Source organism: Canis lupus, chromosome 26 (assembly GCF_048164855.1).
Source record: "Canis lupus baileyi chromosome 26, mCanLup2.hap1, whole genome shotgun sequence".
Classification (NCBI taxonomy): Eukaryota; Metazoa; Chordata; class Mammalia; order Carnivora; family Canidae; genus Canis; species Canis lupus.
The window spans coordinates 19,269,603-19,341,691 of NC_132863.1; the positions used below are offsets into that span (position 1 = coordinate 19,269,603).

Sequence of the window (72,089 nt, forward strand, 5' to 3'; positions counted from 1 at the left end):
CACCATCTGTGCTAAGTAGCAACAGCTGGGCATCCACTCCTGCGCCAAAGCAGGATGTTACACAGGACAGCCAGAGGAAACACAGAGTTGCAGGTGGTTACTTACTCCTCAGACAGATGGGGAAGCCCTCCTCCCATGAAACAATCTTTTAGCAGAACCCACCCAGGAGTGGGTCTTATCTCCCTTTTACACAATTACCAGTGGAAGCCTATTAATCACAGGAACAATTTTAGAAAATAAAAACCAGCCATCTAATTATAACAGTAATAATAGATCAAGACAAACAGGGTTTATTCCAAGCATTTGTTCCATGCATATTGTTTCAACAATAGAAAATTTACTAATATAATTATATAATATACAAGGGTAGCAGATAGAGTCTATAAATATCTCAATAGATGCATGCAATCGACTACATTCTTCTTCCCAGTTTTATATCCTTCCCTTTATCCATACTTTATGCCATGTAATTTTGAGTTCCTTCCTCCAGAGGCAGAGTATACCACCCCCACCTTCACTGTTGTGAGGCTTTGCCATGTGTTTTGGTTTCACCAATGAAAATGGGGTGGAAGCGGAAGCATCCCAAGCCTATTCTGCTGTCCCTTCTTCCACTTCTGCCATCATCATAGAACACTCCCTGGCTAGATCACTGGTCCAAGAAGGATAAGAGATGTTTGAAATAGTCTGGATTCAACATGAAGGTTGTTGCCAAACCAGTCAGCTAATTAGCCAAATCCTAGTCAACCCAAAAATGTGTAAGTACTAATTATTATACTAATCCACTGAGTATGGAGTGATTGTCACACAGTGTTATTATGACAATAGTGGACTGACACAATGCAGAAAAGGCCCCTAGTAAAATTCAACACCTGTCTCTGTTCTAAAACACACCCCCTACACATAGTCACACTATTACCTGCAAACTACAGTCAGCTAATAGTTGAGAACAAAAGCTTCCTTAATCTAAGAAAATTTAAAAAGAAATTTTTTTTGCAAGAAATTTAAAATGATCTGAATGGTAAAACATTGGAAATAGTCACATAAGTCAGGAACAAGACAGAGACAGAGATGCTACCTTCAAGGATATTTTGCAATAATAGGTCCTAGACAAAGAATAAAACAAAAAAAAGAGGTATAAATACTGGAAGAAAAGTGAGAAAAATGTCTTGTTTACTATAGTACAGCTGTTCATCTAACAAATATAAATCCACCAAAAACCTTTTAGAACTAACACCACAGTTCAGTAAATGATCAGACACAAGATAAGTAGATGGAATTCAAAAGTTTTCTTCTATATGAACAAAAACCAAATAGAGAATTAGAAAGTACGATGGTAAAAAAAATTATTCCAATGTATGACACTAACCAAAAAGAAAAACAAAGCAGCTCTTACTCTTTTTCACATGGCTTATAGATGTGGAAAGACTCAGCATTCATGGCAATGCCTTCCCAGATTGATCCCTACATTCAGTTCTTTCCCAACTATGGCAGTGTTATATTTCCTTTTTAGAGGACCTGACAAGCATATTCCAAAACCCATGTCAAAGAATATGTGTGCAAAATGTTAAAGTAATGAATTATACTGGAGAAGGGGGGAAAGGAGTCATATGTATCCCAAAATGTATTTAAGAAAAACATTTTCTTAAGATTTATTTTATTTATTTGAGAGAGAGAGAGAGAGAGAGAGAGAGAGAGCACACAAGTGGGAGGGGCAGAAGGAGAGGGAGAGAGAATCTCAAGCAGACTCCACACTGAACGTAGAGCCCAATGCAGGGCTCGATATCAACAAAACCAAAGGTTGGAACTTAACTGACTGTGCCACCCAGGTGCCCCTAAGAAAAATTTTAATTATAATGCTATAGTAAGAAATGAAAGCAAAATTAGAACATCCAGATAAAAATATGCTTAAAGCTTGTACTACATACAGATTTTTTTAAAAGATTTATTTATTCATGAGAGACAGAGAGAGACAGAGAGAGAAGCAGGCTCCATGCAAAGAGCCTGATGTGGGACTTGATCCTGGATCCCGGGATCATGCCCTGAGCCAAAGGCAGACGCTCAACCACCAAGCCACCCAGGCGTCCCCATACAGATCCTTCTTAAAGGAAGTTCTCAAGGACATGCTTCCTATAGAAAAACCATGATCCCTGGAGGAAGGTCTAAGATGCAAGAAGGATTGGAACACAAGGAAAGGAAGAAAAACACATGAGCAAATCCAAGCAGAAACTTAATTAGAAAATAATAATCAGGAATACCTGGGTGGCTTAGTGGTTGAATACCTGCTTTGGCTCAGGGCGTGATCCCGGGGTCCTGGGATCAAGTTCCACATCAGGCTCCCTGTGAGGAGCCTGCTTCTCCCTCTGCTTATGTCTCTGCCTCTCTCTGTGTGTCTCCCATGAATAAATAAATAAAACCTTTAAAAAAGAGAAAAGAAAACAACAATTGTATCAATGTCTGAGTTCTGTGCCAAATACTAAAAACAGAAATAAAATTCTGGAGACAAATTACAAGTAAGTCGAGAGGTAGGTGTCAAAATTAAAGTGCTCAAAGATTACTGTAGGGTCCAGAAAGAGGGTAAAATTCTTGATTGGGAATTCCTTGAGCTAAATATGCATGTCAAAATTTCAGTAACGAAGATAAAATAACAGAATAGTGCATATAACTTCAAAACCAAGATGAAAAAATTTCAATTGGAGAAACATCTCTCCCAACCCAAAAGTTGATGAGAAAGAAAGAGAGAGAGAGAAAGATAAAGTAGAATAGTAAAATGTGTAAAATAAAATGGTCAGAAAATGCAGTTATACCAAGAATAAGAGTAAAAGAATATAAAGTAAAAAGCTCTTATTAAAAAAAACAAAGTAGAATTCTTTTCCAATCCAACTGCATTTTATTTACACTCAACGTATAAGGCAGAGAAAGACTAGAAGGAAAAGGATAAAAGTAGATACCAAGCTAACAATAACTAAAGAAAGTTAGTGTTGCTTTATTAATACCAAACACAATAGAGTTCAGTGCAGATAATCCTCCTGGAAATAGAAGGGCTTAGTGTTGTATTAATGCAAGAAGAGAAAAATATTCTAAATGTGTATGCCTCTTCACCAAAGCTTCAAATTGGGTGTGCCATTAACCAAAAGAGCAACCTTTTTAAAAAATATTTTATTTATTTCTTTATTTATGAGAGACACACAGAGAGAGGCAGAGACACAGGCAGAAGGAGAAGCAGGCTCCATGCAGGGAGCCTGATGCGGGACTCGATCCCAGGACCCCGGGATCACGCCCTGAGCCAAAGGCAGACACTCAACCACCCAGCCACCCAGGCGTCCCCAAAAGAGCAACTTTAATAACACAACTCAGTGTGACCTTTCCTCCTTAATACACCTCTACCTCCCCGAGTCCTACTTCCCAGAGTGAGCCACCTGTACCCCAGAGTATTCAGGCTCCGCTTCAGGGAAGCCAGGCAAGGTAGAATCAGCATGGGCGAGTGTGTTAGGAAATGTTCCTGAGAAGGTAGGACGCAGCCCAGAAAAGTTTGGACCAGATCTGGGAAGAAGAATAAAGAAGATCCGAGCATGCACCAAAGCCTCCACCCTAGAAACAGGCCTCAGGCAGCTGGGGAAACAGTCTGAGTTGGAGGGTGTTTGGGGGAAAGGCAGGAGGTAAGGGAGGGACCCCCAGAAGGGGCACAGAGACTGCCCTTGGCATCCTCCCTTCCTGTCAACTCTGATCTCCCTGAGGCCCTGGCAGAAATTCCACCCCGCTCTCTTTCTGGCTCCAACCCCACCTCACATTCCAGCGAAAGCTCAGTCTAGTGCAGAAATGCAACCCTTGCTTTTGGGCTTAGGTATCACAAAGTCAGAGGCCTCTTCTAAAAACCTGACTTTGGGTTTCAGTTTGTTGACAAAAATAACTGGAGTCCCTGAGCAGCCAACACAAACGAATGGCAAACTGTCCCAGACAGAAACCCCAACCCCCAGCCTCTGCCATTCTCAAGCAGCCTCCCTGCGAGGAAGGCCTTGGGCCCAGAGGCCTGGGTTCCAACCCCACCTGTGGATGGCCTCCCAGCTTGGTGACCTTGGGGTGGTCGCTGTTCTCTTGGCCACAATTTCCCAGCTGTGTAGTGGGAATCAGAGAACTCAGTCCCCTTCCGATACCACAGGATTTGCTGGTACAAAGGCACACGATGCTGGGGTTTGAAGTGAAAGCAAAATGCTCTGTCAGGAACCTCAATTTATATACCGAGGTTCCTTATTCCTTTCAAAACACATTGATAGACACTCACTGGATGTTCCATTGGATGCTCACCACGGTGAGAAGTTCCAAATGCCAAGGCCACCGGACCAAAAGCCTGTGATGCCCCTCTTTTCACTTTAACAATTAGCTGGATTCCTGCCCCACTTTGATCCTTCCATCCTTTCCTCAGGCTCTACCGTGCAAAATTGACTCTCTCCTGCTCCGCCCTCAGGATGCTGACTTACCTTTCTTCCCATCAGGATCTCTAGGTGTACTGGCCCTTACCTCTCACCCCTTAGTGCCTTCATGTTGTTTGTATTCTAAAGAAAAGTCTAGGGGCGCCTGGGTTGCTTAGTGGTTGAGTGTCTGCCTTTGGCTCACTGGGATCCAGTCCCATATCCGCTCCCCACAGAGAGCCTGCTTCTCCCTCTGCCTATGTCTCTGCCTCTTTCTCTATGTTTCTCATGAATAAATAAAATCTTTTAAAATAATAAAATTTTTAAAATCTATCTTTATTTTTTCTTTGTGTCCCCAGCATTGTCAACCAAGCTATAATCTCAGCCCTCAACTCAGTCAAAACCAGGACACAGCAAGTTTTTTCTGCAAAGGGTCAGATAGTAAATATTTCAGGCTTTGCAAGCCATGTGGTCCCTGTCACAACTACTCAACTTTGACATTGTAGCGCACAGGTGGGCATTGAAGATACATCAACGTGTGAGCATGTCTGTGTCCCACGAAAACTTTGTTTATAAAGACAGGCTGGATTTGGCCCACAGGCTATAGTCTGTGGACTTCTGATCTTGGAGGTTGCTTCTTAAATGTTAATGTTCATACAAATCACCTGGGAATCTTGTTAAAATGCAGCCTCTGATTCTCTAGGTCTGGAGGAGGGCCCAGCACTCTGCATTTCTAACAAGCTCCCAGGTGATGCTGATGAGGCTGGTCCCAGGAACAAGGCTCCTGATGACTGCTGAGACAGGTACAGCCGACTCAACTGGCATTCCAAGCCCCTTCTCCCTTGCTGCCTTCCAAGAGAGAGGCTGGAAAAACCAAATAAGCACTTTCTTGTCTTCCCTTGTGGCCAAGGTATCCATGTGGACCAGTTCTGGCCAATACGATGAAAACAAAAATGTGGAGGTCTTTCAAGAGGCTCATGAATGGCACCCTTCTCCCTGTCCTGAGTTCTCAACTATATAAGAATTAAGACAAAGGGGATCCCTGGGTGGTGCAGCGATTTGGCGCCTGCCTTTGGCCCAGGGCGCGATCCTGGAGACCCGGGATCGAATCCCACGTCAGGCTCCTGGTGCATGGAGCCTGCTTCTCCCTCTGCCTGTGTCTCTGCCTCTCTCTCTCTCTCTCTCTCTCTCTGTGTGACTATCAAAAATAAATAAAAATTTATTTAAAAAAATAAGAATTAAGACAAAGGAGTGGCATGTGAAGGCTTGAGATATCACTGGTATTACTTATAAAGGCCGTTATTGTGGAAAACATAGTTTATGTTGAAATGAGCCTGATAACTGAATTGTGGGAAAAGGCAGAATTACTTATTTCACATGGACTGGGACAGACCTCCCCATAGGGTTGGAGAGATGGGGGTAAGACTTATGGCCCAAAGGAGCAGAAGAGAACTGTTACCTATAGACAGGCTAGGCTCCCTCCCCAGTAGAAAACTGGAGTTCACTCTTCCCAAATTTAGCAACCAGCTACATTCCACTTCCCCTGGGATAGGGTAAATAAAAGGCAGAGAGAAGCTGGAAGTGTATCACAAGGAATGAAACCATTTCAAGTGAGACAACATCACCTTCTCTCCAGTATTCACTACTTTTTGTTCTGTTAAGATACTGGGCTTAACATTAAACCTTTAGTCAGGAAGAGGTGTGTAGTCTAATAGGAAAATCCTACACCTACCTTCATGAGACTGTACCACTTTTCTCATGAGACTATAATAACCATTTCTTTGCTTTGGTATTTTCTTTTGAACACCAGTGGAGAATTTCCATTTTCCCCCCACAGGGGTCTGAAATGTGTCAGAAGAGCATATTAATTAAACCCCAAGTTTATTCTGGACACAGGGCCCCAAATTTATTCTCTATTCTATTAATTGCCCAAATTCTATCCAGTTGTGTTGTCCACATAACTAATCAGAGTTCATGAATTCATTCATTCAGTAAATATTTAATGAGCACTCGCTTTTTCCAGGCTGTGTTCTAAGTGCTAAAGATACAACAGTGGACAAAGATGAACATGCTTGCCCTAATGCAGCTCAGATTCCAGCAAGGGGTATGGACAAGAAATAATCATCATATAAATAAGTTATACTACATGTTTGATGGTGGAAACATCATGAAAAAAAGAGAGAAAAAGTAGAGCAGGGAAGCAGGATCAGGAATGCTGGGAGGGAGGGAGAATGTTGCAGTATGAAAGGTAGTCAGGGTATACAGTGGAATTAAAATCAAACTAAAAATTTTTTAAAAGATAGCTAGAGTGGGTCTCTTCAGGAAGATTAAATTGAGAAATTATTTGGCATGAAGAATTAACAATGTAGATAATTAGAGAAATGCATCCTATACAGAGGGACAGTCATTGCAAAGGCCCAGGAGAACAAGAATTCACCTGTTCAGTGAGGAGCAGATTGACTGGAGCAGAGTGACCAGAAGAAAGGGGCGATGACAGAGATAATGCAGAGTCACATCAGAAGGAGTGGAAATAACCCTAAAGAGGAGGCTCTTGGGACGCCTGGGTGGCTCAGTGTTTGAGCATCTGCCTTTGGCTCAGGGCATGATCCTGGAGTCCCGGGATCGAGTCCCACATAGAGCTCCCTGCATGGGGCCTGCTTCTCCCTCTGCCTGTGTCTCTGCCTCTCTCTCTGTCTTTCATGAATAAATAAATAAAATCTTAAAAAAAAAAAAAGAGGAGACTCTTGCAGGTGAGAGAGGATGATGGCTTGAGCCAGGATAATAGCAGGTGAGGAAGGGAAAAGAGGTTGAATCCTGGATAAATTTTCAAGGTAGAACCAGTAGGATTTCTTGGCAGGCTGGGTATGTGAAAGAAGAGGCAAGGACTCCATGGTCATCCTTGCACAGAGATTAAATGGTAATATTAAGATATATCAGGAAGAGCAGAATGAGGAGCCTGGTCGAGTTTCTCCATAGAAAAACAATGATTTAAGTGGCAAAAAAATATTTTTTAAAAAAGTATTTACAGTCTCTAGAATCATCTTAAGGGCATACAGTAAGTGAAGAAACATTCATGAAGAAAATCTGCAAAACCTCAGCAAGGACAGCAAGGGTCCATGGTATCTGAGCCATGACCTGCTCCCTCCTCCTCCCCCAGTTCTGTGTGATGGAAACTCTCCTGCAGGTGAGTATGGCCAAGAAGACAGGGACTCCCTTCCCCTCAGTTCCCAGTCTTGGGCTACAGTTTCACTCTGAGAAGGGCAAGACTCCAGTGTTTCTCCAGCCCTGTGTGGCAGAACCTCTAATCTGGATGGGTGTGGATGAAGGAACGGAAGTCCCCATTACTCGCCCCCCCCCCCATTCCCTATTTGGATGGTGGAAGCTCTACTCTCCTCCAGGTGTGGCAGGCTGAACTCCTGAAGCCCAGCCATCCCTGCCCCAGATCCTTCGCCAGGTGGAGGCTCTGTGCTCACAGGAAAAAGATAAGAAGACCAGAAGTTACCACCCCTCCCAATGTCTGCTCACAGAGCAACAGTGTCACTCCAGAAGAAGAGGGCCATCACCCACTCTGGATCATGTGCGGTGCTGCAGATTCTTCCCAGGGAAAGAGACAGGCCAGAGGGAGGAAGAGCTCCATGGTGCTGCCTAAGAGGACTGACTTTATTTGGAAGAGAATGTGGAGAATTCCTAGCTGAAGGGTGTCGTTGAAAACCAGGAGGGATGCCTGGGTTGCTCAGGTCATGATCCTGGGGTTCTGGAATGGAGTCCTGCATCCGGCTCCCTGCAGGGAGCCTGCTTCTCCCTCTGCCTGTGTCTCTGCCTCTCCCTGTGTGTTTCTCGTGAATAAATAAATAAAACCTTAAAAAAAAAAAAAAAAAAGAAAACCAAGAGATCTTGGTGGAGGGAAATTGAGAGTGTGCTGGGAGCTCCCTAATATTGGTAGCAGCTAGTGAAGTGACAGAGGGTCAAAAAGTTAAACAAAAAGAAACAGATAAAAGACGGCCAAGAACACCCCCAGGGGTCACAGTTGACCCTGGGGGTCAGGCAGGTTGTGCACCAGTGGTGGTCGTCCATGGACTCGGATGCAGTTGAAGCTGGACATGGGTGAGACTTGTAAATATACCCAATTCACACACAGATTCGTCAACAAAGGGCAGAAGCCCCTCCCCCCCAGCACAGGAGTTTAAGCACAGGCTCTAATGAAATGCTGGCGAAACGATGAGCCCCTCAAACCCTGGGGAACTCCCTGAAAGCTAGGAGGAAAAATAAAACCACACACATCCCTACTTGACAAATGTGGGCAAGCCAAGGCTGTGCCCTCTCAGGAGTGATGGAGAAAGACTTCCAAGCTAGCCCTTGGCTGAAAGTTGGCCCAAAACACAGAGTCCCTGACCTATGATAGTGACTGACCTCCAAACCACACACACACACACACACACACACACTCTCTCTCTCTCTCTAACCAACTAAACAAGCCTAAGCACAACCTGTGATCAACAAGTAGCTTCAGTAGATTCCAGGATGACCCTGAGGTAGCCTGAAAAACAAATCTGAGCAGCGACATCAGAGGCTGCACACTGCAAGGGAAATAGACTTCACAAAATTAGCTCAGCCAAGTCACTAAACAAATAAACAAACATCAAGCAAACAACAGTAATAACCCCAAGGGATGGGGGAGTCAATAGTCAGAGTTGCTATAATATTTTACCTAAAATGTATTGAAGCTAGTGACACTAACAGTAACTCAAATCCATACTGAAAACACCAGTAAAGCTCATTGTGAGATAAATTATAAAAGATGGTAGAATGGCCTATTTCTTCTTCTGTCTTTACCTGATATAAAGAGTGGTTGTATAAAACAGTTTGTTTACAGTTGTATTATTGGACCTGTGATGTATAGAAATGTATTTGAGGGGTGCCTGGGTGGCTTAGTCGGTTACGGTTACATGTCTCCCTTCAGCTCAGGCCACGGTGTCAGAGTCCTGGGTTTGAGCCCCACATTGCCCTCCCTGCTCAGTGGGGAGGGGCGGCGAGTAATGGGGGCTTTACTCCCTCTGCCCCTTCTCCCAACTCATGCTTGCGTGTGTGTGTGTGTGTGTGTGTGTGTGTGTGTGTGTAAGCACTCTCTCTCTCTCATTCTCTCTCAAATAAACAACAAAAAAATTTTTTTTAAGAAATGTAATGTGTTTGATAGTAACAGCAAAAAGGAGACAGATGGGAGCAAAGACATGTTGAAGCAAAGAAATTAATCAAACCAGATGGTAACTGGCATCCATAGGAGTGAATGAAGAAAACTAGAAATGGGAAATAAGATTAATTTAACAACTCTGGATATATATTAATTTTCCTTTCTTCTCTTAGCTTCTATAAAGAATATGCATTTGTGTAAATTAATAATTACAATGTGTTTCTGGGTTTGTGACATACATAGATGTAACATTTATAACAATAATAGTATAAAAAGGGGAAGAGTTTGGAGTTTATAGAGAAAAGTTTCAGAATTCATTGGAATTATGCTAGTAAAATCTGAAGTAAATCTGATAAGGAAGCTGTATATTGTAAGCCTTAGAGCAATCACTGTGGCAATAACTAAAAATAGAACATCAGGTGCCTGGGTGGCTCGATTGGTTAAGTGTCCAACTCTCGATTTCAGTTCAGGTCATGGTCTCAGGGTCATGAGATCAAGCCCTGTGACAGTCACGCTCCATGCTGGGCATGGAGACTGCTTCAGATCCTCTCTCTCTCTCCCTCTCCCTTTGTCCCTCTCCGTGTGCACCCCCTGTCGCCTTCCCCCACTCACACACTCTCTCTCTCTCAAAAAAAAAAAAAAGAGACAGATAATAGAGTTAAAGGGTCATTACAGAAATTTAAATGTTATTCTAGAAAATATCCACTTAACACAGAAGAAGACAGTAAAGGAGAAACAGAGAGTGACAGAATGAGGCATAGAAAACAAAAAGCTAAGGTGCAACTGTAAATATAACCATGTCAATAATAACACCAAATATAAATGAATGAAGTGATCCAATGTAATGGAAAAGATTGTGGAAAAAGCCAAGATCCAACTATGTACTGGCTCAGAGTACACACTTTAGAGTACACACACACTAAAGAGACACACTTTATTTTTTTAACTGCCTTTGTTTACATTTCATATACATAACAAAATGTTACCATTTTAATGACTTTTAGGTGTACAATTCAGAGGCATTAAGTTCATTTACATTATTGGGCAACCATCCATCTCCAAAATATTCTCATCATTTCGAACACAAACTCTAAACCTATTAAATAATAGTTCTCCATTCCTCCCTCTCCCCAGCCTCTGGCAACCTCCACTCTGCTTCCTGTCTCTGTGGATTGGACTACTCTAGGTCCCTCATATAAGTGGAATTGTACAGTATTTGCCCTTTGGTCTGGCTTATTTCACTAAGCATAATATTTTCAAGGTTCATCTATATAGATGATATAGATTTATATACATGAACCTTGAAAATATTATATATATAATATATATCAGAATTGCACTCCATTTTACAGCTAAATAATATTCCATTCCTTTGGGGAGAGAGGTACTTAGCTATTAATTTACTTATTCTGCTTTATTGAGGTATAATGGACAAATAAAATGGTAGATACTTGGGGCACCTGGATGACTCAGTGGTTGAGCGTGTGCCTTCCACTCAGGTCATCATCCTGAGGTCCTGGGATCGAGTCTCGCATCAGGCTCCCTGTGAGGAAACTGCTTCTCCCTCTGCCTATGTCTTTGCCTCTCTCTCTCTGTATCTCTCATGAATAAAAAAATAAAATCTTTTAAAAAAAATACATAAAATGGTATATATTTAAAATACACAACATAACAATTTGAATTATATATACTTCATGAAATTATTACCATAATCTCATTAATTAACACATCCATCACCAACTAAAACATACTTATGCTTCGTCTTTGTTTTTGTTTTGTGTATATGTTGGTGAGATTTCTTAGGGTCTTCTCTCAGCAAATCTCAAGCATACAACACAGTGTTATTAACCTCAGTCATCATGCTGTACCTTAGATTCCTCAGAGCTTATTTCTCTTATAACTGAGTTTATTCCTTTTGACCAGCATCTCCCCATTTCCCCCATCCCCTAGCCCCTGGTAACCACCTTTCTATTTTCTATTTCTGAGTTCAATCTGTTTTTTTTTCTTTGAGATTTCACATATAAATGAGATCAGACAGTATTTGTCAAGCTAATTTCACAATGGAGAAAGAATAGTCCTTTTAACAGTACTGAGACAATCGGAATCCACATGCAGAAGAATGTATTACACAAAAATTAACTTGAATCTAACTGGTCATAGACCTAAATGTAAGAGCTGAAATTACAAAAATCTTAGAAGAAATCATAGTTGTAAACATCATGACCTTGGGTGATGATTTCTTAGATATGACACCAAAAGCACAAGCAATGACAGAAAAAGATACATAAATTGGACTACATCAGGTGTGCTTGGGTTGACTCAGCCAGTTAAACTCTGCCATGATCTCAGGGTCCTGGGATAGAGCCCAGCATTGGGCTCTCTGCTCAGCGGGGAGCCTGCTTCTCCCTCTCACTCCCCCTCTGTGCTCTCTCTCTCTCCCCCTCAAATAAATGAATAAAATATTTTTTTAAAAATTGGACTACATCAATTTTGTGCTGCAAATAAATGCTGCTGTCCACTAAATGAAAAGATAATCCACAGAATGGGAAAAAATATTAGCAAATCATATATCTAAAAAAATATATCAAGAATATATAAAAGACAACTCAATACCAAAAAGACAATCCAATTTAAAAATGGGTGGAGGTTTGAAAACATATTTCTCCAAAGAAGATATACAAAAGGCCAGTAAGCCCTTGAAAAGGTGCTCAACATCATTAGTTGTTAGAGAAATGCAAAAATGCAAATCAAAACCACAAGGAGACACAACTTCGTACTCACCAGAATGGCTACAATCAAAATGTGGAGAATTTGAAATCCTTGTGCATCGTTGATGGGAATTTCAAATGGTTCAGTCAGTTTGTCCATCAAAATCTTGAACATAGAGTTACTATATCCCCCAACAATTCCACTCCAGGTATATATAATCAAGAGAAATGAAAATATACATCCACACAAAAACTTACACATGAATGTTCACAGCAGCATTATTTGTAATAGTCAAAAACTGGAAACAACCCAATGACTAATGGATGAATAAACAAAATGTAGCATATCCAAACAAAGGAATGTTATTCAGCAATAAGAAGGAATTAAGTATGATATATACTACAAAACAGATGAACTTTTACACTAAGTAAAAGAAGCCAGTCACAAAATACCACATATAATGTGATTCTATTTATTTAAAATGTCCAGAATAGAAAAATCTATAGAGCCAGAAAGTAAATTAGTGGTTCCCTTGGGCTGGGAGGAGGGTGTAGGGGGATGGGGAGCGACTGCTGATGGGCACCGAATGTCTTCCAGAAGTGATGAATACGATCTAAACTGACATTGTATTCGTGGTTGCACAACCCTGTGAATATACTTAAAATTCACTACTCTGTGGCCACCCCCACTGTGGTTGTTCCTCCTGGGGCCTCACAGGGTAAACAACCCCCACTGAGCCTCACAGTGACCTCACCGGATAAGCAGCTTAAACATCACTCACTGAGCCCTGCACCAGGCAGGGGGCTGAGCAGCTCCCCCAAGTGCTAACACCTGAAAATCAGCACAACAGGCCCCTCCCCCAGAAGACCAGCTAGACGGACAGGAGAAAAACAAATTATTGACCAAGCAGCACTGGAAAGTTCCAGGTGAAGTCAAGGGACTTACAGTATACAGAATCAGAGGATACTTCCCCTTGGTTTTTTTTTTTTTTTTTTTTTTTTTTTTGCTTTTTGATTTCTGTTTGCTTCCCCCTCCCCCTTTTTTTTTCTTTTTTTTTTTCACTTTTTCTTCTCTTTTTTTTTTCTTCCTTTTTTCTTTTTTTCTTTTTCTTTTCTTCTTTCTCTTCTCTCTTTTTCCCCTTTTCCCAATACAACTTGTTTTGGGCCACTCTGCACTGAGCAAAATGACTAGAAGGAAAACCTCACCTCAAAAGAAAGAATCAGAAACAGTCCTCTCTCCCACAGAGTTACAAAATTTGGATTACAATTCAATGTCAGAAAGCCAATTCAGAAGCACTATTATAAAACTACTGGTGGCTCTAGAAAAAAGCATAAAGGACTCAAGAGACTTCATGACTGCAGAATTTAGATCTAATCAGGCAGAAATTAAAAACCAATTGAATGAGATGCAATCCAAAATTCACTACTCTGTACACTTTAAGTGGGTGATATCTGTAGTACATGTATTACATCTCATTAAAGATATTTTTAATTATTCATATGAAGATGCTCCAATAATTAAATGCATAGATATTCTAACAGTAAAGTGCTAACATATAGTGATGCTCTGAATTTGAAAATATTCAAATATTCTTTACATCCAGCCCTGCACCTGGAATTCTGAATTCCAGTCCACATTTCCTACTGCATATAGCTCCCCACCTGGTTTTCCTATTGGCCCCTCATGCTCACAGATTCCCCTGAAATCCACTCCTCCTCTTAGGTGCCCCTCACTGACAGTAGCATTGCCATTTCTACAGGCTTCTAGACTGATAATCCTAGGACCACCTTTGATTCCTACCTGTCCCTTGTTCCTAAGTCCAGGAGACTTCACGTCTGCCCAAGTTAACCCATTCCCTTCCGTTACACCAGGGGAGCTCCCATGCCTTAGTTCTGAGCCTCAGTTTTGCCCCTACATTAGCGATGACCTCCAGTTTCTCCTGCCAACCTGCACCAATACCAGGTTAACATGCCCAGGAAGAACACCAGTCACCTCAAAGCTCAGCAGCTCTCAGTGGCTCCCTGTGCTTAATGAATAATGTCCAAATTCCTGCTTCTGGAAGTTTGAGACTCTCTAGGTGCCTTTCCCCCAAAACTATCTTTATCTGTCCCTGATCATTCCCTTCACAAATACTTTATATTAAAAACCATCCACTATCCCCTCTGAGTGTCACTCAACTTCCCCCACTTTCTTGCCTTTGCCCATGCTGTTCCCCTGCACCTTACACTTTACTTCACCTTGTCTATGAACATCTGGATTCCTAGTCAGGCTCCTCCAAGAAACTCCTCCCAAACTGGTGTCAGCATCCCCTTCTTTTAAACTGTGCCCACATTCTGTCACCTACCCGTCATGCTACAGATAACTGTCCTTCAGATCCTGTAGCTCTCTAGGTGCTTTACTTCTTGCACTGCTATTTCTAATCCTTGTTCTTTGCCTCATCTCTTCTCTTCCTTCCATATTGCAACCGGTCTTTGTATGGGATTTGGAAGGGTTGCATCTGTGCTCGACTTATAATTCTCAGAGCTTTAGCACAGAGCCAGGCACTTCATAGGTCCTCAATAAGCCTTCAGGAACACAAAGCAAAGAGAAAACACAGCATGTGTACTTCCTGGCTTTATGGAATTTACAACCTCACATGGAAACTAGACATACATTTTTTTTAAAGATTTTATTTATTTATTCATGAGAGACACAGAGAGAGAGAGAGAGAGGCAGAGACACAGGCAGAGGGAGAAGCAGGCTCCATCCAGTGAGCCCAATGTGGAACTCGATCCTGGGACTCCAGGATCATGCCCTGGGCTGAAGGCAGGTGCTAAACCACTGAGCCACCCAGGGATTCCCTAGACATAAATTATTTTGATGCAAGACAGAATGAAGGAAGTATATGATAACTGTGTCCCTGGGGCACCTGGGTGGCTCAGTAGTTGAGCATCTGCCTTTGGCTTGGGTCATGATCCCAGTGTCTTGGGATTGAGTCCCTCATCAGGCTCCCCACAGGGAGTCTGTTTCTCCTTATGCCTCTCTCCCTCTCTGTGTCTCTCACGAATAAATAAATAAAATCTTAAAAAAAATAACTGTGTTCCCAAGTACTTTGGAGCAAGAGGTGACATTTAATACAACTGAGAGGAACGAGAAGAGGCTACTGATTGGGGTGAGATTCTCATAGATGGATTGGGGATCAAGAGCATTACAGATTAAGGGATCAGCATCAGCAGATACCCAAGTAGAAAAGTGTCAAACACATTTGCAAGAAGTGAACTGGGGGCTATGACTGACGAGCAAGGTCCATGCTCAGTTGGAAGGGGAAAGGGTACTGTGGCTAGAGATGAGCCTTGAAAATTATGTTGGAGACAGATCACAGAGAGTGATGGACTCCAGGCTAGAGAATCTGGACTTTATTCTGCTGGGGGTGAGCAGCCCTGAAGATATTTAGTTGAGCAATGAAAGAGCTCAGGAGCTAAAAGGAGCTAAAAGGCAAATTGTATCAGGCAGCCCAAGTGGGCTGATCAGGGCCTGATCCTGGAGACCCGGGATCGGGATCGAGTCCCACGTCGGGTTCCCTGCATGGAGCCTGTTTCTCCCTCTGCCTGTGTCTCTGCCTCTGTGTGTGTGTGTGTGTGTGTGTGTGTGTGTGTCTAATGAATAAATAAATAAAATCTTTTAAAAACAAAACAAAACGGTGTCTCAATGAATAATCAGCTGTTGATTTACTTGATTTGTAAATCTGGCTGTTCAGCTACGAATGCCTTAAAAAAAGTGGGGGCAGATGGTGATTAATTCTTAAAGGGACAACAAAGAGTTTAGCTCACTTTAAAAAAAAAAAAAATGTTACGACTTCTATTTTCTTAAAGTATATGTAAGTTAACCAAAGACTCCAGGGGAAGTTTCTGTTTGGATGATGTTTATTTTGGTACCTTGAAAGCTTGGCAGTTGTTTAGAAATTCAATTACAACTTGCCTTTAAACAAAACCACCCTTGGGAATGGTGGGTTTGAGCTGATCTCAATATATTAAGTTGACATTATGAGGCAGTTATGCTGCAGGTTCAGAGGGTTGATTAAATCTTAAAATGAGTGCAGAACAGGCACCAAAAGCACATGCTTTGTTTAATTGGCTCTTCCAATAGACGAGACAAAGAAGGAAAAAACAGCAATATAAATGGAGGCTATTTTTATTATTGTTTAAAAGGGAGCCTCCTCTGTGTCAGATGGGAGATCTAGCATCAGCTCCCATGGCTTTTCTTCAAGACCATGGATACACAAAAAGCACAAATTGACAGTCGGGGCTAGAAGGAAACTGAGGCTCCCAGCCACATGCAAGCCAGCTGGGAGGAGGAAAGGAATAGTAAATACTGAGAAAGTGTTCAATCAAAACTTCCGTTTGCTCTAGCAATTAATCATTGTGCATGCACATACACATAGTCCATTTTTTTTTTACACTTGATCTTAGCCAAAAGTGATACACAGTTTTTTAACTGAATTTAACAGTTTTAACCCATGGCAGAGATATTTAGATATTTATCGTTCACTGATAATAATCAAATGCCTTCTCTGCCTTTCTCAGCTTCCCTGTTAGTTAGGTGGAGGCCAGGTGACAAGCTCTGGCAAAGGCCCGGAGAGCAGAGGAAGGGTATGTCACCAGCAAGCTGAAGCATTTAGGAGCCAGTGTCCTCCCTCCATGACTTCTTTTCCCTTGATACAGTGGTCCTGGGGGTCCTGGGTTCTGGGTGAATCAGCTGAGTGATGGTAGAGTGTCTGCCAATCTAGATTCCCAAGTAAGAAGTAAAATTTAGTTATGTCAAGCCACTGAGATATTAGGGTTTATTTGTACCACAGCATAGCCTAGCCTATTCTGACTAATCCATCCCCAGTATCCATCCTTTCTTTTATTATGTCAGATCCCCTAATTTTTTTAGCTGGACATGTGGCTACCCAAAGGGAAAACTATATTTCTCGACCTTTCTAGTGGCTGAGAGAAGCAATATGTTTAAAATCCAGCCAATGGAATGCAAGCAGAAGAATCATCTGTTCCTTAAGAAGCAGTAGTAATATCCCCTTTTTTTTTCTTCTTCTTTGGCCTATTCTTTAACCTGCTACCTGGAATGTAGATGCTGCCATCTTGGACAAGATGCTGCCATCAAGGCCACAAGTGGACGAGCAACAGTAGGGGAAGCCAGAGTTCCCGAGCACATGGAGCACCATACCAACTGTGAACAGCCTGCCCACATTTTTATGTGACTGAGAAATAAATTTATACTTTCTTCAAGCCATTGTTGTTTCCAGCATCTTCCATATATTTAGATGTTTGACATTGTAACCAAATTATCTGTCTTTTTCACTTCTTCTGCAAATGTCTTAGAAATACGTGGCCAAGAACCCCAGAATCAGCACCAGGACTGCCTAATAGAGTGGATATTTTGGACAGATCAACTCAGGTTGTCTAGGAGGGCTTGCCAATTCTTTAAGCAAAAAGATCCCGGAAGAACCAGAGGACAAGTGATAGCATATGTATGGTTAGCAAACAGAGTCTCTGATTTCCTTAACTAGAAGGTAGAGGTCATAATTGTTAATAACAATTTAGAGTCTACTTCTCTTCTTCTTGACCCTGAGGTAAACTCCTGGCAAGAAAAAAGCCACTTCCTGTCTCTGATTTGACTTTATTTTTATATTTTTAGGTTTCCCACTTGGGAGATGGACTTCTTCTCTCCATTTTGAAAGAAACTCATTGCTACTTCTTTCCCAAGCTTTCAAATATTCCTTATTTTATCCCTTCACGGATGGTATGGTCCCTTCCACATACTGAAGTCTTAATGAGCGTGAACTTCCCTTATTCTTTCCACTTCTCTCCCATAGTCAATGGTTTGATACTGAGAGCACTATTCTGCTATGGAATGGAATAACTCCTATATCCAGTAAGTATCTGCTAGAAAGAAAGCTCCATGAAGGCAGGGATTTTTATCTGTGTATCTCTAGTACCTAGAAAAGTACCTTGTATATAATAGGAATTCTATAAATATTTGCTGAATTTAATATCTAATAGTCTTCTGTATTTATTTCACTACCACTCCACTATTTACCTCTGAGTTACATCAGCTTATGTGTATTCAATGCACAGAAATATCCCGAGTGACCAACTGCTGGAGTCTAGAAAAATAAATATCAAACTTAAATAAACAGGCATCTTTTTTTAGAGTAAACCTTGTATATAGTATTTTAAGCAATGGGTAAATTAAAATGTGAGTTTATTGTAAACCACAAAGCCTTGAGAATACATTTCTAGGTGTACTACCTCTATCTAAAATCATGCTGAAATAGAAACTATCTCCCAAATTCAATGGCATAGAGCAAAAACACTGAATTCTCATTCCCTCACAGCTGCAAGTTGGCTAATCTAAGGCAGACTCAGCTAGGCTTGGTTCCAAGCTACAGGCCAGGTCCCGATATGCTCTATGTCTCCATATTTTCCATGTCCAGTGGTTACCAGGGAATGTTGTTCCCATGACAAAAGACATTCAGCACAGAAGGCACTCGGTTTGTGTCTTATCTGCTAACATCCCATTTGCCAAAACAAATCATGTGATCAAGTGGTCAGGGAGAAACTCTGAACACCCTGAAGCACTAGCAAGGGGGTGAATCCACAAAACAGGAAGTGAAGAATTGAGATCAATGATTCACTTTACCACACTGGGTTTGATAAATATCAAACATGAAATCTGGCTATTTTCTGATACAAGTACGACTCTGTTAAATACTGTTAACTCTCATAAGAGAGGAAAGTGGAGCATGAAATCCCCAGAACTTAACTCAAGAGTCCCTAAAGCTGGGAAACATTCTTCTGTTTCTGAATGAACAACACATGCTGGGTAATGGTGGTGAAGATGTCCTCTGGGTTCACACACTCTCTCAAGCTTACCATGTTCCAGATCTCAGTCCTGACTCCATCCTTGTCCCAAGTTTTTAACTCTTCCACTTGGGAAATCTTCCCAGTAGAAGAGTTCTGTAGGCCAACAATAGTAGTAAATGGCAAGAGAAGTTACATCAAGAAATTTTATTTACTACCTTCATCCTCATTGGAATGGTGGTTCGATGTCCCATTAAAAAGAAAGTACCTTGAATGCCAGAAAGAAGGGCTGTAGAGTAAAGGAGGTTGGAAATATCAAAGACTTGCCAGACTCCCATCTATGGTATAGGTCCTTTGACATCTGACCCAATGAATGTTCCCCAGCCTTGTTGACTACTGACTCCCTATTATAGTCACTGTAGGGATCATTAATCTGGGATCCTCAGACTGAATGAGGACAGAATTTTAGGGATTCCTGAATTTGAGTGGGAAAAAAGTTAACTAATATTTAATTAATATAATAATAACATTTAGCACTTCCTTCAATTATGCAGGTCACAAACCACAGTATTATTAGGAATACCTGTGCTTTTGTCACCAAATCATACATTTTTTTTCTTATCACATGATGCTTGTACATATCTTTTATAGATACTTTTAAATAAAGATATTTACATTTAGCACTACTTCAAAAATGCAAGAGTTATTAAATCCACTACTAGATATGGTTTTTTATGTGCCATACTGTATCACAAATTTGTTTTTCTAATACTCTGATAACTGTATTTATAATCTAAGTATTTTGTTTCATGAGTGTAAAATCATTATACTGAGACTCATTAGCTTCGCCAGACTACCACTGAACAAATAAGATTAAGAACTTCTCCTTAAGGTTTCCTGCAACAGGTGATGTTCTTTAGACCCTCAGGAAATGCACTGTGGGTTTACCAGGTGCTTATATGCAACAGCAGGTGCTGTGCCCAAAATATCTTGGACATATGGGATCAGTTCATTCCCTTTTATCCAAATTTCAAACACTTTCCCTTCTGATCCCTGTGACTCCTCTGAAGAAACTCTCCCAACCCCACTCCAGTTTCTTCTTATAGTTTCCAGAAAAATCTGTAAAAATCCCTTCTTTCTCATTCTTTTATCATATCTTTGGTCCCCAACTATAAGGAAAGGTCAAGGTGAGTTTAACCCAGCAATATCTCCCTATTTAGTTTTTAAAATTTCCTCATGATCTTGTTACATCTCTTAAGTTGTCAGCAGGGAAGTGAAGTACACCCCACTCCCTTGTCTAAGCAATTCTTACTTTAGAAATATTGCCTGATACTGATACAAAATCTTCCCTCCTTTAAGGTTGGCTCTGCCTTCTTCCCCAGGTCCATTACAAGATAGTTTCCATGACCCCTCTACAAAGTCTTTTCTCCTCTGTACCAAGCAGCCATTGACTCCTCAACCATGGCAAAGACCTGCTTGGTCTCCAGACCTCTCCTTACTCTTACCTCCTCCACAGGCTACTGTTGGTGTATGAGGCTGGGATGGAAGAGTGATCCATCAGGCATCTGCCACGTGCCACCCGAGTCAAGACTTTGCTTATTTCACTGTGGATATGTCATGTGTGTCTGGGCAGTCAAAGATGAGTTTGTTTTACAGCTACTTCACTGATGACTGGTACAATCCAATCAACTAACCATTTACTGATTCACTTCACATTCAGGGTCTTGTGCAGAATGTTCCTATCTAGCCAAATTTTTTATCAATATCTGCTATGGTCTAAATGTTTGTGTATCCCCCTCCTCAAATTTCATATGTTAAATCCTTAACCCCAAAGCAATGGTATTAAAGATGGGGCCCTCAGAAGGTGATTAGATTCTAAAAGCGGAATCCAAATGATTAGGATTAGTACCCTTATAAAAGAAGTCCCAGAAAGATCTCTCACTCCCACCAAATGAGGGCACAATGGGAAGTCAGCAGTCATAGGAGGGCCTTCACCAGAAACCTATGTTAGCACCCTGATCTTGAATTTCCAGACTCCATAACTGTGAAAAACAAATTTCTTTTGTTTATAAGCTTCCCAGGCTGTGGCATTTTGTTAGAGCAGCCAGAACAAACTAAGATACTACCTGTAATGGACATTATGATGCAACACCAGATTCCCCATCAGAACTTATTGTCCCAGCTGCTGAGAGCACTTCTGGCTGATTGCCCTGAGCTGTTATCTCTCCCTGGATACTACCCTTGGCTAGAGACAGCTACTTCGCCCAAGAGGACAGTCACATCCAATGACTGGTCACTGTGAGCATATAGAGGCTCAGCACTCTCCTTGTGACATTAGACAACTGTGAAGGGCCATTCCAGCTTCAGAGCTCTGCATAGGTCAGCTGAGGCCTTTGTTGAGACTGCATTGCAGCTCAGTCTCTCCCAGTACATGATCCTTTTTCCTTCCCTTTCAGAGTTTGATCCCCAGAGCTCCAATAGACCCATATGCTAAAGCCTCATCTCAGAGTCCACTTCTGGAGGACCCCAACCTGTAAAACTCCCTCACTCCATTCCAGGGCCTGAACCCCACCAGACTTTAAATATACCACTTTGATCTCCTATTTACTGCTATATCCCCAGTTCCCTCTACAGGGCTTGGCACAAAGGAGGAATTTAATAAGTGTTTAATAAGTTGAATTTAATTTGCAAATTTGACCAGCCTGCCAGCAGTACCCTCCTCCAAGCCTCTAGTAAGAATCTTGGCAGTCAATAGGTTATTTGCCAGTGGATCGCACTAAACAACTAGTTACCAAAAGAACCGTCTAGTGATGCTGTCTGAGAGTAGTTAAGGCTCCTGGCAGGTGTCTCAGGCCACACAGTCAACCACCAGAAGGCCAAGAGCCTGCTCCCCTGGGGTCCCTGTCACCCCAGATCCCAGGATCAGTGAGGCCTGCTTAGAATAGACAATAGGTACCCAGTCCAAAGGACTGCTCTTGTCCTACACAGAGAGATTTCTCTCTGAGGCTGATTCTTAATCTCTGATCTTGTTTTGCTTTATCACTAAATCTTCTGGTTTTTAACCACATTATTTTTGAGCCATATGAATTTGTTATTGTTGTAGGTTCCATATGATCAAATATTGGATATTTCATGTACTCAACCTGAGTATTATCTCAGCTCAATTTTTAATTACAAATATGTATTCTTATTGTACTTAATTTGTGCTAAAATTTGCTTTTTTGTATATCAATTTATACCTTTTTTTTTTTTTACCATTTTACCACTTTGTTCTTTTATTTTTTAATTTTATCTCAGTTCGTCATTTTATTGATTAACATATTCTTTTAAATTGGCTTCAGATAACAAGGCCATTTTCTGTTACCACAACAATCAAAGAACCGAGTTCTTACACAATTCTCCTCAGGACCCTAGAGGACTGCTGGAAATATGACAATTGGTCTCTTCTTTAGGAAAAAAAAAAAAAAAGATTGTGTCCTCTTCCTGTCCACCCATGTCAGGTATGGTAATTAAGAAAAAATAAAATATTAATCCATGTGCTTGGTGCTCTACTTTAGGGCTCTGGCTCTCAACCCTCGCTATACATTAGAACCACTTGAAAAAATTTTTTAATTCCAGTGAAGTTAACATACAGTATTATATTTTCCAGATGTACAATATAGTGATTCAGCAATTCCATATATTACTCAGTGCTCATCAAGATAAGTGTACTCTTAATCCCCTTTACCTATTTCATTGATTCCCCACTCACCCTCACCTCTCCTCTGATAACCATCTGTTTTTCCCTATAGTTAAGAGTCTGTTTCTTGTTTTTTTTCTTTTTCCCCCTTTGTTCATTTGTTTTGTTTTTTAAATCCTACATATAAGTGAAGTCATATGGTATTTGTCTTTCTCTGACTGACTTATCTCGCTTAGCATTATATTCTCTAGATCCATACATGTTGTTGCAAATAGCAAGATTTTGTTTTTTATAGCTGAATGATATTCCACAATGTGTGTGTGTGTGTGTGTGTATACCACATTTTATTTATCCATTCATATATCAATGGACATTTGGGCTTCCATAATTTGGCTATTTTAAATAGTGCTGCAATAAACATAAGGGAGCCTGTATCCCTCTGAATTAGGGTTTTTGTATTCTTTGGGTAAATACCCAGTAGCGCAATTACTGGGTCATATGGTTCTATTTTTAATTTTTTGAGGAGCCTTCATACTATTTACCACAGTGACTGTACCAGTTTGCATTCCAACCAACACTACACAAGGATTCCTTTTTCTCTGTATCCTCACCAACACTTTTTTTTAATAAATTTATTTTTTATTGGTGTTCAATTTACCAACATACAGAATAACACCCAGTGCTCATCCCGTCAAGTGCCCCCCTCAGTGCCCGTCACCCACTCACCCCCACCCCCCCGCCCTCCTCCCCTTCCACCAACGAAACCCTAGTTCGTTTCCCAGAGTTAGGAGTCTTTATGTTCTGTCTCCCTTTCTGATATTTCCCACACATTTCTTCTCCCTTCCCTTATATTCCCTTTCACTATTATTTATATTCCCCAAATGAATGAGAACATATAATGTTTGTCCTTCTCCGATTGACTTACTTCACTCAGCATAATACCCTCCAGTTCCATCCACGTTGAAGCAAATGGTGGGTATTTGTCATTTCTAATAGCTGAGTAATATTCCATTGTATACATAGACCACAGCTTCTGTATCCATTCATCTTTCGATGGACACCGAGGCTCCTTCCACAGTTTGGCTATTGTGGACATTGCTGCTAGAAACATCGGGGTGCAGGTGTCCCGGCGTTTCATTGCATCTGTATCTTTGGGGTAAATCCCCAACAGTGCAATTGCTGGGTCATAGGGCAGGTCTATTTTTAACTCTTTGAGGAACCTCCACACAGTTTTCCAGAGTGGCCGCACCAGTTCACATTCCCACCAACAGTGTAAGAGGGTTCCCTTTTCTCTGCATCCTCTCCAACATTTGTGGTTTCCTGCCTTGTTAATTTGCCCCATTCTCACTTGTGTGAGGTGGTATCTCATTGTGGTTTTGATTTGTATTTCCCTGATGGCAAGTGATGCAGAGCATTTTCTCACGTGCATGTTGGCCATGTCTATGTCTTCCTCTGTGAGATTTCTCTTCATGTCTTTTGCCCATTTCATGATTGGATTGTTTGTTTCTTTGCTGTTGAGTTTAAGAAGTTCTTTATAGATCTTGGAAACTAGCCCTTTATCTGATACGTCATTTGCAAATATCTTCTCCCATTCTGTAGGTTGTCTTTTAGTTTTGTTGACTGTATTCTTTGCTGTGCAGAAGCTTCTTATCTTGAACTTGGCCATAGTAACTTCTTGCAAGATACATCCACGAAGGCAAAAGAAACAAAAGCAAAAATGAACTATTGGGACCTCACCAACACTCTTTTCTTGTGTTTTTGATTTTAGCCATTCTGATGAGCATGAGGTGATATCTCATTGTGGCTTTGACTTGTATTGCCCTGATGATTAATGATGTTGAGACATGATGTTGAGATGATGTTCATATCATCTGTCCACTTTTAATTGGATTATTTTTGGGGTGTTGAGTGTACAAATTCTTCATATAATTTTGGATATTAACGCTTTATCAGGTAAGTTATTTACAAATATTTTCTCCCATCCAGTAGGTTGTCTCTTAGTTTTGTTGATTGTTTCCTTAGCTGTACAGAATCTTTTTTATTTTGATATAGTCCCAATAGTTTATTTTTACTTTTATTTCCCCTGCCTCAGGGGACTTAGCTAGAAAAAAGTTGTTACAGCCAACAGTCAGAGAAGATACTGCCTATGCTCCCTTCTAGGATTGTTATGGTTTCAGGTCTCACATTTAGGTCTTTAATCCATTTTGAGTTTTTTTTTGTGAATGGCATAAGAAAGTGGTCTAGTTTCATTCTTTTACATATAGCTTGTCCAGCTTTCCCAACACCAATTGTTAAAGATGGAATTTTTTCAGCCATTCTCAATTACATAAGAATCTTGGAGTGGAGTCCAGGCAATATTTTATTAATATTTATTAATAAATAAATATTTATTAATATTTTAAGCTCCCCCAGGTAATTTCAATAAAAGTAACTTTGGAAAAGCACTGGTCTATGACTGCTATTCAAAATGTGGCCCATATTAAAAAAACACAGACAAAATGTGGCCCATGGACCTGCAGCATCAGCATCACCTGGGAGCTTATTAAAAATACGGAACCCTAGGACCCACTACAGTCTTGCTGGACTCTATGCATTTAGCAAGAACCCTACGAGATCTGTGTGCATACTGAAGTTTGAGAAGTGTTCATTTAAAACACACTTGGATGTGGTTTCCATTTTAACCCTTCTTTAAAAAAAAAAACTTTGATCTGAAGATTCTATGATTCTGCATCTCTAATATATAGGTTAATCATTTATATTCTCTTCTTGATTCACCCTATCCCATAGGAGATAGTAATTTGGCTAATTGATGATAAAATGTCTCTTTCCCAGTTTGGCTAAATTGTTTCAAATTAAGGAGATGGAGAGAATTGGATTTATCAGAAGTCTTCTTGGGGATAGCATCATGTTTCTTTGGAAGGTTTGCCTGGAGAAGCCTGTGGGGTAGAACAGAGCACCAGGGCCAGACCTTCACCGGGTGCCAAAACCTGAGTGGAGAAAGAAGAGCACTTTGCTAAAACAAGGACAGAGAAAGAGAGTGAGGGAGGAATGTGGGAGGGGGAGGGGGGCACATGCAAAGAAGAGAACTTTCAAGATCAGTGAAAGATGGTTCATGACTCAAACCTTCCATAAGGGTAATAAACCTATGGATATGATGGCAGTTTGGGATAAACCTGAGAAAGGTCTTAATGTACCCAGGTTGTAACATGGGAACAGAGTAGATATTTGATTTTTGGATGCAGAAACTAGAACCAAAAGGACCATGAAGAAGATGGCCCTCGAAGGACCACAGAAATCACAAAAAACATGCTTTGGGCCATCAGAGGCCATGACACCAGGGGGTTGAGTCCCTTTTATTTTGACCTATAAGAACAGGAAGGCCTTAGCTGAGGAATGGATTCCAATGTCTTGCTTCCCCTCAGATCGCTGGAGACAGGAAAGGTCCCCGTACAGACAGAAGCGGCCTGGAAACTGTTTTGGAAAAGCAAGCAATTCCTGGTTTCCCCCCTGAAGCTCCTATCCAGAATGATATTTCCAACCACATTTCTACTTCTGAGGTCCCTGAGGACAGCAACAGTTTTCCCCATCAGACCCCAGGCTTCCTAAAAGTAGGTGCCATGTTTGCTCTTAAAGCCTCGTATAAGAAGGGCCAGGGCTTCCAGCTACAGACAGGATGCTGTGCTAGGGAGGACTGCATCCCTTCCTCCAACTGGGAGGACCTGAGACTGTTTCCTCTCACCAGGAGAAAGTTGGACCATCCCTGCAACATTGTACCCCCTCCAGTCTTTCTCTGTCAACCAAACTGATCATTCCCTTGCTTCAGGATTTGTAGGAAGCAAGAAAGTTTTTCCCCTCCTCCCCTACTCAGTGGGACTCAGGACAAGCCTGGCCTTCATACCCAGAATGCTTCTCTTTAGACTGGTCATGTACTGGCCAAAACACGTCAGCAGCAAGCACACCATCCTGGTGCCAAGGGGGTGTTTATAAAAATTGTCCAGATGCTTATTTCTCTCTTCCAGAAATTGCCTTCTGTCTGATCCAGTTTACGGATTTGTGCCAGCACACTGGGTCTTGAAAAACTGTAAAGAATATTTATCAACGTCACCCAGAAATTCTCCCCTTCAACCACCTACTCTTCAAACCCCCAACAAGTACATTATTCTAAATTGTTAGGGGTGGGGATTTCAGTAAATGGGTATTTCCTTTCTTTTCTTTATTTTTCTTTTCCTTTTTTGCATCCCTTAATTGTGGTAAAAATATACCTAGCATAAAATGTACCATTTTTAAGTGTACAATTTAGTAGCATTAATAGTTCATCTCGATGTGGAGTCAAATAGGGATTATTGGTCGTCTTTCAAAAATTGCCTACTTTGTTGCATCCCTCTAATTTCCAGCTTCATTTTTGCTTATAGGACAATGACCAGAATGGTGCTCTCTAATGAAAAGTTTGTTTTCTAATCTGGCTGAGGCTCTCTGCTATCATGTTGATGTGTCCAGCCAGACAAGGCTGACCGGCAGGCCCCGGGGAAATCTATGCATCTCAGTGAAGTGCTCATTTGTCTTTGATGTGTTCTCTCTCTCCCTCTCTCTCTCTCCCTCTACCTCACCTTCTCTTGGGTTCTGCCTTTACCTGTGTAAGTGAGGTAAGTGAGGACTTAGTGTGGGCTCCTGTGATTTCTGATTCCATAGGCCTCTGAAGAATGGAGTATTGTTTAGGTAGAGAAGGAAGGAAAGGTTATCTCTGGTGGGATGTGGAAAAACACAGTCAGCTAACTACAAATTTAAGGCTCAGGACACACCATTTGAAATAGGATATAAATGAGTTCTGAAAATAAATCTAAAGAGAGAAGTTAGACTTAAGATGAAAGTGCCAGAATAAGAGAAGTAAGTTCTGTCCTGAAGAAAATAGGGAGCCATGAAAGGTGGATGAGCAGTCTAAATCAGTCTGGGTAGGAAAGAACTTGTTCATAAAGAAGATTGGCTATGGTCTGAGGCGCAGGCCTCCTGGGTCTAGGCTCTGCCATGAAAGCAGGAGAGGAGGGACCCAGAGAGTTGGTGGGGGAAAACCCAGGGAGGACCAGAGAAGGTGATTGGTGACTGGGAGTGGGGGAGGAGAAAGATCCCTAAGGGGAGTGAGGTCCAGACATAGAGGGACTGAGAGAATGGAGGAACAAGTCACAGAAAGGGATAGCATGCTGAAGGATGAGCTTGAGCAATGGAGCTATCTGTCCATCCCCGCTCATGCCTCTTTCATAGTCACTTCTCCACGTTGAAAGGTGCTCCTCAGGAACATCTGCCACTCATTGACTGTGGGCTTTTCTGACTGTGGGAGCCCACTCAGCCCACACCTAGGAACAATCTGAAATGCTTGAATTATCCCAGCAGCAGCCCTCTATGCATAATGGACAAGAGTGGTAGACAAATAGCCCAGCTCCCTCCTCACTCAGGTGAGAAGGCTCCAAAGTGCACCATCTCCCAGAATTCTCCAGGGGGACTGAGCTGTGATTGCCCGATTGGGAACTGATTCAGTGGCATATTCTTCATTGGCTATCTTCCTTTTCCTATCAGAGTTTCCTTTACCTCCCAAATAAATTATTCACACCCTAATCCTTGCCTCCGGTCTCTTTCCAGGGGAGCCCAACCCAAGGGAAACTTCCTCCTGTGTGTATAGACAAAGCCCCTAGATGTCCACTCAAAGTGTATAACACTGAGCCCTGGGATCTCCTTTCCCCTCTACTGGCCTTGTACTGTGGTCTTCCTGGTCTTGTTCACCCAGCCAGGAGAGGAAATAGGCACAAGGGGCTCTATAGTGGCAGGGAACATTGACACATACCACACCTCCACAACCATGGCTGTGGAGGAATTCAAAGCTGGGAAAGAGCCCTGGGGGCCTAGAGCCCCCTTCATTTCACCATGCTCCAGGGAAGACAAGATGGATGTGGATGTCAAGGGGCTCCCACTTGGGGCAGCCGTAGAGTTCTCTTACATAATGCCGGGATGTTTTGTTCTCTTCATCAGACTCGAGTCTTGGGGACTTCGTGGGTCATCTGTCCACTACCTCAGCAGTGTTCTCCACTCCCAGGTCTAAGGCAGAGAAGAAATAAATTATTATTTTGGTCAGAGAGGAAAAGGGGAGTGATATTGGGACCTCTCATGACAGCGCTGGGGCCGCCTACTCTCCAGCTGGCCCTCCAGTGACCAATGGCCAAATGTTGCCCATTAACTTGCCTTGGTGCTGAAGAAAGAACTGAAAGGCTCTCAGGCTGCTCTCCACATCATCCAATACTGGGAACTAGTCCTGACCCCAGTGGCTTACTGGAAATTAGTGTGGTGAGGAGAGGTCATCTGGATGGAAATAAGAGAAGCCAGACCAATGAGTGAGACCTGGCTACTGAGCTCAATCTCAGCCCCTCCTGGCCTGAGCCAGGCCCTGCAACTAGGGGGTAAGGAGCCATCTGAGCAGTCAAGGGGCCACAGTCCCTTGGAACATGTTCAGCCATTCTCTCAACCTGGTCCCTTACACTGCACCCCTCCCTCCTCAGCTCCTGTCAGGGATAATGTCAGGGAGTCCCCTTGCCTACCATCACAGTGATGCCCTGATTGGCATGTTGCCTCTCAGTCCCCTCCCTGCCACTCTCTAGGGGCCACAGGCATGTTTCTGGATCTCATCCAAGCCCTACAGGGCCCATGGGAGGCTGGAACAGGGCTGGCAGGGAAATTTCAGGGCCGTTCAGCACAACTGAGCCTCCCCATTATTTCTACTTTATCATGACTCTCTCTGGTGGTAAAGGCCACTCTCCAAGGAGGGCTCTCCCTCCTCTCCCAGGGGACAGCAACGTACTCCCACCAGCTCTGGAGTTTCCAAACCTGTCCCATCAGGATTATATGGCCCTCAGTCTCAGGGTTTTGACCAAGAGAAAACCCAGGGAGCAGGTCTGAATTCTTCAGTTCCCCTTTCCCTGCCCAGAAAGGGTTCTTCCCCTGCCTTCGCTACCATATGATGTAACCTGCATGTCCCACACTATGACTTGGAGTGGGACACCACTGAGCCTTCCTAGTACTTAAAGAAAAACTTGGGGGGAATTTAGAAAACCCTTTCATGTCAAACAAAGCCCAGCCCTCACAAGCCCAAATCCTTGCTTTCTATAATTCCTGTTCCGAAGGGGCTTCAAAGCTCCTACTGAGTATCAAAAGCTAAACGCTGACTCCTTTGTCTTCCTCTGGGTTCTGCTTTCACCCATGAATCATAATAAGCAGATGCTGGGGAACAAGAAGAACTGTTAGCAACAGGGATCACATCCTTGTGTGTAAAGGGTTACCATCAGATCTGGACCTGCTTAGAAATGACCTTGGCCTCCTTCTTCTCACCCCCTTGTTTCCTGGAACAACAGAATAAATTTGAAACATCATATGTTGGCTTGCAGGCCTTGGGCCTACCTGACCCACACAGTATGAAAAGCTGGTAAGGAGCAAAAGCTGTGGTTTCTGTGTCAAGGTGACCTGCAAGCACCTCAGCTCCCACTGTGGCAGCCATACATACCCCATGTGACCAAAGAGACCCAAAGAAGCTGTGGACTTGGGGAGCTGCTGGCTCTCCTGATATGGAGATCTTGGGTATCCTGTGTCTCCATTCTTCTACCCTTCTATAAAGATAAGTGTATTGGTCAAGGTTCTCCAGAGAAACAGAACCAACAGGATGTGTGTATACATAATAGAGAGAGATTTATTTTAAGGAATTGGCTCATGTGATTGTGGAGGAATGATGAGTCCAAAATCTGATGGGGGAGGCTGACAGGCTGGAGACTCAGGGAAGAGTTACAGTTCAACTCCAAAGGCAGTCTGCTAACAGAATTCCTTCTTGCTCAGCAAAGGTCAGTCTTTGTTCTATTAAGGCCTTCAAGTGATTGGATGAGGCCCACCCACATGGAGGGCAATGTGCTTTCCTCAAATTCCACTGATTTAAATGGTAATCTCATCCAAAAAAACACCTTCACAGAAACATTCAGAATGTTTGACCAAATATCTGAGCTCCGTGGCCCAGCCAAGTCGACACAAAAATTTGACCATTATACTAAGTAACCATAGTAAACAAAGGCAATTGATTGCATCCCATGAATTTGATTGCCAGCTTCAATTATGACCATAATCATAACCCATAACTACTGTCTAAGTGCAATCACTGCTGGTTCTCTAAGTGTCGTTCTGCTCCGAGGGTCTGTGGGAGGCACACTGGCCTAGGAGGGGACTGTTTCTTCCCCACCCGACCACTGGCATCTACAGCCCTGACTGCAACCATACAGGGAGACTTTCCCCTATTCTTTCCTTGGCTCTCATTTTCCTTGAAGACCACACAAACAGCCAAGCTTGGGAATGGGTGCCCAGCATCTTGCTGACTGTCCAAGAGTTGCCCCTGGCTGGCCTTAAAAGGCCCTAAATGAAGGTTCACCACTCTGAGTAGACAACAAATACTCAACTGTGGCCTTAAAAATGAATATCCCCTCTCATGACACACGGCACTTTACAGTGTGCGAAGCACATTTGCATCCATTATCAATTTGAACCTTCCCAAAAACGTGAGAAAAGTCTTGCTTCTGGTCTCTATTGCTGCCTAAGGCAGCCAAAGACAGAGTTTTCCAGGTCTCCCCCGCCCTAGAACACTGCACTTGCTCATGCTGGTGCGGACATGTGGGAGATCGGGGTGAGGCTCAGAGATGGTGGCCCTGGGGGTCCCCTGCATCTTCCAGCACCCAACCCCAAAGATAGCCCAAGCTTCCAGCCCACGCCTGAGGACAGAGAAACCAGCCATGCCCTGGCATTCATTCAGCTATTGTGTCCTGAAAGGCCAGGCTGTCTGGTTTGGCTTATAGCCGTGAGAAATGAACTTAGCTCATGCTGTCAAGAAAGCCAGCAAACGGCCCCCGGAAGTTACAGCAGCCCTTCAACCCCTCAGCTGGCACGACGGTGTCCAAGAGCCCTGGGTTCACCATCCATGGAGCCCCATCTGAGCCAACTAGACAAAGGGGTAGCACAGACACAGTTGCAGTTGTGTGTGTTTGTGTATGTGTACAGCTGTGCACACAAATGTGTGTATTTGTGAGTGTGAATAAGCATGACAGTTAGTATGTGTGTGGATAAGTATGTACCAGGTGTGTGTGTATGTATGTGTGTGCACGTACCCCACCAGGCCAACTTCAAGCATTCCTGAAACTTGAAAATCCAATTGGAATTACTGCTAAAGAAAGCAGCGGGCCAAACCCTTGGCAAGGCCCGTAGGTCCCAGGGATCCTTATGGTCTCTGCCCTCGGAGAGCATCTGCTCTGTGGAGTAAGTGGATACACACACACCCGATACTCAGATCCTAGGATGCTGTGGGGACTCTTCTAGTTCAGAACTGGAGTCAAGGCAATGAAAGAACTTCCATGCGTAAGACTGTGCATTTGGTCCCAGAGCTGGAGGGACATGGGAGAGACTGTCCTGGCCTCCAGGGGCCTCAGACTACTGGGTCAGCCCCTGAAACACCAAACAGAACAGCAACCAGGGTCCCAACTAAAGGGCCCCAGCTACATGAGAGAGGGAACAAGCTACATGAGGGCTGGAGAAGCAGAGACATGACAGGCCAGAAGGGCTGGGCTCAGTGCCACAAGGGGGAAGTGACCAGGGCACGGAGAGCTACTTCTAGTGGGCTGCAACGATTGGCAGAGCCCTGGTACTCGGCACCCCCTCCACTTCCTATCACTCACAACTTGGCAGAAAACACCATCAGTCTAGAGGCGGGTCTCCCCTGACATTTGAGGGGGTGAGACAAAAGGGCAAAGGAGGCCCCCGACATACAGCCCATGTCCTTCTCGCACCAGCCCTGTATCACACAGGGCCTTGCCTGCTCGTGTGTGGACAACTGAGCCTTTAAGTCCAAGCTCTGTCCAGACGCCTGCCTCCCCAGGGAAGCTTGTCAATGGCACTGGCAAACCTTGAGAGGACAGACCCAGAGAAGATGCCCACACAGGGCACAGAAGCAGGATGAAATCATTTAAATTGGGAATTCCAAAGTCCAGCTTACCCTGGGTGTGGCCTGGAAGTAAGGGAGGTAATAGGGTGTCATGAACTCTTGGTGGACAAGTCTCCTTGGCACAGGGCAAGGGAGGAATGCCAAGGTCCTCTAAAGCCAGACTGACCAAAATGGGGACCACAGAGCAGTGCCAGCCCAGGGGCTCCTTGTTACGGGCCCATGACTAGGTGAGTGTAGCAGCTGAGCAAGCATTTTGGAGCTTCCTAGCAATCTGACCACCTAATTTTGTTTTTTGAATTTAATTAAACAAAAACTGATGCTTTGTTCTGTGCATTTTCCTTTTATATTTCATCTCCCTAATAATTCATTTTTATCGTCTTTTACAAAAGCATTGATCCACAGCAGACTGGGCAATTCAAAATCTGGTCCCTCACCACAGATAGTTTGAAAAGCTCTGCTCTGCAGCACTGAAAGGTCAGAGGCCCCAACTGCCCAGGGCTAAGGACAGCACTTTCCAAAAGCATGTCTGGGGAACATGCAACCCAGTCTCCCCACTGGATATTCAGAGGCTTGCCCGCATCAGCCAGTCAGTCCTTCAGCATGAGGGCAGCAGGGCTCTCCAGAAAAGACCACCAGGAATAAAGGGCCATCACAGTGGGGCTTGCAAAAACTGGGGCAGATGGCATCTATGCTTCACACAGGAATTCAGGTACTTGAGTCTCTGCTGAGCCACTTGCCAGCTGGGCAACCCTGACCAAGGCACCTTCCCTCTCAGAGCCTGTTTCCTCATCTGCAAAATGGTATGAGTACCAAACAGGATAAAGTATATGAAGTGTTCAGCCTACCCAGCATCATGAGGTCTTAGGAATCTGTGAACTCAGAACCAGCTTCTCCTGCTGTGCTCACACCCAGGATGGCAGGATAGATGCTGGATAGGGGAACAGACCTCAATAGGCCAGATCCTGACCCATATGCCCTTTACCTAGGAACCTGATCTTCAGGAGTCCTCAGCACCACCAGCCTCCTGGATCCCTACAGTCACAGGGCCTGCTAGCCACTCTGCAAGGAACACTCCCACCCAGGGGGACCTGAGCCATTGCCCCTGAGAGCCCTCAGAGAGGCAGGAGGGTTAGCAGGAACCTAAGATCCCACTAGGAATGTAGACATTTAATGGTTCCCATATGGTGAGCTCTGGAGTAACAAATACTCAAAATATTACTCAGCCCCCACAAGGCCCTTTACCCAGAGATGGAGTGAAGGGGAGGTCAGAAGAGCTGAGGTCCGGTTCTGACCACATGGCTCACAAGCTGTGTGACTTCAAGCTAGTATTCTGCAGGATTCATCTTGGGTCAGGTTTCCCAGAAGCAGAGCCTGAGACAGGGTGTACATGGGTTATTGCATGGAGGGAGGGGCTCTCAGGTGAGAGTAAGTAAGGGATGCAGGATAGGGCAGGGGAGAGAGCTGAGCTGGGATGTGGTCTCAGTTGGAACTTAGCTTTGGCCAGACCCCACGTGGAGCTCTGGAGCATGAATGGCATCACAGAGTTATCCCTCCCAGAGGCAAGGAGGCTGAGCTATTATACTCCCAAATCAGTAAGGCATTGACCAAAGAATGCCCTCAAGTGTGCTCATACTCTCCCATGCTTCTTCCACAGAGCAGCTCCCATCAGCCAAGATTAGTCTCCTGGAGAAGATCCCGGGGGGTGAGTTCTCAGTAGCCAATGCCTGCAGCTTCTGGGGGGTGGGTCCTGTGGCCTGGGCACCTATAATATCCACTGCAGAGTTATTGTAGGAATTAGTGACACGTGGTACTCAATAAATGCCAGTCGCATTGTGTCACAAGATCAGAATCCTAATATTGGCTGTGCATTTTGCTAATGTTCAATATTGTTAATATTGGCAAATATCCTCTTCAGGTACCTTTGCCAAGTCCTTTTCCCACCTCATCCCTCTTGGCCTAAAGCACCCCATACAAGGGGCAGGGTCTCATGTTGTGCTCTGAGGTTCCTTCCAACTCTCAAGTTCAGATTTCAGGGCTCTATGCATTTCTGGATTGAGGACCCTATTCTAGGACCTCTTAATGTCCCAGATTGAGCATGCCAAGAAATATAGGGAAAGCTTTCTGATAATATGGGAGATCTCACAGAATGCCACCACCCCCACCCCCCGACCTACTTGCCCCAAATTACCTGCATCCTCCTTGGCCACCCATGTTGTCTAATTTCCCATCATTCCAAAGAGTCTCACTCTGCTTGTAAGTTCTGTCTCATCCAGGTTTATTTATATTTCAAATGCCCTTGAGAGGGGTAGTATATTTGATATGTGATGGCTCAGTGATTAAAAAAAAAAGAAGTTAAAAGGTGGGATCACCAGGTTCCTCCACAACTGGAGAGTCCTGGGAACTAGTTGAGAAGGAATCAAAGAGGGGTGGAAGTATTGTTGAAAGTGGGGCCCAGGAGGAATGTCTGGTGGAATATGAATCGTGGACCATTCTCAGCATTATCACCACCACTTACAGCCAGCCCACAGCAGTGCGCTCTGCTGGACGCCAGGCAGCACTCAGAGCTTCTTTCCTCCCCATCCTTTCCCACACACCAAAACTTCCCTCTCCTGTGTACCATCATCCAACCATGCAAGGTTCTTTGCTCTCTACCAGGGACTGAAGGTAAATGGGCAGATGGGTTAACCCAAGACGTGGCATGAAGAGCAGCACAAGGCAGTAACAGGATCCTGGGGATTGAACTGGGGGTACACTTGCACTCTATTCCCTCCCCTCGCATGGTCTGGTGGGCCACCACACTATTTGTCACCATGGTCGATTGCAAAAATGAATGGAAGTTTCTCCCTTCCCTGTACTTACTCTCTTACAAAGTGACTTTGCTGCTCCTGCCACCAAGAAGTGAGGTCTTCCTCCACCCCTGGCATCTGAGTTTGGCTACGTGCCTTGCTCTGACTAGTGAGACAAAAGTGATGTAAGCAGTGACTTGAAAAGGGCTGTGCGGTGTGATTATTCCTCTTGCTGCCCTCAGGAAAAGTATAGCCACCAACCTGTGAGCAAGCCTGGGCTAGCCTTCTAGAGGAAGAGAGACAATGGAGTTCAGTTACCCCGTCATCATGCCAGCCAACAGCCAGCCAATCACCAGTCACGTGAGCGAGGCCACCAAACCTCAGCTGACTGCAGACTCACAGGTAAGTTAAGCAAGATCAACAGAGTTGCCCAGCTAAGCCTGACCAGAATTAGCAACTCATAGAGATCATGAACTAAGTACATGGTGTTGTTTTAAACCACTCAGTTTTGGGGTGGTTTGTTATGTGCAGTAGCTAATTGACACAATAGCAAACTTGCATGGTCAGTTGGAGGCAGAGAGGTATGGGCCTGAGTCCTTGGACTGGACTTTACATTTCTCTCTTGGTTGTACCACAGTCTTGGATAAGTCATCACACACACACACACACACACACACACACACACACACAAAAAGCCTCAGTTTCCTTATCTTTAAAATGGAGACAGAGTAATGGCCCCTCTTTGAGCTGTGTTGCCTGTCCCTACATGGCCGCAGAGCATTGCCCATCTTCAACCTTCCAGGTTTCCTGTACTTGTCCCAGAAACCCCTCCTTCCCTCACCCCCACTGAATCCCAGGGGACTCCAAGAGAATGTGTGACTTCCACCACAGCCCAAGCACCCACCCTTCATGGCCAATCTAAGAAGGGTCAGAGGGGTTTGGTATCTGGTGGGTGTGAGTGTGGGAACAGTTTCTAGAAAAATTTATGAAAAGCAAAACACAAGCTTCTCCCCTGGGAAAGTAACAAGGAAACACTCAACCCTAGTTGAAAGAGAAATTTTTAAAGAAGGAAAGTTTATTTAGAGAATAACCAAGCCCCTAAATCAACAAACTGTGGCCTTATCTCTGAGTATGTGGGTCATTCTGATTCTCTCTGCTCTGCTGACCACTCTTGGCCAGACTGGACCTTGGGGCAGAGCCCTTGGGCCCAAGGTGCCTGAGGAGGCAGGGCCCTGGGGACTGAGCCTTGGGTCCTGCCATGTGCTGAGAGCCAGGGGTGGGGAGGACGAAGTGCCAGTAAGTGGGATGCTGCAGGCTGCTCTGCTGGCTTTTATTTTTAAATCTCCTTATCGTTTCTCTGGAGATTTTTTTTTTTTACTGCCTGGGGCTGCATGCTGAAGGAGGTCCAGGCTGTGTGCCACTATCATCCTTCTGTGTCCCCTGGGGCCCCCACCCCACACATCATTGCTCTGTGAAGACAGAGAGATCATAGGCACTGTGCTTGTTTTCAGGAGGTTTTTAGGACTGTCCAAATGCAGGCAGGACTCTTTTAAATAAATCTTATGTTTGAAAAGTTGATAAACCCAAACAGTAGATTCAAGGTGATTATTCCATTTTCTGAAGAATTTGTAGTTTGACAAAAGGACCAGATATTTATTCTCTTTCATGGGATGTAAGCAAGAGCACCTTATTTGGCATTTGAGACTTTAACAAAACTAATCTGGTTTTTGGAGCCGACCTTGGGATTGAAAGCAAGGATCTCAGTTGGCAGCAGCATAAAAGGACAGCGCCTCAGATGCAAAGATCTGAGGGTATCCAAGATCCCTTAAGACAAGGATTCTGGAGCAAGTAGTTGATAGGAAAATGATTCTAGTAAGCACTGGGAAGTGGGGAAGTGACATGGGGAAAGTTAGAGAAAGCAGTCAATACTGCTTATTATTATTATTTATACTGAATATGAATAGATCTATATATTATACAAATATTAAAAGCAATGGTCCAATCCTTCTCTAGCCTACTTATTAGATGAGAACCATTTGATCTTCCAATCTTTTGCAAACCTACTGTATTAATCAGGGGGCAGGTGCAGGAAAATGAAACTCCTTGAACTGTATTAAGCAAAAATGGATTTAATGAAAGAAACTAGGTACTTAGAAAACTTGTGGGAGGACTGAAGGAAACATGACACTCAAAACAACGTTGCTAAACTAGCTCAGCAGAGGAGCTGCTTTCTATGCTACACTCATAGGAACACAAGACCTCACTGATATCAGGGGTCACAAGCCCCCTGTATATGCTTGTTCTAGAGTAAGGGCATGCTCTCTAGACCTCCACCAACAAAACATGGATGCCTTGAACTCTGCCTCTCAACACCCATGAAATTAGTGGCTAGCCACTGGAATATACTGCAGAAAACCCCAGCATCATAAACAGCCAAAGCTTTCTATCCAGAAGAACCAATGGAAGCAGCAGAAAGTTGGCCTCTGTTTTAATCTCGTTCAGAACCCTAGCTTCATGGGAGTCTGACAAATGTGGATTTTGATTTTTCAGCCCTTCTGTATAAAAAGAGCACTAGAAGGAAATTGACATGGATGGTGAGTCCAGGATACTGTATCCCTCCCAGGCGCTTTGTGCCAGATCCTGTACAACACACCTGATATTCAAAGAGGTAGGGGACACAGCCCTGCCCCCCAAATGCTTATAGTCCAATGATGTAGCCTAGAGGTGCAATACAATGGTGCTGTTACCAGTTAAAAGTCAGGACTGAATGATGTAGGGGGAAGATAGGCAGGAAAGGGCCCAAAGCAGGGGGGTGGGCAGTTGCCTCCAGGATGACAAGGAAAAGTTCAGAGAGGGAAAGCAGCTTATATCACTCTTGGAAGGTCAATTAGGGAGAGAGGCTATCTAAGGGGAGGGAGCAGTAGAAGCAAGGGCACAGATGGATAGACAGTCATTTGAGAAACAGAGCTATCTGATATCCAGAGCCAAGGCAGGAGGTGCACAGGGTTGGGGGGGATTGGCTGCAAAGGTGGAGAAAGGTAGACCAAGCAAAGTGTTGCAAGCCATGCAGAAGACCTTAAAGGGTGTGGGACGCCAGTGAATGATTTTAAGCAGAAAAGAAATATAGGCACAACAAGACTGGTATCAGGATCTCTGTAAAGATAAACCAGAATTCCAGAAATCCAAAAGGCTAGACCAGGAGATTCCAGAGAAAGACAAACTAAGAGAACAGGGACAAGACTGAGGGATGGACAGAGCCATAGGGAACCGGGGTCATGCAGGACACTTCTGGTCAAGGGGGGAGTTTTTGCAAGCACAGCTGTGCTTACTGTCTCATCTAGCTGAGTCAAGCTGAGAGGTCACAGGTCAAAGTCAGTGCCCAGTGCAGTTTCACTAAGCAAGAATACCCTCAGGGACTTGTCCCTTCATGGAACCCCTGCCACACCTAAAGTTCTAGAGGTGAGGAATGAATTGGGGAAGAGAGAGAAGGGAAGTAGGACAAAGAGAAGGCAAGAAAAATAAAACCTGTGACTGGATGTGTTTTCAAACCATGCTGACTTGTATCAGGACATAGTCCCAGTTCAGAGCTTAGCCCACATGCCTTCTTTGAGAGCTGACTTTGGCTCCTCAAATCGTGAGTCGTTTCCTGCAGTCCCCTGGGACTTGTACAGAGAACCTTTCAGGGACGTTCACTCCCCAGTCTTTGGGAAGCTTTTTTCCATCCATGAAGAAAGAGATCTGTGCCTTCCTCCTCCATCTTCCCCATCCCACTGTCCAGGAGCTTTTGTCCTTTCTTCACCAAACACCTCTTCAAGCATGCAAGCAGAATGAGCATGCTCCCTAGGAAAAGCATCTGAGATGGAGTTTGGGTGTACTAATCTAATGGGGGAGGGGCATCAGGAGAATGGGAACGAGAGAAGAAAATAGTGCAGAGCACAGAGCCAAGCAAGCATGTGATCTCAGCTGGAGTCTAGCAGAGAGCTCTGGGCATGAATGGCACCACCAAGCAGACATACCTTGAGATAAGAGGGCCAATCTTTTGTACCATGTCAGTTGTTGGTTGACTTTGAGGCAAACAAGTGAAGAGCACAACTGGTCCCATGGGCCTCTTTCACATGGCTGTGGATATGCCATGAATCCAAGGAGATCTTCTGGAACACAACTTCTCCCATCCTCCACCCTCTGACTGAACCAGGGTCTCAGGAACCTGTACTCCCCACAGCAGCTGCTCCACAGAAGAGTTTACTGAACTTGCTCTGTGGTCCCATGAGTATTCAGCTTGGCTGCCCCAAGCACTGGGAGAGATGAGCCTCCCAAGTTGAGAGAGCTCTCAGATAGCTTTACATGGACATGGCTCTTCTGGCTAAGCTGAAGGGTAACCATATGAGCTGCTTCTCCAATTCAGCATATGATATAGAGCACTGCCTTTTTTTTTTTTAATAAAGATTTTATTTATTTATTCATGAGAGACACACAGAGAGAGAGACAGAGAGAGAGAGAGAGAGGCAGAGACACCGGCAGAGGGAGAAGCAGGCTCCATGCAAGGAGCCCGACGTGGGACTCAATCCTGGGTCTCCAGGATCACGCCCTGGGCTGAAGGCAGCGCTAAACCGCTGAGCCACCCGGACAGCCCAGAGCACTTTCTTTCATATTGTCTTAATCATACAGGTCCTATTAGTAGAAGCCCAACATCTCTCTGTTTCAACCAGGCTCCCCCTTGCAAATTTTCTAAGGAACCTGGAGCCTGAATCAGTTTGAAGAGGGTTCATTCTTGCCTCCAGATGATGGAGAGAACTGGAGTCCCACCAATTTCTAGGACTATAACTTCTCATTTTTTGTCAGTGTCCAAGACGGGGCCTTTGCATCTTTGTCCATGGCTGACGGACTTCCCCAGCCCAGATGCAGTGAAGGCCTCATGTTTGGGATCCAAGGCTGAGCCATCTTAGTTTCCAGTCCATGCTCACTCACCAGCTCCCAGAGTTGATCATTATAGAGGGTTCCCAGCTCCACACACACTGGGCAGAACAAGTTTTCCCTCGCCAACTCCTCAATCTTCATACTGAGTCCCATTCTCAGCTTAGTGAATTTCAATTCTGGAACCTCATTGCTCTTCCCCCCACTTGGTCCACCCCCACAGATATCCATAACTTTGAATTTCCAGGAGCAGACACTGAAATCTTTGTTCTTTTCCTCATGAAAGATCTTGAGACCCTTATGCAAATAAATTCTTCTACCAGCCTAGAGCTCTGCATACAAAGAAGCAGTTTTCCCTCAGTTTCACAAAACAAAAGACTTAGGATAGGTACTCTGTAGTCCTCTTCCATGCTGGTCATTAAATGTTCTGGCTCTTCCCTCTTTCTGGCTCAAAATAGAATGAGGGCACTTCTCTGCCCTCTTGTCCAGGTGGGACATGTGATCAGTTCTGGCCAATGAGGTATAAATATAAGTGACACATATCACTAGGGCTGGCTACATAATTTATAGGGCCCAGTGCAAAATAAACATGTGTGTCCCTGGTTTTTAAATTATTAAGAATTTCAAGATGGCAACAGTAGAGCATTAAAACAAGCATGAATGGGTACCTGGGTGGCTTAGTACATTGAGCATCTGACTCTTGATTTCAGCTCCAGTCCTGATCTGAGTGGTGAGATCAAGCCCCCCATCAGGCCCCACACTCAGTGTGGAGTCTGCTTGAGATCCTCTCCATCTCCCTCTGCCCCTCCCCACCTCTCATTCTCTCTCTTTCTCTCTCCCTCTCTCTCTCTCCCCCTCCTCTAAATAAATAAACAAACAAGAAATAAAAATAAAACAGGCATGGAGCCCTTTGACCCTAGACTCCTATACACAGCCTACATGCCCACAAAGCTGGCTCTACATACCACTTGTGAGTTGAAGCTTTCAATTACCTAGGTGACACACTTTCTTTTTCTCCAAAAGACCAACAACACTTAAGACTGTGGCTGCTCCGATAACCTGGGTCCCTGACAGCTGTATGGAGCAGAGATCCTCCCCCTGAACCCAAACTATGATAGACATGTAGCATAGCAGTCAATAAGCCTTTATTGTTGGAGTTGTTTGTTATTGCAGCATAAGTACCCCATCCTACTTGAGGCACACTCTAACTCCAACAATAGGTTTCTACTTGCCATATATTTAGCCCAGTAACACAGCCATTCATTTACCCTTCCTGAGACCACAAAGATAACAGCCTGTCCCATCCTGTCAATCTAGTGACCAGCCAGCAGCTTCACTGGATACAAATCCTTACCTGGTTGTGAACTACTTGCATAACTTTAGCAAGGAGTCTGACCCAGGGTAAGCCCTCAGTAATTGGAATTCTGGACATTCTAAATATCTTAAAGTTTTCCCATCAAAATATCCTTAGACTCTTTTTTTTAAAAGATTTTATTTATTCATTCATGAGAGACACAGGGGGGTGGGCAGAGACACAGGCAGAGGGAGAAGCAGGCTCCATGCAGGGAGCCCAACATGGGACTCGATCCCGGGACTCCAGGATCACGCCCTGGGCCAAAGGCAGATGCTCAACTGCTGAGCCACCCAGGGATCCCTCCTCGGACTCTCACACACATTATAAATGCCAACACAAAGGGTCCTAAACAAGTAGTACCACCTCACATAACTGGAAGTACAGAGCTAGGGGAAGCTCTGGCTCCTTCTCGCAGAGATTCTCTCAGCTCTGTCCTCCTCTGTGGGGCTTTGTTCTCGGGCTAGCCTCTCGAGGCGGCAAAATGGTGCCCAGCAGGAACAGGGGCAGTGCACTTCTTTGTTCAAAGTAGTGGAAAACACAAAGAACCTTTCATTTAACCTTAAAAGTCCTTCTCTTCAGCCTCATTCGACGGAGCTAGGTCATGTATCCATTCCTGGACCAATAACAATTGCTAGGGGAATGCCAAGTGCTGTTTGTTTCATTCATCAACATTTATTGAGCATCTGTTGAGTGTTGGGCATTATTCTAAATTCTGTGATTATAGGAGCTTAAAGCTGGCTTCTGGAAATATATATTAAGAGAGGTAGGACACTTTAAAAAAAAAAAAAAAAAAAAAAAGGGATCCCTGGGTGGCGCAGCGGTTTGGCGCCTGCCTTTGGCCCAGGGCGCGATCCTGGAGACTCGGGATCGAATCCCACGTCGGGCTCCCTGCATGGAGCCTGCTTCTCCCTCTGCCTGTGTCTCTGCCTCTCTCTCTCTCTCTCTCTCTGTGACTATCATGAATAAATAAATAAAATCTTTAAAAAAAAAAAAAAAGAGAGGTAGGACAGACTTTCCATAAGTGGCTTAGACTAGTCAGAACTACCCCCACCCCCTTTCTATTCCCAGCTGGGGCTTAGATGTGCTTTCTTTACTGACATGGACTGGGGAAGTGGGACTGGGGGGCAGGCCACCAGCACAATCTCGGGGTTCTTCCCGGGAATGGAAGAGGGAGTGGACGCTGAGTAGACAACCAACTGCGATTACTCTTTTTTCTGAAAAGATTTATTTTGTGAGGCATGTCAAGACCTAACTTTGCAGTGAAACAGCCTTTTGCATAAATGGCAAACAGGAATGTCAATAGTGTGAACTCTTGTAACATTTTCACAATTATGTAGGAAAAGCCATAAAAATTTTATATCTAAGTGATTTTATACCTAGTGATTCCAACTCCCCAAATTTGCTAACCAGTTGCCATAGCTCTTTCTCAGATCAAAGCCAAATTCCCCCCTTAACAGGCAGTCACACTTCACTGCTGTACCACCCTCACTTCCACCAGCCAAGCCCTTAATACACCTGCACTCCTCTTCCCTTCCTTTCTGCCTTGTCCCTAAACAATCTCTTCAGGGCTCCTACTTGCTTCAAGGTTTGGCCATGACACCAACCTCAAGATCCAGGGCTCTTGGTCTCCATTTCTAAAGGGACCATTACTGATCTTAATTATTTCAGTGTGGAACTAATACCCACTCATAGAAAATATGAAAAGATAGAACAGTCGAGTGAATAAAAATCATTATCCACATCCAGCCAATATTTTAGTTTATATTCTTTCAGTCTTTCTCTGTATTTTTAACAGTTGAGATTATGGCGCATATATGCTATGTCTTGACTTTTATGTCATATTTATGCAATACAACATTCCCCATATTTTCACAAAACCTTTATAAAGATTTTATGCTTTAATGATAATCTGTCCTCAGATAGTCTGTAGTTCATTCAGTCTTTCCCTTTCTGTTGAATTTGTTTCCAGTTTGTTGCTACTATAAAGATGATGAACATTTCATACAAGAGCCTTTTACCAAATTGCCTCCTTGAAATAGGTTCCTAGATCCAGAATGACTAAATCATTAGATATAAAATTTGTATAGTTTTTCCCATGTATTGTGAAAATGTTGCAAAAGAGGTTGCACTATTGACATTCCTGTTTACAATTTATGTAAAAAGCCGTTTTATTGCATGCATTAGCTTCCTATTGCTACTGCAACAAATTAGCACACATTTAGGGGCTTAAAGCAACACAGATGTGTTCCCTTATAGTTCTGGAGACCAGAAGTCCAAAATCAGTTTGAATGGGATAAAGTCTAGGTGACAGCCACACTGGAAGCTCTAGAGGAAAATCCATTTTCTTTGCCTTTCCCAGCTTTTGGAGGCCACTTACATTCCTTGGCATGTGACCCCTTGCCTTGAATTACTCCAGTCCCTTTCCTCCATCAGCACATCTCCTACTTCTCTTCTGCAGACAAACCTCTCTGCCTCCCTCTTATAAGGACATTTGGGATTACACTTAAGGCCAATTTGAATAATCCAGGATAATGTCAAAATCCTTACTTTAATCACATTTGCAACACCCCTTTTACCCTATTAGATAACATTTGAAGGCTCCAGGGCTTAGGACATGGATCTCTTTGGAGGTTACTACTCAGCCTACCACACTACACTCTTGCCCACATCAAGTACTCCTGTTTTTATTTTACTTTGGACTAATTTGATAGGCAGGACATTAAAATACCAATGATGAGTGAGTTTGCATTTTATTATTTTAGCCATTTATAATTTCCTCTCTTATGACTTATCTGCTCACTCATGTGCCTGTTGAGATATTAATATTATGCTTACCTAATTCAAAATTATTTTTACACATTAAGAATATCGACCCTTGGTTCGGTTTATGTGTGTTGCCAATATTTTAATGCCTGTGTGCTTTCAGCAGCTATTTTTTTTCTTTTATATCTATTTTGCAATTTGTGTTTTCGTTTACATAGAGGAAGGTTTTCTCTGTTGGGGGTACAGTTCTGAGTTTCAACAAATGCACAGAGTTAATTGAACTGCCCTCTCTCTGGATATTGATGATGTGCACACCTTCCATTACTATCTTGATTTTTGTTTAATTATGATGGGGTGGGAACAGGAGGAACTAGAGACAGAAATTTTTAATGTTGTATAATAAAATTTGTAACTTTTATTACTTCTTCCAACTTTTTTAACCTGATTAAGTATTCCCCGTCTAGAGATTCCTTCATGCTTTTATGGTCTTTTTTGTATTATATTTGGTTCTTTAATCCATTGAAATTTATGTCGGTGTACAGTAAGATGAGACTCTAAATTGATTTTTCCCTCAAGTTATAAAACTATTGTCCCAGCACCATTTATTGAATAATCCATTTCTTCCCTACTGCTCTATGAGTCCTCCCCAAGGAGACATTTAAAGGTATAATTTCAGGAGGCTAAATAAACTCTTATAGTTTTTTTAATTGAATTTCTTGTCCTAAAATACAAAAGAAACATATGCTAAATTAAAGAATATTTATATTAATTTTTAACATATCCCGGATTTCCGTTCCCAAAATAAATTAAAAGTAGTTGGTTGTTTTAAGTCATTAGTTTTTTCTTCAGCTTTATAGTAGAGCTAAGTGAAAAAGTGACAAGTTTAGACAACAAACTAGTGGTTATCCGTGGAGTCTCAAATAACTTCTGTGTAAAATTTTGTAATTGATGATGGTTGAGGCATGTGTGTGTGTGTTGTTTGCTTAAGCTCTTGCTTCTCAAACCATGATCCCCCAACCAGCAACATCAGCCTCAACTGACAACTCTTAGGAAGTTAGGATCTCAAGCCCCACCTCAACTTAATGAATGGGGATGTGTGCATTTTAACAAGACCCCAGGTGCAAGATCTCATATGCATGCTAAAGTCTGAGAAGCACTGGCTTTGGCATGGCCTTACTGCTTAATTTGGCTAGGGCTTCCATTTTGTTATTAAATTCTGTCTGCAAAGCAAAGTCTTTTAACCATGGCAAAGAAACAGAGACCCACCCAGGTAACTACATTCAAGGGAACCAAGAAACATCAAGGCAGCTCCAGGGACTGAGTTGTATGGTGTTCCTCTCAACCTGGAGAATTCTCTGTTCATCACTTCTGTTCTCCATCATGAATGCAACTCTGCCACTGACCTATCTTCTTATTTTAAAATCACAGTCTTGTCCATGACATTCATCATTTGAGCACTAAAACCAATCAGATAGAAACATTTCATCTACTTCTTTTGCCATGGTCCTTCTCCCCTTGCCCTGTGTGTTTGATTCTTAAGCCCAGTCCCTGGGCACTCTTGTCTTCACTCCACATGTAGGTTAATGTCTCAGCTACTCTAAGCTGCTTCCATATCAAGGACATAAGAGCAAGCTTTCCAGGTGGCTGGGGAGGGCAGAAGCTGATACTTCCAACAGCTCATCTCAGACCTGGCCTCTGCTCTCTCCATGCCAGCATTCAGGAGTCATTTTGGCCAAATAGGACACAATGGCTAGTGACCATTTACTGAGCATCTGCCAAGCTGAAGGAAAGACAGGAGATCTAGTCCCCACCCTTGGAGAGTTCACCATCTGCTATGAAGATAAACCAACCTACAGTGAACAGAAATGCATTTACAGACAAATAGTTTTACTTAAAAGTAGTTAGAAAGGAAAGATCAGGAAGTCTAGCCAGAGTGTTTACCTTAACATTACAATGCTCACAAATAAACTGGTAAAGTCCCACCCTTCAGCTAGCTCATTCATTTTACATGTTAGTTCATTCATTCAGCAACACGTGCTGAGCACTCAGTGTCATTTAATCTTGATGATACTGAGAAGCAGACATGATTATTCCATTTTACAGATCAGGAAACTGAAACCTAAAGAGGCAAAATGACTTGCTCAAAGCCACACATTGTAATAAACCTCAGCCCAAGTCTCAGCAGGATAAGTGACAACAAGCACAGGGACAGAGGAGTCAGAGGGCTATAGAAATCCCAGTGATAGGACTGGGATTCAGACTTAGGGCTGCTGTCTGATTCCCAAGCTCCCACTCTCAGCTGTTGTACCCTTGGCTCCTTATCTGGGCTGGGATTCAAAATAACAGGGAAAGAGGGCACTCCTGGAAGGGAGTAGGTTAAGAAAGCTTGCTATTGGAAAAATAGGAGATACTTTCTCCAGCTAGATTAACAGCTACACTTGAGCACTTACTGACTCCTATACAAGAATCTGGGAGGTAATAGACATTGGGGCTATTTGTATGGATCTGAAGTCCAAGTTAAAATGGTGAGAACTTGCTTGTGAGTCCCGCCAGCTTAGGGTGGAGGCCCACAAACTCCTTGGGACTTCCTTGGGGGGTGAGGGATGGGAAGAGAGGAGGAGGGGGACCCAGCCTACACAGGTGAGCTTTGGCAGGGATGAGGGTCCTCCCATGCTAAGTCCAGTCTCTTAGCCAAGGACAGAGCTGGATGAAAGGCAGAGGCAAGATCAAGCTGTATTATAACAAACCTCAGCCCAAGTTTCAGCAGGGGAAGTGATAACCAACATATGGACAGAAGGCCATAGAAAGACCTCACATGGACCCAGAATCCTCATCTTCTCTGGGATTACAAAGGTTCATGAGCCCCTTGCCCATATACCCTAATACATCTAAGGAAGAAGAGGTGAGGTAGCTGAAGGTGGAAGCAATTTTATCCCAAAGATCTCAAGCATTAGTAAAAGAGACTGGCTAAAATATTGTATCATAGTAAGTTCTAAAACAGGGGTGGGGGGGGATCAGCTTCCTTCAACCATTACTGCATAGACGGGGGTTCATATACAACAACAGCAGAGTGATTACAGACAAACCACTTTTTTCCTGATAAGTGAGTTGCTGGGGAATGTTTTATAAATCTGCCACACACACACACACATATTAAGGTCACATCTAATGCAGGGATTGGTCTCTAAAGAAAGGTGAAATCATATCCAGTGTTTTAAATGCTGTTTAAAGTCCCTTCAGAGGTCAAAACACTGGCAACCAGCCTAGTCAAACTCTGGAATAGGAAGCTGGTTCTACAATAGAGCACTGGAAAGAAAAATGTACATCTTTAAACCTTCCACTTGCTGTTGAGTGGCTGGATCCCAGGAGAGGTCATGAGGATCTGAAGGTCACTGAAGGCCAGCAGGGCAAGTGTTCCCATTATGACAGGGAACACTGTCATGGAAGAAGGAGGAAATGACATCTCTGTTATGAGTGTGATATCCTCATAGAAGATGAGCCCAGAGGTTCCTGGCACTGACAGCATCCCACAGGCTGAGAAGAAAGTGTCCTTGCAAGGAAGTTTCTGCTCCTACAGACATTTATAAATAAGTTCAACAGCCATCTGCCTTGACTGCTTTGACCAACCTGCTGTCTGATCAAGAAGGCATGAAACAAGAGGTCCAGCCTACGCTTCTCCCAGCCCACATATCACAGTTAACTTCCATCTCTCCACTGTAGTGTCTGTGTTCCCTGCAGCACCGATCCGAGCAGCAGACATCGCCTACTCTTCTTCTCCTGGAACTAAGGTGCTGGAGCTCCACATTTAACACCGGAAAGGAAAGGAAAGCAAAACGTGACTATCATCTTCCACTGATGTAAGAGTCATGGTCTTCCCCCTTCATCCATGTTTTTCTCTAACAAACAAAGTCTTGCTGCACGAAGAGCGAATTGCTGAGGGCATCAGAAAAAAAGGATCTGCCAGAGATTAATCAGATTCTTCTATTCTATAGGGATTCTAGAAGCAGGAGGGGCTCCACTGGACTATGTAAATCTCTGGGGCTCAGGGGTAATTCAGCCCAAAGAAAGATACTGGACTGCCATTAATCTGGGTAGGTAAAGACTAAGGCTTAATTTAAATGCTAAAGAGACATAGTCTTACTTGTGCTCTCAGACCAAGCAATGAGTCTTACCCATTATAATATTATTGTGTTATCTCTGTAGATCAAAGCTCAGGAGCAGCCCTAGGAGCTCCAGACTTTCTCAAGGTTGAAATTCACTCATTCATTCAACAAATATTCTGTGTTTGGCACGAAGATTATAGTATTCAACAACAACAACAAATTGCTGTATCTCAAGAAGGTTATATACTGGCAAAGAGATAAACAATAAGCCAATTATTTTACTTTTATATGCAATTAATACATCAAAGGGATGAATAAAATAGAGTAAGGCACTAGAGAGTGCCAATAGGGGGTGATATTTTATACGAATGGTCAAGACCATTCGTTCTGAGTAAGAATTCCACATGAGTGAGGATTGAATCAAGCTGACATCTAAGGAAAAACATTCCAGGCAGAGGGAACAGCACATGCAAAGGCCCTGAGGTGTGACCTTTCTTGGAAGGTTCAGAAAACAGCAAGAGGGAAGTGTGGCTGGATGAAAGTGGGCAGAGAACAGTAGATGCTCAAGTCAAAGTGGTGAAGAAAGCCAACCCCTGCCTTGTGTATCATGGAAAGGCTCCATATTTAACTCAGAATGAGATGAGGACCTTTGATGGGTTTTGAGCAAAGAGGAGTTTATATACTGATGTGGCCTACAAGTTTAGAAAGATAAATCTGCTTCTAGTAAGGAAAACTATATTGGCAATCATGAGACCTGTGGGGAAGCTATTGCACTCATCAGGGAAAGAGAAGATAGTGGCTCAAGCTAGGGTGGTGGCAGTGGAGAGGTAAGAGGTGCTCAGATTTTGGATGTATCATGAAAGTTGAGCCAATTAGTTTTGCCACCATATTGGATTTGAAGGATGAGAGAAAGAAGGGGATCAAAGATAACTTCAAGATCAAGCTAGACTTCAGTTTTTAAGAAGGGCAAATATTGATTTATTCCAATTTCCAAAGAGCCCTGGAGAAGGTTGGCCAGCCCAGCAGGTTTTCCACCAAGAAAGAAGATTGAACCAATGGCTTAGGGGCAATCCCAATGAGAAGGGTCCTCTGGAAGGAGGTATTGCTCAAGGAGATATGGCCTCAGCAGCATGGGAAATGGCTGTGGGATGAGAGATAGGATTACTTTCATAGTTTTCCAAACCTTTCCTAAAATTACCAAACTATCAAAATGCTGTATGTGATCAGATCTCTGTGGCTATGGGCTTTGTGCCCAGTCTTCTGTTGGGAATTTGAAGACATTGGTAGGAAGTCTCTGGATTCTCAGCAACCATAAAATTGGGGATTCTGGCCAAATTTAGCCAGATACCCCCAGCACAGGTCCCTGCCTGGTAACATCAGAGTTCTGAAAAATATTTATGCAAGTGTTTTATTAGGGAGTCTTATCTTCTCACCAAACTGGCAGCGCTCTTGAAGGCAGTGATGACTTTATACTCATTTAGATGCTCCGGGACTTACTCAAGCTCCATACAGAGCCCTCAAACTGAATCTGATTACATTAGATTAACTTGGATTCCATAATGCTTATGGAAATTTTGGCTTAGAGTCCAGTTCCTTCATTATCTTTGTTTGGGATCTCCCAAAAGCAGGCTGTGAGACAAGAATTGCTATGCAAGAGGTTTATTTAGTAGATGATCTAGAACACCTGGGTGGCTCAGCGGTTGAGCATCTGCCTTCTGCTCAGGGTGTGATCCCGGAGTTCCGGGATCAGGTCCCACATCAGGCTCCCTGCAAGGAGTCTGCTTCTCCCTCTGGTTATGTCTCTGCCTTCTTTCTGTGTCTCTCATGAATAAATAAATAAAATCTTTTAAAAAATAAAAAGGAGATGATCTCAGGCAGCACCAAGAGAGGAGTGAGAAAGTAAGACAAGGCAGGGAAGGCAGCCCATGAAGGGGCATCAGTGAACAGGTCACCACGTTGAAAAGCTGGGAGCTCACTTATGCTGAAGAATTCTTAGGGACTGTATAGAACACATCAAGGTGTCCCACATAAGGGAGAGGAAGCTAGTGTTTATCCACCAACTTCTATCTGTCATTAGTTCAGGGTTACTTCCAGGACTCCTAAGCCCCAGTATTCCAGCCTTCCCTACACAAGGAGATTCCAAAAACTAGGAAATATCCTCAGTCTCAAGTGCTTGTGAGCAGAAAGCTATAGGTAGGAAAGGGAATAGTGAGTGCCAAAGAGATAACATGGGCAAGGCATCAATAGCAATCACAAAACTAATTTTCTTCCTTTTAAGTGATAAGGAAAATGCTGGCTCCCAGAAAAACTAAAAAGGATGGTTTCATCAATTCTCTCTCTCTCTCTCTCTCTCTCTCACACACACACACACACACACACACACACACACACACACACATTCTCTCTCTCTTTCCATTCTCTGCTCTCCTTGGTGTTGGTTTCACTTGAGCAACTCTTCATGTCTTCATGGGTCAACGGCAACAAGACCTAACATCATCTAACATCATCCTCACATCCAGAAATCCCAGAAGAAAGAACTTAATCTTCCCAAAATATTCAACAAATGTCTCATTGGACCAGCCTGAGTCATTTGCCCATAACAGAGAGGTGTCATGGACTTGAAATAAGCTTACTTAAAAGTCCAGGATTGTGAACCCTACCCCCAGAACCTTAGGGAATAATAATACATAATGTGAGAAATCAAAGGCCTATACAGGGGTAGAGATTTGCTCAAAATCACACAGCCACTGTGGGCAATGAATAAGAGAATGACAAACCACCCAACAGAAAAATGGGCAAAAGTTTTGAACAAGCTTGTTTTGAACAAACGCTTCACTACAGAGATATCCAAATAGTCAACAAACATGAGTATGAGTTGCCCAACCTGATTAGTCATAAGGAAAATGGAAATTAAAACCATAATGTGGGGCAGCCCAGGTGGCTCAGCAGTTTAGCACCACCTTCAGCCCAGGGCCTAATCCTGGAGACCTGAGATCAAGTCCCACGTCAGGCCTTCCTGCATGGAGCCTGCTTCTCCCTCTGCCTGTGTCTCTGCCTCTGTGTGTGTGTGTGTGTGTGTGTGTGTGTCTCATGAATAAATAAATACAATCTTAAAAATAAATAAATAAATAAATAAATAAATAAATAAATAAATAAATAAATAAATAAATAAAACCATAATGTGATATCATTACATAACCACCAGGATGGGAAGATGAAAAATACAAAAAGTATCAAGTATTGGCAAGAATACAGAGCAATTGGAAATTTCATTCATTGCTAGTGAGAGTGAGGTTGCTGAAAATATTTTGGAAAACTACTTTGTAGTATCTAAAAATACTAAATAGATGCCTACTCTGTGGCCCAGCAATCCCACTCCTTGGGGTATGTGCAATGGAAACGCAAGCATTTATCTGTCAAGACATGCACAAGAATGCAGTAGCAGCTTTATTCTTAACAGCTAAAAACTGGTAACAATTCATACATACATCCAAAGCAGAATGAACAAATAAACCATGGTATAGCAATAAAATGAAATACTATACAGCAATGAAAAAGAATGGCCTGTTGTTACACACGATATGGATAAATTTCACATATGTAATGTTGAAGGGAAAATGAAAGACACGAAAGAATATGCACTGAATAATTCCATTTATTTGACTTTCAAGAACTGGCAAAATTAATCTATGCTGTTAAAAGTCAGGATAGTGGCTATCCTTGAGGAGGTAGTGGCTAGGAAAAGAGCACAGGGTAGGGGCTTTGCAGTACACTTTTGTTCACTTTCCAGAGTGAATGAGAGTTCAATTTTTTTTTAATTTCATGAAAGACAAAAAAATTATCCATCCTGTTAATGAAAGAACCAGAATTAGTAAAAACAAGGCCTTTCTCTCCCAATCAGAAGATTTTTTTACCAAACAAATTCCTCAGCACGTCTTCAGGGTCCAACAACCAGCCCCAACAAAGCTGATTGTTTCTGTGTTGTACTTCATTAGAGAATGGAGTCCCATTGCCTCTCTCATCCTTAGCCATGTATGAAGGCAGCTTCCCAGCCTGGCCTGGATCTTTCCTTTGGCAGCTTTACTACCCTTCCTGCTCTGGGTAGGAGGTAGCTGCCAGGATTCCAGGCTCCCTTTTCACCAGCTCTTTCTCTTCTGGAATTTCCTTGAGCCAAATGTTCTTTGAGTCTTTGGCTGGTCTTGCTGAGCTTTTTCCAACTCCTGTTTAATTCCTTCAATGGGTAAAAGTGTTCCAGATTCAGGGTGAACAGATGGATGCATGAGAAATGAAATTCACATAGTCACGAAGGCCTTTGGTACTCTTTGCCAAGGTCACATTATAGAATCACCTAGAATTCAAGCCCTAGGAGAGCTTCTACCCCATAGGATATTTGGGATTATGTGCCCTCAGAGCTCCAGCTATGAGTTGGCTGCACTCAAGGACCCACTTCCTCTTTGCTAGTCTCCTTGAAGTGACAGCATCTGTTTCTGGAGCAATATCTGAAATTGGATGTATAGGTTAGTCTAATGGCTTGGGGGTAGTGGGGGAATCAGCCTAGGGCAAGTATGGGGTTTTTTTCTGAAGCCAGGACTGGAGGTAAATCTGAGATGGGGTTAGAGGTCCATCCATGACCCCAAAGGGTAGGTCATAACCACCAATTCAAGTTTCTCTTGGTGGGGAACAGATCAAGTACTGTGTCAGGACAAAGGTATGCAGATGCCTTGGCAAAAGGTACCCAAGCAGCCTCTCAGACTCAGAAAGAAGATGTGGGTTTTGGCTGGCAAAAGTGGTACTTTCTCCCAATATCCAAACTACTTTGTAGTAAACTTTCCAGTCAAAGCACGTCTTTTGGCAATGCTCAGGGCCTAACAAGCTTCAGGGTCACTGCAAGTTCATCAATCTCTCTCTTCTTTAGCAAAGAGCTTACACTGAGAAACTCTGCTTCCCATGCCCACCTGATCCTTCCCTTGACCTCAGACCTACCCCTAAGTACAACACCTCAGGTCCACCTGGCCCCTAACACTCATGGTCTCCCAGCCCTCATAGGCACGTGACCTCCAACAATCTCAGAATGCTTCACAGACCTATACCTACTTGATCTCATGTTGAGGTCACCCACATGGTTTGGATGACCCTGAATGCACACTTTGAGAAAAGGATTTGAGTGCAAGTTTAATCTGGGGAGAAGTGACTGTAGGAAATACTCATGAGAGAGTTGAGAACTGAAAAAATAAGAGAAAGCAGCCCCAAAACGGGAGTACATTTTCCAGCAAGTTACCCCTGTGGGCTTCTGGAGCTGTTCCTCTGAGCAAGGCTGGGAACAAGTCTGGCTGTGTATAAAGCTGGCAAGGCAGGTCCAACCCTGGGAGAACACCCAGCATACCCTTCAAAGTGATCTCACCTGAAGATGAGGAAGTGGCCAACTGCCAAAGGGTCCTTCCTGCTCTGTAGTTCATTGTGGGGGTATGTGTGTTAGTCTAATGTATGCAAGAAGAGGTGATACACACCTCTTCTTGCCCTACATACAGGCCGTACACACTCCCCAGCCAGAAAAGGAAGTCCTGGTGCTTGTTCACCACAAGCAGCTTTAGGGTACAGAGTGAATGCTGCAGAGATGTGTGCAGGGCACCAACAGCATCTGCTATCATCCTCATAATCCTATCGCCAACTCCCATCACAGCAGTGTTCACAGAGGACTGATCAAGAACTTGACCCTGTGCATGGCTGTGCCATGTGGACAGAGAAGAAACTCAAGCCCCAGCCTTGGGCAGACAAAGCTCACGCCTGCAGCAAGAGCCAACACTCAACCAGATGGCAAATAGCCCCTGGCCTGACAAGTGACCCTTGCGCACATACACTATGAAGGAGCAAGGGTAGGAAGAAGACCCAGTGGAGGTGCAACCACAACCAAGCCTTGATTAATACACAGGAACTGGGCAGGCAAAAGGTGAAAAGTGGGCTTGCAGGCCCAGAAGGGGTGAGGGGGTGAGCAAGGCTGGGAATGAGTATACAGCTAGCTGTGTGTAGGGCTGGCAAGGCAGGTCCCAAACGGTCTAATCCATCAGCCAAATGTTCATTAGCTCCCACTGCACACATGGTGTGGAAAGCCGGAATGTTAGTTTGATTAATTATGCATTCTGTATGGTTATAATTATTTATGGATTAGAGGGTAAAGAATTATCAGGTGGCACTGGAATGGCAAGAATTCGGGAAGTTAGCTCAGATGAAATAAGTAATAGGGATCCATGGAAGCTGGTTGAGCAGGGGAGTGGCCTGATGAAGGAGTTATTCACATTTATGGCTGTGCCCCACCCCCACCAGGGGGACGTCAAGCGGCTTCCGGTGCCTGTGTATTCCTGGTAGAGGGTCTCCTTCCATCCTCCAGTGAGCTCTCATAGCTGGTTTCCCTCAGCCCCAGCCAGCAGGCCTACCTGAGTGCACTATCTGACAGGGGAGGGGCTCCCCTGAGCAGAGAGCACACTGGAAGTGCCTGGGAATTAGCTCCTCAGCAGCAACCCTCACCCAGTGAAGTGGGGGTGGGGGTGGGGGATATTGGGGACTGTACTCCAGCTTCCTCACTCCTCACCCCTCAGGGGACATTCAAGCAGGACAGTTTCCAGAGGGCCCACACTAACCCATTAATGTGCCTTCCACTAGTGTTTCCTCCCTTCCCTGTCTGACATCCCTACTCCACAGAGTGACTCCTGGGACTATCTCCCAAATAACCCCCTTGGGTCCAAATTGTTCTCAGGGTCAGGTTACAACACATGGCACTAGACAGAGAAAACGTGTGTGGTGTTCACATATGAAAATTGCCTATGAGTAGGAATGTTTAATAATCTTTCTTTGGATCTGAGAGGACTGGTGGGGAATTTAATAGCAGGTAAAGCAGGGTTGAAGGCAGAGAACACTGGGGGGTAGTCACATATTTTCTTGGCCCTTTTTGATGAAGCAAAAGTGTAAAAATGCAAAGTTATCCATAAATCACCATGTTAAGGGAAGAGCATCTTAAACAGAACACTTAAATTGTCCAGGGCACCAAATCAGACTGCTCATTGAGGCAAAGCATAAATGCCAGAGGCAGATGCAGCACCTGTCCCAATTCTGTCTGGCCTCAGACTCCCTTCCTGTCTCCCCAGCACCCATCTCCGCTCATGCAGTCACTCAGTTCCCTAGCCACAAGACCAGGGAAAGAGATACTGATAGTGTCCTGTTGAAGGCACCCCCCTTGCCACTGCCACATCCCACACCCAGCTGCCAGCACCCACCTGCTCTCCGGCCACTACAGTCTGCTATGCAGCCTACAAATGCCCCAGGATCAGCTCTCAGTCACCACTGGAGTTGCTGGATAACTATGCAGCATTCCCCATGGTTGGGGTAACCTTAAGGCATGCGCTCTACATTGCCTCCCAGGGGGTTCCTGTGGAACTGAGCTCACTGCCCATGGTGGGCTAGACTAGACTGAAATGCTTCCTGCATGGGTTGACTTCCCTTCTCAGTGTTTCTTTCCCCTTTCCTCAGATCACCTCCCAAGTAAGATACTTGTACTCACATGCTCATTTGGCATCTTCTTCTTGGGGAACCCAACATAAGGTAAGAGTGGGCAGGTCCTCTCTTCTCTCTGAGTCTGTAGTCCAGGGTATAATATCTTCTGTCCTCTCAAATGAGGGTGCATAGGACAAGATGAAATTCATTCAACACTTGAACACAGTAGGAGAAGCATCAACATTCATTTGATGATGATAATAATTAAAAGTTTGCTGTGAGAACATCATAGCTATAGCTTCTCAAGTGCTTTGTACAAGTCAAGAATTTGTTCCTCTCATTTGAACTGGATGGCCATCCAATGAGGTGAGGTTTATTATCCCAATTCACAGCTGAAGATATTGAGGTTCAAAGAGCTTAAGGAACTTGCTCAAGGTCACAAGGGAAGTGATAGTGCCAGGATTTAGATTCCACTTGACCCCAAACTCTGTTCTCATGACCCTATGCAAAACTCTCTCCAAATAAAAAAGTATCATCTTTAAATCTAATGTTGGCTGTATGTTGAATTTGGGGGAATTACCTTTTCCTACCTTGGAAATTCCTATTTGCCTTCAACATTCAGCTCAGGTTTCATTTCATCATGGAAACATTTTCTGCTCCCCTCCCCAGCAACACTGGGCTAAATGCTCGGACCCCCACTGGACTCTACAGACATACCTCAAACCCTGCTGTGATTCTCCATTTACTTCACTGCCTATACTCCTCTCCCTGCCTAGCTCTATACGCTGAGAGTATAGCTTGGAACATGAGACATGGGGCCTCCCTCTCTTCAAGAAGGTTTCTAATCACATGTGCCAAAGGCCTCAGGCCCCTCAGGATACCACAAAGCATTATTATTAATAATAATAATAACAACTCAATAAAGAAATGACTATCATGAGGACACAATGTCTCCCTACACATCTTGGTCAGGAGAAAAGGAGAAAGGATCATTTATTCAACAAGCCCCTTAGCTTTTCTGGGGCTTTTTTTCCTCATCTGGTCTCAATGATCCCCACAGCCTTCCACCTCTGACAAGGGGTGATCCTAGAGATATCCTAGTGCCTGCATTAGTGCCTGCATTAGGACATTAGGACATTTCAGGAGGGATTAGGAGTTTAAGATACCCTCTAAGGACTTATTCTAAGGTCAGGAAGGCAAGGCTCTGAGACATGATGACAAATGACAATATGCGCCAAGTGTCCAATTGATTCAGACTGAGGGGAAGTTAGAAAAAGAATGAGTCAGAGACATTGCTTTGTCTTCCCCTGTGATAAGAATTCCTGTGAATGGTGGGGGGAATGGTGGGTCCTGGCAGGTGGTGAAGAAATGAGAGTAGGGAGAGGGCCAGGCAAGGATATGAAATCAACCAAAGTGCCAGGAGGCTAACTTTGGTTCAGTACTACAGAAGGTTACTTCAGGAACAGGGGAGCTGGGGTATTGATACGCCTACATCTGTCAGTCATTAGTTAAGAGCTGCCCCCAGGGTGTAAATTTCCAACTTTACTTTTGCAAGGTGGGCTCCAGCACCAGGGAGCCTAGAAAATGTAGTTCTCTACAATCTAGAGCAGAGAAGGGAGAAGGATAAGAAATGAATCTGTAAGCAAACCAATGATAGGCATGTCTGATGACTTAGGACTCAGTCTTAGAGTTTGAGATGCTGTTCCCAATTTCTATTTCATGTTTTCAAAAAATAACTCAAAGTTACCCAGTGAGTTCTTAGAATTTCTTGAATTTAGAACCTGATTGCCTATGGTTATGAGATTCCAACATAAATGCCATTCTTTGCAATAGGACAGCTGGCTCAGCCAGGTGGTACGCACCCAGGAACATCCAGCCCCAGAATTTTCAGTTCTCTGAAGTCTCAAGGCCTGGCTTCTTGCCTTGAAAAGGGGACCAGGAAAAGATGTTTCATGCGGAGACAGCTAGAGAATATGGCTGATTATTGAAGAAAAACCAAGATAGACTTTTTTAAAATTTTTTTATTTATTCATGATACAGAAAGAGAAAGAGAGAGAGGTGGAGACACAGGCAGAGGGAGAAGCAGGCTCCATGCAGGGAGCCCGACGTGGGACTCGATCCCAGGACTCCAGGATCATGCCCTGGGCCAAAGGCAGGCGCTGAACCGCTGAGCCACCCAGGGATCCCTCCAAGTTAGACTTTTATGGTAACAAAAAAAGTGGGCCTTGCTAAAGCTTTTCTAAAAATTATTAAAACCAAAGAAATGTCTGGGTTTTTACTGAGTTCTTTTGGAGCATCAATTTCCTAGGATGCAAAGCAACCTGGTATCTCTACACTAACAGCATACTAGGAAAAGAAAAACTGAGAGTAGGAAGTAGGGAGCCAGAGGAGCCTGAGCAAACCCAAGACTGCTTGGAGTCCCTACAGACAATGGGCCTTGCTCACCTGCCATGCTGGTTACCCCGGGAAGCCCATGTCTGTCATGAATTGTGTCATGGGATTTGGCCCCACCTTCCAAAGACCTAGCTCTGGAGAGTGATGGCAGGGCACAGGTGAAAGGCAGGGGCTCCCAGTACATCCACAGGGTCTTCGATCTCTACCCCTGCAGGGTCTCCTGATGCCTTCAAGCAAACAGAGAGCCACTGCTTTCATTCACTTCTAAACCTTGCTCAACCCAAAGTCCCAGGCCAACTTTAGGGCATTTCCCCCACCTCCATCATCTGCAGACCCCACCTTCAGGCCTCAGAGTCCCAAAGCTGTTGACCCCTCTGCCACACATCCTTACCCAGTCCTGTTCATTGAGAAATGGCCCAGACATTAATCAGTTCTTCCTTCTTCCCCATCATTAAAGTACAGTGGTCCAGGAAACAGTGACCTATAAACTCTGTTACTGGGATGTTTGAGAGTGATAACATCTTGATATGATCCTTCTTCATCTTTGCCTGGAGATACAAGACCTAGGCCAAAGAAATGATGTGGTAATGGCAGGACTCCAAACATACAACAGGCTCTCTCTCTCTCCCATTGGAGAGATATTTCGGGATGAGGAAGCCCCTCTGGAATAATCAGTCACCAGGTCCAAGGGTTCTAGAACTGGAATAGTGTAGGAAGTACAGCTCCATTTTAAATCTTCCACAAGTTCTCTGGACACAGCACAGATGCTCCCTTGGCACCCAGGCACATGGAGCTATAGATGCTGAATCAGAGGGCTCTGCAATAAGGAGAGGCGGGATGGAGACCAGATGTCCAACATCATTGCCAGCTGATCAACTAGTAATTAGTGCAAAAATTCCTTTTCCTCAGTTCTTAGTGACTTTTTATTCAGATTAAAATCAAGTCAAGGCCAGTTGCAAGAATATCTCTTTATGATCCCAGAGCAGGCAAGTCCTTGGAAGTGAATAGCCAGAAAAAAATTATTATCTTTATGTTCTGCTTGCAAGCCAAGTGAATGTCAGGGTTCTGAATGCTTCTTCATTCATTAAGAAAAAGGCACAGCTAAACTATACCTTGAATCACAAGCCATGACTATCAGAGGACACATGAAATCAGGCAATGAAGCTCTCTGGACTGCTTTGGGATGGCCCATATCAGCACCCAAACTATTACCAGCAGAGGCACCAAGGTAGGGTGTCTTCCACAGCCCCATCATATCCAACCATCCTGATGGAGTCTCCTTGGATATCATTACCACCTCGGTGAGCTTCAACATCTTCTTCTCCTTTATAATGACCAACATCATCACCGGTGACATCAGTCATCTCCCTCATTCCACTTAACTTTGAAGTTCAGTCCAGGGTCACCTTCGCTGGATAACTTTCCCAGCCTTCTTTTCAAGCACAATTGGTTATTCTTCCTCGGTGCCCCCAAAATGGTATATTGCTATGGGGTTGATTTATAGGTCTGCCTCTCCTATCAGCCTGTGAGCTTTCCAAACACTGAGCTGAGTTTCAATCTTTGTTTATCTAACATCCAACAAGAGCCTAGAATACAGTAGGTTCACAATATTTATGTATACAATAAAAGATTGAGAAGACAATTCAACAACATGGTGCATAGTTCTGCTTCCATCTTCCACTTGCCCTGTCTACACAGCTCTAAGTGGGTCCACTCCTCCCTCTCTACAGCCCCCACTATAGCTGCGGGGCCCAGACAAACCATTGTGTTCATTTGTCCTCTCTTCTGGATCTTCCCACCCCCAGCAAGTGGTATGGTCTGCGTGGGTTACTGGAGAAGAAAGGGCTGCTATTGGAAGTATTTGAGAATAAACATCAACAAGGCTTGATAGCAGACTGGGTGTAGAAAATGATGATGAGGGAAGAGCCAGGTGATCAAGAAGGCTGCTATTGCTGACGGCAGGACAGCAGATCACCTTTAGGTGATCTGAGAACAGAATGGGGAGCGGGATGAATTCAGTTGAGAATGAGGTGTCTTTAGGAGGTCAATAGCATTCAGCAGGAGATTCTGATAAGTCAATGGAAATACAAGAAGCACACCTAAGGGAAGTCATATGCCTGGAGCTGGGCATGAAGGATTTAGAGTCCCCCACATTGAGATGGAAATTGAGGGCATACAAGATCATCCATTTGAGAGTTCCAAGGAAAAGAGAGAGCAAAGAGCAAAGGAGAGCAAACAGGCTTAACCAAGACTGGGCTTTGGAAGCACCATCATGTATTGGGAGCAGGTCTTGGGGATGAGGATCCCAGGAATAAGTTGACATAACAGTGCTATATTCGAGCCTGACGCAAAAGGGAAAATCAGTGATGCTAATCCTGTCTTTAACATTTTAATATTTTATTCATCATGAATTTCTGTACTTTCATTTTTTAAAACATTTCATTAAAATGTTATCTTGAGAGACAGGCTCGAGTATAACAGTCCAGCAATGTCCTTCTCAAGAAAAGGAGAACTGAGGCAGCTGAGCTCTGTGGCCAGAGCCCAAAGGCTGGATCCCACTGCCCAGGATTCAAATCCTGGCTCTGATATCTCTTAGATTTGTGATCTCAGGCAAGTCACTTCCATTCCCTAAACTTGGCATCCTCACCTGAAAAATACCTTCCTAGCAAAGCTATCATAAGAGTTGTCCCCACCCCGCCCCCACCCCCCCACCCCCACCCCCCGGGCACTTAAGATGGTGAGGAACAAAATAAATTGGCTGAACAGGGAGGGGATAGTAGGAGGAAGGAGAGAGAGGCAGTGCAGCCAGGAAACCAGGCTCATTCTTCTCCACATCTGACAGATGGACACAGCCAGACAGAATTGGAACACTCCATCCACTGTCCACATTTTATATGTTGCATTACACTCTTTTAATATCTGTGACTTCCTTCCATTTGTGTGGGGGATGGAGCATTAAATCCTTCCCACAAGACAGGAAAGGCCCAGTGCTCAGAGTGAGCTCAATCCTGGCCGCTATCTGACCCAGTCCATTCACCCACCCCTGTCCTCCAGAAACATTGTCACAGACCCTTTGATCAGTGCCCCCAAGGTGACAACACATAGCCGCTACAGCGCTACAGCGTAGCTCCTGGAGGACTGGGGAGAGGCTGGGTTGGGGAGGGGGCTCTGCCATCATTTCCTTCCCAACCCTCTTTTTTCAGAAGCCTCTAACTCCCCAGCATGTTTTTCCCTGGTGGAAAATGTCCATGTTTGGTGTCTGCCCAAAGGAGAATCTCTATGGAAAGTTTGAGAAAGATTCCCTCTGGCTGGGAATGTGAAAAAAAGCCTGTGCCTTTCCCATTTGGAAAAAAAAAGGAAAGAACATACTTGAGACGTGGTTATTTTTGTCTCAGATTCAGAAGGAACTGACTTGGACAGTACTCACTTGGCCTGCATTCCCATCGCTTTGTTGGTAAAGGCAGATGGACCAAGCCACACTGAGGTGATGCCGACCCCAAAATACTCATGTCTCTTCTCAAGAATCTTTTTTGTTTTATTCTTTTATTAGATACAGTCTACAAATAATAATGTGGGCACATCTCAAGAATCTTAAGCACACAGCTTCATGAATTTTTACATAGGTATATAATCACATAACCACCGCCCCCATCAAGATCTAAAACATTTCCAGTACCCCAAAAGGCTCCCTCCTGCCACTTCCCAGCCAATACTCACATCCTAAAGTTAACCAATTGGTTTGGCTTATTCTTAAATTCCATATAAATGGAATTATGCAGTATGTACGCTTGACATCTCGTTTCATTCACTCAGCATGACATCTATGAGGATCATTCGTGCAGTCACATATTTATCAGTTTGCTAGGGCAGTGGTAATAAAGTACCACAGACTGGGGAGCTTAACAACAGAAATGTATTTTCTCACAGTTCTGAACCTAGAAGTCCAAGAGCAAGCTGTTGCCAGGATTAGTTTCATCTGAGGCCTCTCTCCTTGGCTAGTAGAGCCCATCTTCTCCCCATGTCTTCACATATCTGTGCATATCTGTGTCCTAATTCCATCTTCTGATAAGGACACCAATCATAATGGATTAGCAGCTGTCCTAACAACCTCTACTCAATTGCATTTTTAAAGACCCCATCTCCAAATATAGTCACATGAGGTACTGGAGTAGAAGACTTCAACTTATGAATTTGAGGAGGGAACACAAGTCAGCCCATAATATGTATAATACTGAATGCTGGAGGTGGGGTGGTGGATTTTATTGCTGAATTGGATTCCATTGTGTGACTCTGCCACAACTTATGTATTCATTCTCTTATCAATAGACATTTGAATTATTTCCAGTTCGGGACTATTACAAACATTGCCGCCATCAACATCTCTAGCACATGTCTGGTGCACAGGAGCTCAATTGTTATATCACAAGATATAGGGATGAATAGCTTCAGTAGATACCACAAAGGCTCTACACCTTTGCCAAATCTAGTATTATCACGCCCTTTTATTTTAGCCTCTCAAAGAGTCTTAACAATGGTTTCAGAGCAAGTTCACCTGCAAAATCTATGTTCCTGCAAATTGTGGAGGGCATTGGCCATATACATGTACAGATAACCCCAATTTCTTTTGTGCCAAGAACTCTGATCTTCTGCCTCCACTCCACTCCTGCTCAGGAGTCTGGAGGTTTTTAGTGGAATGTGTCCCTAGTTGGGACTGGCACAGCATAGGATCTGGGGAATGTCTAAGGCCAGTAACTGACCAGAGGAAGAGGAGAATGAAAGAAGTGAAGAGCAAAACGCAGTTAAGAGTTGTTGGCAAATCAAACTCCGATAAAAAATATACAAAAAAAAAAAAAAAAAAAGAGAGTTGTTTCTGGCCACCTGGGGAACGAAGGCTGTGTTTGTGTCTCAGAGAAAGCTTCGAAGAGCCCCTGCAAGATCTACTGCTTCCTCACGGACAGTTTCAGCCAGCTTTTTGTGAAAAGGAAATTCTCAGAGTCCCTCACATCCAGGCCCCACTAGGAGGCTTTTCAAAGCAGATCCTTCAAAACAGTCTTTACTATGAAGGTCGTGGATTCGGGACAGACATTCCACTCCCCAATTGCTTCCCCCACCTTGCCTGCCCTCGTGCTGGAAATTCTCACAGAGTGCCATTCCCCTGTGTTACAACATTGTCTTTCCTGGTGTCTTCAAACCTCTGAAGACTGTCCGGTAAGAGAAAGACAAATACTATAGGAGTTTACTCATATGTGGAATTTAAGAAACAAAACAAATAAGCAAAGGGAAAAAAGAGAGACAAATAAAGAAACAGACTCTTAACTATAGAGAACAAACTGATGGAAAGGGAGTGGGGGATGAGGGGAAAGAGGTAATGGGGATTAGGGAGTGCACTTGTCGTAATGAGCACTGGGTGATGTATGGAAGTGCTGCATCTGAAACTAATATAACACTGTATGTCAACTATACAGAAATTAAAATTAAAAAAAAAAAAAAAACAACTCCAAAGACTGTCTAGATCTAAAGGGAACAGGAAGGTAACCATGACTTATGCAGGTCGCCACATGCAAGTCTGGCTCCTCAGAACTGGCAGCACAGGGGTTTTAAGAAAAAATTAAAAATCATTATCTTGTTCCTTAGGCCAAAATAAGATCCAATTGAAGCAAATATTTCAGCGTAGAAAAGAAACCATAAAGGTACTAGGAGGGAAAAAAAATAAATAAATGTGCTTATAATCCTGGAGTGCAAAGTCCTTTCTATTTAAATAAAATAAAAACCCAGAAGCCATTAAGGAAGTGATTATACATACAACTACATAAAAATTTAAAATTGTTTGAGGGATAAAAAATACCATTAAGAAAGTCAAAAGATAAACAGCAGACTGGGGGTAAAGCTTGCAACACATTTGTCAAAGGCTAATTTTCTGAAGTCACAAAAAAAATTTGTATAAATTAGAAAGGGCTCATAACTCCACAGGAAAAGTGGAGAAATGGGTAAAAGGAGGTGACAAAAGAAGAAATGCAGATGTCCAACACACATAAGAGAAAATGCCCCGCCTGAATAATAAATAAGTAAATGCAAATTGAAATAGTAAGATACGGGGGATCCCTGGGTGACTCGGCAGTTTGGCACCTGCCTTTGGCCCAGGGAGCGATCCTGGAGTCCTGGGATCGAGTCCCACGTCGGGCTCCCGGCATGGAGCCTGCTTCTCCCTCTGCCTGTGTCTCTGCCTCTCTCTCGCTCTCTCTCTCTCTCTCTTTCTCTGTCTATCATGAATAAATAAATAAATAAATCTAAAAAAAAAAAGAAATAGTAAGATACCTTTTCAAAACTGATCGTACTGTCAGGAATACAGACACTTAATAGCAGGTATTTGGTGAGAGTTTGGGAAAACAGTCATACCTGTGAACTATTAGTGAATGTGTTTACTCATTGTTGAATGTGTTTACTCACTCATTACTAGTGAATGATGAATTCACTAATGAATGAATCATCCCTTCTGCAGGATGATTTAGTAACACCATCAAGTTCTACAGCTGACATAGCATTTGATCCAGCAATTCCACTGTTAGCAACTTAACCTCTAGATATACTGACAAAAGTGTCCAATACATATGTTCAAGATGTTCATTACAGCTCTGCTCTGAAGAAGCAAAAATTGGAAGAACTCTAAATTTCAACCAATGGGCAATAAATTGTAGTATATTTATTGTAATGGAGTATAATATGCTTGTAAAAAGAAAAAATGAGGCAGACCTGTATGTAGATATAAATAAATCACTAAGATATATTAAGTGAAGAATGCAATCCACTGAATAATGAGTGAGCCTTTGTAATAAAAAAAAAAAAACCTCAAGAATGTAACAGGAATGTTTTTAGCTACAAATACTCAGAAACATGAGTAACAGTGGCTTAAATAATAAAGACAGTTCATTATGTCACATCATAAAAAATCTGAAGGTTGGGAGTCCAGGGTCAGTAACAAAGTCATAAAAGACCTATCTTTCGGCTCCTCCATTCTCTGGCTATTTGATCTGTTATTGTCACTTGCTTTTGCAAGATGACTACCTCTTCTCTAAGTTACCCTCCACATTTAAGGCAAGAAAAGGGTAGAAGATTTAATGCTACTAAAGGCTCTTCTCGTGAGTGTCTCTTAACACTCTTTGACCAGAACTGTGTCGCATGAGTTCCTCCACCATCCAGTTGCAAGTCTGGGAAAGTGAATATGTAGCAAAAAAGGAACATATTACCATGATTGCCTTAGCCAACCATGATTTGTTTTTAGAGACTGGGCATATTACGACTCTAACCTAACTCCTCGACAGGGATTATTTTGATGATAAACAATATTTTATTATAATAGCAATTATTTTAAGTCTAATATAAAAATGTTTTAAATGAATGGGTAAAAAAAATCATCAGACAAGCTAGAGACATGGCTATCGGGTTGGTTTTATTGAGAGCCAAAGATAGATGGTGATAATACATATGTTAGTGACCTTAGGTGGTGGCAATTTAGAGCATCTGCCATGACAGAAGGGAACAATAATTCTCTAAAGGGCACAGGGTCTACTTTAAGCAACAAGACCACTCCGAAAAGGCTACTAACTGACAGAACCCCAAATTTAGCAATATCTTGATCATTTTTGAGAACATAAATTGGATTTATCTCTCCGCATTCAGGAGACTGGGGACTCTCCATGCAGGACCCAGGGAAGTTGCTTTGTCAAAGGTGCTGACTGACAGGGGAGTTCCGCTTAACCCAAGGTACTCGCTAGCGCCCCTGTTGGAGAAAGGAGTCATCCCACAAAATGCCCTGAATCCAAGCAGGATCTGGGTTCTTGCAAGCAGCTCACATTTTCTTCCATGTTTCTTCACTTTAATGGTATTCGGTTTCCTCACTAGTTAAATGGGGCAAGAGGACCCATAAACTCAAAGTCCCTTTCCAGGTCTGTAAGGCAGCCATTCTAAACAAATATTCTCCCTCCACCACAACCTCTATGGGTTTCACTCTCAGAGATCCTGGAGGTCCAACACACAGGGACTCAAGTCCCAGCGCTCCCCTTCCAAGCTCTGTAAGTCTTAAGCTAGTTATTTAACGCCTCTGCGTTTACTCATTTACTCATATAAATTTTAAAAAAAGAAAAAGAAAGAAACACTTTGCAGGAAAGGAGGTTCTACTGGTTTCTACTCCAGCTAAACCTGCTGGGGTCCCTTCTAGGGTCCTAAGTGGCCTCTATGTTGCTAAGCCCAATGGGCATTCTTTTGTCCTTATTCTTCCTTTTTTGCAACATTTGATAGTGTCCCTTCCATCCTCCTCTCATCCTTGAGGCTCCTCTCTCCCCTCTGGGAGCCCAACTTCTCCTGCTTTTCTTCTTCCCCACTCCATGCTTCTCATTCTCCCTTATGGGATTTTCTTCTCCTCTCAATGCCAATGTTTTTAAGCACATATAATGATGCTCTACCTCACAGCAAAAGGAATGCAAATTAGAACAATGAGAGGTCATTTTTCGCCCATCAGATTAGCAAAACATAAAGAGTTTGGCAATAGTCTGTGAGCAATGATGCAGGGAAACAGGCACTCTTGCACATTGTAGAGGTACAATTGGTAAAACAAAACAAAACAAAACAAAACAAAACACAAAACCACCTTTGGAAGGCAATTTGGCATAATCAAAATTTTAAATGCATAGAAGGATTTAATCCAGCAATTCCATTTAAAAGAATTCGTACTACAGATAAAATCTACCATACATCTACCCAAGGCCCATTTTCCCCTTCTTTACAACAGACCCTGATTTTGTTGGCAGAGCAATGAGCCAAACTAACAGATATTTCCCAGCTTCCCTTGAAATAGAGATTGTTGCTTGACACAGGTCTGACCAATGAGATGTAAGAAAAAAATGTCTGGAAGGCTTCTAAAATATCCCCTTAAAAGAATAACAGACTTAGCTCACAATGCACCATTCTCCCCTTTTTTGTCTGCCCTCCCACCTCCTGCCTGGAAAGAGCATGTGGTAGCTGGATCTGAAGCTGCCACATTGTAGCCACAAGAAACGAACATGGAGACTTTGCTGTGATGTCATTGTGCCACTAACCCAATGCCAGCATTTGCCTACTCCAGATTTCTCATGACATGAGAAAAAATATGCCCTTATATTGTTTAAATCTGTTGAGTTCACTCTTACATGCAGCCAAAATTAATCCTTAAATGATGTTTGTATGTTCAAGGATATTTTTGCTATATTGTATATAGAGCAAAAGCCTGAAAACATACTGAATTCCCACTTATAAGGAACTGATTAATTAGGTCATGGGACAGGCACATGATGGAATATTATGCAGCTATATTTAAAAACTGAGATAGATTTTTAGTGCTAATAAGGAATAATTGTGAAGATATTTAGTTATTTTCTAAGTTTTTATTTATTTATTCATGAGACACACACACACACACACACAGAGGCAGAGACACAAACAGAAAGAGAAACAGGCTCCGTGCAGGAAGCCCGATGCGGAACTCAATCCTGGGTCTCCAGGATCATGGCTTGGGCCCAAGGCGGCTCTAAACCGCTGAGCCACTGGGGCTGCCCCGTATTTAGTTAAGTTTTAAAAGAAAGATGGAAAATAAATATAATGTGCTAACATTTGTATAAAATAGAGTTATAGGCTTAGAACACTTCCAGAATACATTAACAAACTGGTTTATCTCTAGAGATAGGATCCGGGCTGTTAGGGATTAGGAGTGAGAGGGGAACTCCCCATTCACTATATATACCCTCTTGCACTGTTTGAATGTTCACCGTGTGCATATTTTATCTTCCCAAAAAGTTAATTAGAATTATATTGCTTTATCAAACAGAGAGAGGGAAGAAGGAAAGCCAATTATTTCCATGACTCATTCTTTACTCTTCCTTCTTTTCATTGAATGATTCCCATCCCATGGCCTCAATTGCCACATATATGTGAATGAACGCAAACCTAAATTATTCAATCGTGAGTTCTCAGATGAATGCCACACTTACTTATTGGACCACCCTCTAGACATCACCACATGGAGGCCCTGTACACACCCAGATTCAGCGAGTCCATACCCACAATGCTGCTCCTCCACCTGCGTTCTCGGTAAAGTGACCAGCGGACCCATTCAGTGGCCCTGCCATCTGTGAAAGGAAGAATCACTCCAAGTCTTGCTTTCCACCCTCTATCTCAAACCTCCCCCCCCCCCATCTGACTTCCTTGGGATGCTGCACTAGTCAAAACCTTCCAAGAGCATAGCCAGGTGCCCAAACTCCCTTTTTTGCCTGTCTTTGCATGTACCACTCTATCTGCTTCTTGTTCACTGTCTTCCCTCCTGGACTGGCATTCCCATTAAAAGAGACCACATCTGTCTTCCTCTGCTGAATTTCTCATGTTGATAGCAGGCTCTGACAGCAGGGGTCACACACTGATTGCATGAGCCAAAACATGTGGCCATCACCTCATTCTCCCCTTCCAATCCTGCCCCATCTTCCCCACCAGCCCCAAAACCAAAACCATCTCTCCATCTCTGAAGCTATCATCCTAATCCAGGCTTTTCCACTTCTTCCCCCAATCACAGCCATGCCCTTCAACAGAACCCCTTACTTCCAAAGTGGCCTCTTGAACACTAATGTCAGAATTGAATATGTAAAATGTGGCATTGTCATGTCCCCCATCAATAAATAATAATAAGCAAGTATTGCAAAGCTCACTGTTGTGTTCAGACCCCATAACAGCCCCTGGGCCTCCAGGGTGGAGGACAGAATGTGTATGCAGGCATGGAGATTTGAAGCATTGACATTTTCAAGGAAGTGTAAATGGTTCCATGTGGCTGAGGCCAAAGCTCTGAGACAGGCCTGTCCTCCACATGGAACACTACCACCATATCCAATCATCACTCTTCAATTTTCCTTTTAGTTAAGTCCTTCAAACTCAGCTCAAAGGTTACCTCCTCCAGGAAACCATGACTATCCAGCCTCACAGAAGGCCCCTCCCATCAGGTCTGTGAGCTTTTGAGAGAGGGGTCCTCTCTCATTTGACTTCCATCTCTGCCGCCTAGAAAAGTGTCTAATATATGATAAGCTCTCAATAACTGTTTGCTGAATGATGAAATAAATAAAGTGAATGAATGAATGAGTTTTGTTGGAATGAAACAAGGCATGTGTGAATTACCTAATACTGTGCCAGGTGCCTAGCTGCCCAGCAAACTTAGTTTCCATTCCTTCCCTCCCCTCTCCCGTCACTCAGTTTTTCCCAGGTCTTCCCAGCCCATGCACACCAGTGAGGTCCTCTCGATGGGGAGGACATGCTTGGCCCCACCTGCTTGTGAAGGACACCCCCTCCCACCTTGCCTGCTCTGTGACTCTGAAAGGCCCCAGAGAATCTTGGGAACTAACCCATCAGCTACTTTCACTGCACCAACACCTGCCACGTGTGTCCTCCTTCTCCCCAACTCCTCCTCCCAGACCCATGGAGCCAGTCTCCTGGGCCCCGTGCAGGGTGCTATGTCCCTTGCACCTTAGTTTACACTCATAGACCCTCCGTGCATGAGATTCAGCTGGTGAGAGGTCGCCAGGCCACACTGCCTTCTACACCCTGCCTTCCCTGCTGCCCCGAGTAGGTTCCTCCCTCTCACACCCACTGAGGGGCTTCCTTTCCACCCCTGGCCCTCCCCAGCAGGGGCAGCACCCTTCCTCCCTGTCCAGATTCCTGGGGTCCACTGGGGCCTCTCGGGCCTGGCCTTGCTGCTGGCCCTGCCTGCACAGCTGGGAGCTTGATCCCTCCAGCCGCCAAGAGGCCAGAATGGACACAGTTTATTCCCATCACTGCTTCCCTCTAAATCTGAACCGTGACCAAAAGGAAAAATAAAAAAATAAAAAAAAAAAACAACAACAACAAGAGAGAGATGAAAAACCATAGGAACAGGACGTCCTTTTCAGTTGCCTCCCCAATTCTGTCAGGGGCTTAGTCCAACAGAGGCTTTAATTGGTCAAACTATGTGTTTTTCCCTGAAAGAAACTGCCATAAATGAAATATGATTCACATTTGGCATGGGGTGGGGGTAGGGGAGGGGGAGAGAGACCTCATCTTTGTCAGGCCCTTCCAAAGGAAATTGGGATGGGGTGGGGAGGGCCAAGAACCCCCTATGATCCCCAGGGGCCAGGACACATCCCCAGGGACACCCTGGAGCCTGTGTCCTGCATCAGGCCACAGTGGCCAGCACCGCCTGCCCTCACTTCCCGGCTGGGTGCCCAACACTGACCTCACACCAGCTGCCTGAGTGTATGGGAGGGGAAGGGGCTGCAGCCTGAGAGTGTGTGGCCCATGAGCAGAGGAGGCCATGAGGGAGCTGCCGACCCCCAAGCCCCCAAGCAGATAAGTCACCCAAAGGCCTGTGTGGTGTGCACGAACAGGAACAACAACCTATCCTTTGCCTACACTCGCTCTCTTGTCCCATGTCCACACTTGACAGCATCTCGTTTAGATAGATAGTTGCATGAAGTCCCTGCAAAAGAGGGGAGAAGCTCCTGTCAGCTGAGAGACAAGAGTTAGACACAGATCTGTCAAAATGACAGAAAAGTAGTTCATTCAGTATAAGACACTAACTCATGGCCCCACTTCTTCTGGCAAGTTTCAGGAGCTCCCAGCTAAACTCACCACATCACCCAATCCCACCCCAACAGAGGCCTGGAGTTCCATTAGAGCTCCACTCGACCAACTTGAGATCCGAACAACCTGGGAGAAGGGCATATCAGTTCCCTGGAAGATTTATGTGAGAAGAGTAGGGACTGATCACAAGAACACAGGAAATCCACTGTGTGTGTGATGACAGGGAGAGAAGGAGGGAGGAGGGAGGGTAGGAGAGGGTGGGGGAGAAAGGAGAGTTCCAAAGAACTGGGGGCAGGGCCCAGGGCCAATCAACCCAGCTCTCCAGGTCTCAGCTGCCCAAGATTGGGGTGGACTGGAGCAGCCAAGAAAGCCTTCCTGAGCGGGCCAGTGTCACCCTTGACCCCCTCACTTATAGCAGGTCTTAGGCCGGTGGGTTGTCTTTTGTTGGAAAAGTCACCTTCTCTAGCTGAGAAGATCCTGGAAGGCCCCCACATGAGTTAGGAAGAAAGAAGGAGATGCCCTCAGCAAAGGTGCTGGCACCTCCAAGAGAAGACCAATGAGAAGCAACATCTCAGATTGTCCACTTGGACCAAGACAAGAAGAGGGAGCACTGTCCCAAGAAAGTGCCAGTAAAAACAAGTGTATTTCACCTGAGAAGGGAGAGGACCATAAGGTGTCCTCTGGTAAGCAGTGTGTTACCTCTATGAGCAAAGGGAGCTAAATCCTAGAAAGGAGGAGGTGAGGCAGGGAGTTCCCCTGGGGTTGAGGAGGATGGAAATAGTGGACTGGATGAAAGGAGAGGCCAGCAAGATGAAGCCAAGGGAAGAAAGCCAGGGGGA

At 43.8% G+C, this 72,089-nt stretch overlaps 1 long non-coding RNA gene across 2 annotated transcripts; it reads right to left on the reverse strand.

Moving 5' to 3' along the window:
* Positions 1-26,045: 26,045 nt before the first annotated feature.
* Positions 26,046-48,169, reverse strand: LOC140618155 (uncharacterized). 2 transcript variants are annotated; one of them, XR_012018362.1, is made up of 6 exons: positions 47,979-48,169; positions 35,687-35,779; positions 29,050-29,166; positions 28,808-28,905; positions 26,720-26,900; positions 26,046-26,292 (listed from the first exon to the last, which is right to left on the reverse strand). It is a non-coding gene; the product is annotated as an uncharacterized lncRNA (long non-coding RNA). The 2 variants fall into 2 exon arrangements; XR_012018361.1 differs by having other exon boundaries at positions 47,969-48,169.
* Between the last annotated feature and the right edge of the window lie 23,920 nt (positions 48,170-72,089).